Source organism: Pelophylax lessonae (assembly GCF_965119305.1).
Source record: "Pelophylax lessonae genome assembly, chromosome: 3".
In the NCBI taxonomy this organism is placed as follows: Eukaryota; Metazoa; Chordata; class Amphibia; order Anura; family Ranidae; genus Pelophylax; species Pelophylax lessonae.
This window is the reverse complement of record NC_138770.1, coordinates 46,044,394-46,116,482: the sequence shown is the minus strand read 5'-3', so window position 1 is coordinate 46,116,482 and position 72,089 is coordinate 46,044,394.

The following is a 72,089-nucleotide window of genomic DNA, read 5'->3' as shown; positions in this document are numbered from 1 at the left end:
ATAGTTACTCGTTACTTTTAAAAAAATTACCACTGCCAGAACAGTAGATGGCAGGTTGCATAAAGCTCAAAAAAATGTGTATAATGTCATTTGTAAATCAGCGCATACGAAAATAAAGGCTGTGTATAATAAAAGCTGCTATACCAAATCTTTCCAATAAAAAGAAAATATGAAACAAACAAATAAATGGTGCTACAGCGCTTAAAGTGCATCAAGAAGCTACTAACAAACACAGGTTAATCATTTGAATAAATCATTTGAAATAATAAAAAACAATATGATGTTCAAACTTTTGACTTCTTTCTTTAATAACTACATAACACAGTACTTGTACTTCTACTTTCAGTACTTGAGTAGAAATTTTTTTTTAAAACTACTGGTACTTTTTACTTTTAGTACTTAAGTAGCAAATTTTTTGAAAAAACTACTTGCAATACTTAAGTAAAAAAAATGTTGAATACTTTAGTACTTTTACTTAAGTAACTTTTTCTGTGAGCACTTCCACTTCTACTCAAGTCACTTTTTGATCGAGCACTTGTACTTTTACTCAAGTAGAAATTTCGAGTACTTTATACAAGTCTGACGGTATGTCACTAGCCTGTGAGGCTCTCGGGAGCGAGAGCCCCCCCCCCTCACGGACCCCCCCCCCCCGCGCGTGTGACCGGCGGACCCGATGTCCGCCGCTCACTCTGCGATCGTCGGGGGAGAGGGAGAAAGGCAGACAGCTTGTGTCATTCTCCCCTGTGTAGAAACACTGATCATACGGGTCTACTATGTAGGACCGTTGATCAGTGTTCCTACAGCTCAAGCCACAGCCAATCACAGTTAGAATCACGCCCCTAGGGACACACACAGCCCCTCCCTCTCAAATAAAGTTAACCCCTTCACTGCCAGTGTACTTTTACAGTAACAGTGCATATATATAGCACTGATTTACTGTAGAAATGTCACTGGTAACCCCAAAAGTGTCAAAAATGTCAGTCAAGGGTCCGATCTGTCCGCCCCAATGTCGCAGTACCGCAAAAAAATCGCAGATCGCCGCCATTACGCGTTAAAAAAAAAAACAACAAAAATTACAAAAATCTTTCCCTTTGTTAGTTAACCGATAACTTTTGCACAAACCAATCAAAATACGCTTTTTGCGATTTTTTTTTTGCCAAACATATGTAGCATAAAACAAATTGCCGGAAAATGTTAAAAAATTTTGATTTTTACTTTTTTTTTGGGGGGAATTTCATATAAAAAATTTGAAAAATATTGTTATTTTTGCAAAATTGACGCTCTTTTTTTGTTTATAGCGCGTGATCAAAACATCGCACAGGTGATCAAATATCACCAAAAGAAAGCTCTGTTTGTGGGAAAAAAAGGACGTCAAATTCGTTTAGGTACAGCGTCGCACGACCGCGCAATTGTCCGTTAAAGTCACGCAGTGCCGAATCGCAAAATACCCCCTGTTCTTTTAGCAGCCAAATCCTCCGGGGCTTAAGTGGTTAAAAGAGGCCTGGATTCTTTCCTATATGTACATAATATAACTGGGTATTAACATTTATAGGTAAAGTTGATCCAGGGAATATCCGATTGCCTCTCGGGGATCAGATTTTTCCCTTGCTGGAGCAAATTGGATCATGCTTTGCTGGGGTTTTTTCGCCTTCCTCTGGATCAACTGTGGGTAAAGGATTGTGTATATGGGATTGTATGGTTGTTTTTTTTTTTTAATAGTTGAACTAGATGGACTTTTTCAAACTGACTAACTATGTAATATTATGCAAGCATTTTAGCTGATACTACCACCTAGTATGAGAAGTAATATTCACGGTATATTATATGAGAATGGTTGTTGCACCATTTTATGAATAAACAGCTTGCTAACATAAACAATACTTAGTAATGAGAATTCTTTAGATGCTAGGCTTTAAGATGGTCAGATTGTATAAGCCTGTCTAACCATTCATTGTGAATGACTGCCCTTCACTGCATGTGGCTAACATGTTGGTTGAGGCTGAGGAGCTCAGCTCTGAAAGGCAATAGGATTGATTTACTAAAGGCAGATAAACTGTGCACTTTGCAAAGTGGAGTTGCTCTAGAGTTTAGTACATGAGCAGAAGCTCTACTAACTTCCATCATCCAATCATGTGCAAGCAAAAATGCTGTTTTCTTCTTTTATTTTTCTTGCACGGGATTGGGTACTCTTTGCAAAGTAAAGCTTTTCCTTTATTTATTAAGCTGGAGCAACTGCACTTTGCAAAATGCACAATCTATTTGTCTTTAGTAAATCAACCCCATTGTGTCTGATCACCACCCCATCACAAAAGAACTTACCAGAAGACATTGCTTGAATCAGGATGATCCCCAGAAGGATGGAGAGGGCCAAAACCATGGACGTTCTCATGGCTGCTTATCGTAGTGAATATCTGTGTTGTAGCTCCATCCATAGAATTTATATCAGGAACTTTGATGGGAAGAAAGTGGCAGAACAGGAATAGGAACTGGTTTTGTTTCTTATTCTGCAATTCTCTTCTATGAGGTGTAGAGCATTCAGTATTACAGCATATTTATGTCTTCATGTTCACAGCAGCCACGCCAGTTGTTTTATAGCAAGTATCAATTATCTTATGTCTCTCCAATTACTCCCTTTCCTCATCCCGAAAATAATTAGAGCAACGATGTTGTTTGTTTATTGGGCAGAAATCGAGGTCAATTCACTAAGCTTTACTGCATGTGGTAAGGGTATCATGTAACTCATTTGCATAAATTAACGCATGCGGTAAATAAACTCCAGTTCATTTAAAAAAAAAAAAAGATTTACAGTAAATGAAAAATAAAAAAAAATTTCAAAAAATCGTGTGGTAATCTGTGAAGTCCAATTCACAAACTAAACAGGAACTAAAAAAAGGTGCGATATTTAACACCACCCTTTTGATGGCGGTAACCAGTGTGGTACCAGAAAGAGGGGCCTATTCAAACCCTCAGAAAGGGGCATTCCACCCACCGAGAGCCTAATTCCACCCACAGAACACCCACAGGAAGGGTTACTATTCCACCCACAGAAAGGGGTGCAATACTACCCTCAGAGAGGGGTCTAATTCCACCCACAGAACACCCACAGGAAGGGGTACTATTCCACCCACAGAGGACCCAAAGGAAGGGGTACTATTCCACCCACAGAACACCCACAGGAAGGGGTACTATTCCACCCACAGAGTACCCACATGAAGGGGTACTATTCCACCCACAGAGGACCCACAGGAAGGGGTACTATTCCACCCACAGAGGACCCACAGGAAGGAGTACTATTCCACCCACAGAGTACCCACATGAAGGGGTACTATTCCACCCACAGAACACCCACAGGAAGGGGTAATATTCCACCCACAGAGTACCCACATGAAGGGGTACTATTCCACCCACAGAACACCCACAGGAAGGGGTACTATTCCACCCAAAGAACACCCACAGGAAGGGGTACTATTCCACCCACAGAGTACCCACATGAAGGGGTACTATTCCACCCACAGAGGACCCACAGGAAGGGGTACTATTCCACCCACAGAGGACCCACAGGAAGGAGTACTATTCCACCCACAGAGTACCCACATGAAGGGGTACTATTCCACCCACAGAACACCCACAGGAAGGGGTACTATTCCACCCACAGAGTACCCACATGAAGGGGTACTATTCCACCCACAGAGGACCCACAGGAAGGGGTACTATTCCACCCACAGAACACCCACAGGAAGGGGTACTATTCCACCCACAGAGGACCCACAGGAAGGGGTACTATTCCACCCACAGAACACCCACAGGAAGGGGTACTATTCCACCCACAGAGGACCCACAGGAAGGGGTACTATTCCACCCACAGAACACCCACAGGAAGGGGTACTATTCCACCCACAGAGGACCCACAGGAAGGAGTACTATTCCACCCACAGAACACCTACATGAAGGGGTACTATTCCACCCACAGAGTACCCACATGAAGGGGTACTATTCCACTGACAGAGGACCTACAGGAAGGGGTACTATTCCACCCACAGAACACCCACAGGAAGGGGTACTATTCAACCCACAGAGGACCCACAGGAAGGGGTAATATTCCACCCACAGAGGACCCACAGGAAGGGGTACTATTCCACCCACAGAAAGGGGTGCGATACTACCCTCAGAGAGGGGTCTAATTCCACCCACAGAACACCCACAGGAAGGGGTACTATTTCACCCACAGAACACCCACAGGAAGGGGTACTATTCCACCCACAGAAAGGGGTGCGATACTACCCTCAGAGAGGGGTCTAATTCCACCCACAGAACACCCACAGGAAGGGGTACTATTCCACCCACAGAGGACCCAAAGGAAGGGGTACTATTCCACCCACAGAACACCCACAGGAAGGGGTACTATTCCACCCACAGAGTACCCACATGAAGGGGTACTATTCCACCCAAAGAACACCCACAGGAAGGGGTACTATTCCACCCACAGAGTACCCACATGAAGGGGTACTATTCCACCCACAGAGGACCCAAAGGAAGGGGTACTATTTCACCCACAGAACACCCACAGGAAGGGGTACTATTCCACCCACAGAAAGGGGTGCGATACTACCCTCAGAGAGGGGTCTAATTCCACCCACAGAACACCCACAGGAAGGGGTACTATTCCACCCACAGAGGACCCAAAGGAAGGGGTACTATTCCACCCACAGAACACCCACAGGAAGGGGTACTATTCCACCCACAGAAAGGGGTGCGATACTACCCTCAGAGAGGGGTCTAATTCCACCCACAGAACACCCACAGGAAGGGGTACTATTCCACCCACAGAGGACCCAAAGGAAGGGGTACTATTCCACCCACAGAACACCCACAGGAAGGGGTACTATTCCACCCACAGAGTACCCACATGAAGGGGTACTATTCCACCCAAAGAACACCCACAGGAAGGGGTACTATTCCACCCACAGAGTACCCACATGAAGGGGTACTATTCCACCCACAGAGGACCCACAGGAAGGGGTACTATTCCACCCACAGAGGACCCACAGGAAGGAGTACTATTCCACCCACAGAGTACCCACATGAAGGGGTACTATTCCACCCACAGAACACCCACAGGAAGGGGTACTATTCCACCCACAGAGTACCCACATGAAGGGGTACTATTCCACCCACAGAACACCCACAGGAAGGGGTACTATTCCACCCAAAGAACGCCCACAGGAAGGGGTACTATTCCACCCACAGAGTACCCGCATGAAGGGGTACTATTCCACCCACAAAGGACCCACAGGAAGGGGTACTATTCCACCCACAGAGGACCCACAGGAAGGAGTACTATTCCACCCACAGAGTACCCACATGAAGGGGTACTATTCCACCCACAGAACACCCACAGGAAGGGGTACTATTCCACCCACAGAGTACCCACATGAAGGGGTACTATTCCACCCACAGAGGACCCACAGGAAGGGGTACTATTCCACCCACAGAACACCCACAGGAAGGGGTACTATTCCACCCACAGAGGACCCACAGGAAGGGGTACTATTCCACCCACAGAACACCCACAGGAAGGGGTACTATTCCACCCACAGAGGACCCACAGGAAGGGGTACTATTCCACCCACAGAACACCCACAGGAAGGGGTACTATTCCACCCACAGAGGACCCACAGGAAGGAGTACTATTCCACCCACAGAACACCTACATGAAGGGGTACTATTCCACCCACAGAGTACCCACATGAAAGGGTACTATTCCACTGACAGAGGACCCACAGGAAGGGGTACTATTCCACCCACAGAACACCCACAGGAAGGGGTACTATTCAACCCACAGAGGACCCACAGGAAGGGGTACTATTCCACCCACAGAACACCCACAGGAAGGGGTACTATTCCACCCACAGAGGACCCACAGAAAGTTGACACTATTCTACCAGCAGTGGACACACACAAATGTGACATTATACATCACGAGTACACAAGTATTTTTTTTTTTTTTCTTAAATCAAAAAGGCATGACATGCAGTGAAAATTAAATGCTAACAGCGGCTGAAATGTAACAAGAACTTACTTTGTAAATACATTTTTTTTTTAACTTTTACAAAAGTGCAACAATGGAGAATGTCACCCATGACAATTACTCCAGCTAGAAGTGACCTCTTGAAGCCACTGTAATACTTTTGGTTATATATACCATTACAAAAAGGTAAATTTGGATAGGAACATGAAAAATAAATAAAAACATTTAAAAAAAAAAATAAATAAATAAAGTCCAGTTTTCTTTAGTGTTCACAATATAAACATAAGCAGCAGTACATAATTGGGCCAAAAACACAGAAAAGAGCACTTTCGATGACTCTAGTAGGCCATACATTTACAAAAAAACACATTTCATGATGCATTTAGTAAAGGAGCTTGGATTACCAAACATCAGGAGAGATTTGAGAAGATAATTCTGCCTTCAAATACAAATTACTGAAAAAAATGTTAGATTAAAAATAGCTTTTTGCAAAAGAAAAATAATAAACATGTTAAAAAGTAAAATATTATAAGGAAATTACCTTAAACAACCCTTAACCCCCGACACGTGCGATAAATTACCACATAAGAAAATGTGGTAGTTGCCGAACAATCGAAAAATACCGTATTTGTTATTTAACGCTAAATTCTTAGTGAACTGAACTCTCACAACTGATTTATGGCATGCGTTATTTTACTGCATTTTATTTGCCGTTCTTTAACTCTTAGTGAATTGACCCCATTGTGTCATTATCACGCACGTTCATTACATTTCTGGTGTCACCTGTTATTAAATCTAAAGACAGTGTCACTGTCCTCCAAAAGAAGAAACCAAGATATCTGGAAGTCCAGGTGTAGAAGTGATTTGGGAGGGGGCAGGAATACACTCTACTATGGAAAAATCTCCCTATTGGAGTACACAAGGCTTATGAGGAGCTACTGGGGCGGTTTAATACCAAGGCCAACCCACAACCCAAATAGTTTTAGGTTCTGCAAGCCTTTAGAGCGTATCTAAAGCCAAGCTTTGTACAACGTATTTTATATTGGAGAGTGGAAAGGTTATGTCACACACCTGCAGATTTGCTGTTGATCTGTCACCTCTATTCCCAAAGACCAGCAGGCATGCTGGTGCATGTATTCCCTTGGCTTTACCTTGCAAGTTTCTGTTGTTACCTGTTAGCCCCCGTTCACACCGGTGCGATTTGACAGATCCAAATCGCATGACAAGTCACACCCTATTGTCGGCAATGGAACTGTTCAAATCGGCACGAAGCTGGCTTTGTGGTGCCACACTGATTTGAAAAAGTAGTTCCTGCACTATTTATGGCAATTTAAGAGCGACTTGCATAAACATCTGTGCATGAAGTCACAAGAATGTCAGTTAAATTGCACATGAGGTAACTTAAAAATCGTGCAATTTCTAGTAAAGTGGCATGATATCAAAGTCAGATTTGGCGTGTATTCAAGGCTGGTTAACTACCTGTTGTTGATTCTATTGGCTACACACCCAGCCCAGCCAGTGGCGGAACTACCAGGGTTGCAGCAGTCCCATTTGCGACTGGGCCTTGGCGTCCCGCCACTATAGGGGGGCCCGCCGCCAGCTGCTGCATAGTCCCGGGGTTGCGAGGCACGTTTTGGCATGCCCCCCCCTCCACCCCGTCTGTTCCCCATCCGTGTTGTGGGTGGGGGAGAGGTCACTGGTTGCCTTGGCACCATGTTCCGCTGCCTCAACCGCGGTCCTTCCCTGCATTGCGTTGCTGGGGCAGCGGTTTCCACCCTTTGGACGCCTTGGCTGGGTGAGTGTGACGCATCTCCGGCGCAGCGCCAGATGTGAGGTCATCCCCTCTCAAACTATTTCTGGCGCCACACATGGCGTTGGCGGTTATCTGCCTTGGTCTCAGGGGCTCTGTTGAGGCTGGTCTCTGCTGTCTTCAGTCTTCTTTCTTCTTCGGTCCCATTGTCTGTCCCTCCATCCACCTTCACTGCCATTCTTGTCACTATATTTTTAATTTTCAGGTATGTTTTCACTTGGCATTTTTCCAGCACTTTGTCACTTTTTTCACCCTTGGTCCCCACTTTTTCAACAATTGTGGGCACTTGGTTTTTTCACTCATCCCCTTCCTTTGCTTGATGTCCATCTTGTTTCAATTTCACCTGTACTTTGGCATCTCCCACTTATTCTATCCCCTGCTGGCACATTTCGGGTGTCCATATATATTCACATTCACCCCTTGTTTTCATTCTTTTCACCCCTTTATATTTTTGGGTACACATCACCATATATCTTTTTACCATATTGGGTATTTACATTGTATACTTTTATTGTTCTATAGATCATTTGGCCATGATGTGTGTTCCTCACCTTTGGTATTGTCCCCTCCTTGGGGCGACCACACTTCCATCCCCTCCCCCCCCCACACTTTCTGTGGTGACCTCGGCCCTTACCCGCCTTAGCCCCGGGTTAGACAGTTGCTCTTAGGGTGGTTCCATCTCCTCCCATTGTCACTGGGTCATTTCATGTTATTTGTAAGTAGCCGACAATTGTTTAGATCTATATTTACCTGGAGCAGTTTGTCCTATTCCTGTTGTCTATATGAGTATTCTGTATTCTGATCCCGGCTTATATTTACAGATATTGATTTTAAATAGCTCCTGATGGGTGGACCTTGAGCCACAAAACGCGTAGAGCTTATGAATAGAAGATATACTATTTGTCTTAATACCCCCCTTGTGTACAATATCTTTTAATTGAGTGTTTCCTATCCAGTTTCCAAAATTTTCTTCATTTCCTGGTGGGAAATATTTTGTGCCATTAAGTGATATCATCGGGGACTTATATTCCCAATTTAATTGTTTATTAACCCCATCCCATATTTTATACACCACTCTTGTCAGTTCATGTGCTCCTTGTGATTCTCTATATTTTGGTGGAATCCATATTGTGTTATTTTGTGCACATTCTATTTCTACCCATCTTTTCCCTTTTATCTCCTTTGTCCATTCAATCATTCGTGTAATAATTAATGTCCTATAATACCCCCTTATGTCTGGTGTTGCTAACCCTCCCTGTGTTTTGCTTCTTGTAAGGACCGCATATTGCACTCTGGGTTTTTTCCGCTGCCATATATATTTCATATATATCATGGTTTTCATTGTTTTGAAGAAAGAGGGAAGGATGTCTACTGGTAGTAAGGAAAACTTGTACAGAAACTTGGGCAGCAAGAACATCTTGACCACATTTATTCTCCCTACCCAGGAAATTTGATTGTTGGACCTCTTCCCTATATCTGTTTTTATTTCATTTAATAAAGGTATATAATTAGCTCAATATAATTTTTCAATTTGTGGTGTTATGTATATCCCTAAGTACGTTAATTTGGATTTTGCCCAGGTATATGGGAAATTGGATTCTAATGCTTTTTCTTCTCTGGTATTTAAACGTATGTTTATTTCAAATTTTACTGGATTTATTTTAAAATTGGATAATTTTCCATATTCTTTTAACTCTTTTTGGATATTTGCGAGGGTGATCCTAGGGTTTGTAATATAAAACAGCAAATCGTCTGCATATGCTGCAATCTTGTGATCTTCTTGTTCAACCTTCACTCCACTTATATCTCTATTTTGTCTTATCTTTGCCATAAGAGGTTCTAAATCTAAGATGAACAAAAGGGGAGAAAGGGGACACCCTTGTCTCATCCCATTGCTCATCTTAAAGCTTTCTGACAATCCCCCGTTTATCTTGACTTTAGCTGTCGGGTTCTTATATAATGCCTCTATCCATTGCTTCATCCTTAACCCTCTTCTTATGTTAGAATTCCGTTACTATCCATGATGTTAGGGTCGGTTTTGACCCGTGTTTTAAATCAGCCATAAAATACCCTCTGAATAATTATTTATCATCCAATTTGTTTCTTACCTCTTGGTTACCTTGTTAGGCTTCTTTATCCTTGAAAAGATTGGTTTTAATATTTTTGGTGTGACCCCTTAGACCTTTCTTTTGATAGCATACCTCTCATTTTCAAATTTAAAAAATGGTAAAATAAAGTCAGCAACTCTGAAATGTATTTGTCCTATGTTTCTTCACTTTATTTAGAGAAGCAGACAAGCAGGGAAAGAGATAGGCCCCTCCCTAACTACAGCTCACAGGGTTGAGAGGGGATTGGCTGTCAGTGTTACTAAGCAGAGAGAGTGTTTATGATTTCAGTTTTGGCACTTATTAGTTTCCTAAAATCCTATATTATAACTGGGTCAGAATTATAACACCATGAACGTCTTAATTTTCACCACAGTATTTTATAATTTAGTGAAAAGGATTATTTTTCTATTACATTGTTTAAGTAGAGGTTCCTGACAAAGTAAAAAAATCTTGATGCAATAAACAAATTTGAAAAATGATACTTATAGACATTCAAAACCTGAAAACGGGTCGGTTCTGACCCTAACATAAGAGGAGGGTTAATCCAATCCCAAGATTTCTTATTGTCTCCATTATAAAGTCCCAGTCCACCCTGTTGAAGGCTTTCTCAGCGTCAATCGACAGCAGGAGAGAGGGAACATCAAAGTTTTGGTTTTTTTGTAGGAGTAATAAAGTTCTTATCGTATTATCTTTCCCCTCTCAATCTGGTATGAATCCAGTTTGGTCTGGGTGAATCCAGAGTTCCAATAAGCCTTTTAATCTTGTTGCTAATATTTTTGCCAATATTTTAGTGTCCACGTTTAATAGGGCAATCGGTCTATAGCTAGAACAAAGAGATAGGTCTTTCCCCTCTTTCGTGATATACGCCAGTTGAGATTCCTCCCTTAATTCTTCTTTTCCGATCTTATTCAAATATGTATACATATTTGGAACTAAGATTTCTCTAAATCTTTTATAGTACCTTACTGTATATCCATCTGGACCAGGGCTTTTTCTGTTTTGAGTGCTTTTTAACACGTCTCTTATTTCAGCCTGAGAGATAGGAGCATCTAGAAGTTCTAATTTATGCTTTGATATTTTGGGTAGGCTTGCTTCTTTAATATATCTTTGTAAATTTATTATTCTCTCTTGTTTTGTTTGTTCTGTTTCCTTCTGACTGACAATTATATAAGGCACTATAAAAAGGTATGAAAGGCGCTGGCTATTTCTGTTGTCGAGTTAATTATTTCTCTATTCTTCGCTTTTTTCTAAGTAATTTTTGGATTTTTCCTTCATTAGTAGTCTTGCTAAAAATTTCCCTGGTTTATTACCGAGTTTATACCCGTGTCTTGTTAATTTATTAAATTGGCCTCTAGTTTCTTTTTCTAATAGGTCTTTTAATTTATCTCTTTTTAACATGAGGTTTTCTTCTATTTCCTTTGTTAAGTCTTTTTTATGTCTCTGTTCTAATTCATATATTTCCGTTGTTAATCTGTTTATTAAACTGGTCCTTTCTTTCTTTTTTTAGAGGCTATAGATATTAATATCCCTCTTATATATACTTTGTGAGATTCCCAAACAGTCGCTGCCGAGATTTCAGGAGTTTCATTCTCTTGAAAGTATGATTCTAATTCTTTTTCTATACTACTTCCTGTCTCCTCGTCCTGGATTAGATCTTCGTTTAGTCTCCTTGTTTTTATGTTTCCTTGAGAACCTAAAATTTTTATTGTTAGGTTTGATGGTGCATGATCTGATAAGGTTCATAAGGACGCATTGACCTGATTTGAGCTTCTGAAGTGAAAACACCCAGATGGGCCATACCTAAAGATCCCCTACATTTATGCTTGATTGAATCCTATTTGAGGTGAGCACCCACTCATAAGGGGGTGCATGGTTAATATTGATCTGTGACACTCTGGTCACTCACTCCTCTTGGGAAGCACCAGCCACATCCAGGTGGCCTGAGCACTTATAGAAGATTTTGGTTGTTTGCACTTCTAACAAGACTGTTATATTAATTTATTAATTATTATTATTTTCACAATTTTTTATATTTTGGTATATATTTATATATATATCATCACTGGGACTAAAATATTGAAGACTTTTCAGATATTTTTTGCACTTCGCACTTTTTTGGCTTTTATACACTGATTTTGATTGATGGATTATCGCGTTATTTATTTTTGCACATATTTATGATTCAATTATTTATTTGTTTGAGTACATAAATATATATCCACTTTTTATTAACATTTGTACACTAGATATATAATTTTTATTACTATATTGAATCACTGAGTATTTTATAGGTATTTATTGCGCAGCACTATTATATTGTTTGTTCATTATTCCCACTTGTATGAGAAGTGAGGTGTCTGCAGCACTTAATATCTGATATAGGGAGGTTGCTCGCAGGAATTTTTGTTTGCTTTGTTACATCCCTCAATTCCACTGTATCAGAATGATAGAACATTGTGCGAGCTTTGCCTCATAGACTGTTGTAGACCGTTGCCATGAAGTCTGTGTCTTCTGAATTCCAGGTTCTTCAATGTAAGATACGGTCTATTATTGGCGTTGGTCTCCTGCTATTGTCTGTTTAATAAGGTGTTCTGTGATTATACGTAGGATAATGTGTAATGTATTTTGTTTTAGCCTTGTTGCAGTGCTGAGTTAGTTAACATGTTAATTATAGCTTTGTCTGGGTCTGCATTCTCAGTCACATATTGTTTCTATCCAGATGGCTTGGTAATTAGTTCAGGTTAATTATGTTTCTGTACACAATTTCATCTGCATTGCATAATGTAATCAGGCACCTGACCTGATAGGATAATCTGATCAGAAGGGGGATGTCCTCCTGTGAGGTATATATTTGGTGTGAGTTTGTTCAATAAAGGTTCCAGATCTATACAAGCTATTCTTGGCTAGTTTTGTATGTAGGGGGGCTGTAATATCTGATATCTATGGTCAGACTGGAGGAAGCGGTATTCTGATGGAAGCCCACAAACAGTGTGAGTTATGGTTCCGTTACACTAGCCATTTATTGAGATTTAGTCGGTGCAACTGGACTCTTTCAGAGTGCAGGTATACATGCTTTTGCAGCCGTTAAAGGTGTTTTAGCCCCGGTTCACACTTGTGCGTGTGCGGGGTTCGCATGTAATGTCGGAGCGCACTGCTCCAACATTACATGCGATCGGCTGTGCGGTGCGAGTTTAGCCATACACTTTGTATGGCTAAATTCGCACCGCAGCCGCACCAAACACGCACAGGGACCCTTTCTGGCAGCCGCATCAGGATCGGATCGCACAGCGGTTCACACTTGTGCGATCCAATGCGAACTGCATGATCGCACTGCGATATGCGATCAAACTGGGGGTGTCGTTAAGATTACATTGACACCCCCAGCGTATCACATATGGCAGTGTGAACTGCCGGGGGTGCGTGTGCGATGCGGGAACAGGCTGCAGATTCGCAGCCTTCCCGCACTCGCATAAGTGTGAACCGGGGCTTAACAGTGAGTTTTTATAACTTTTATTGAATAAGGGTGTAAGTAGATATGCTACAGGCTTCCTCTCAAGAGACACACCTGTTAGCTCCTCTGTTCAACCATATCCCATAGTCATTCAACTTTGAACATTCCCAAAAAATGTGAAATAGGGTAGCCTCTGATTCTCGACAAAACCAATAGAAATCTGAGGTCTGATTAAACTTACGATGTAGTACTGATGGAGTTTGGAACCATCTTGTAAGGAGTTTATATCCTCCTTCTTTCTTCCACATTTTTGGAGGAAACTTTGGGTGGATTGGGTAATTTTTCTTTTTTTTTTTAAGAAGCTGGCACTGAAATATCTTTTGCTGGCAAATAAAATTGTATATTTTTTACTTTTTAACTGTCACATTTTGCTGCATCCTACAGCACAAATGGAAACATATTTGGTGGAGTTTGCCCCCAAATCTTTTGCATGGGTAACCCCTTAAATTCCACACCAGACTTTAAGATCCTGGTATAAATTTTAAGGGGTAACCCATGAAAAAAAAAAAAAAAAAACATTAGACATTAGGGCCTCCAGGAAATGAATACCAAATTCTTGTGTTGAGACTGAACCTTGAGCTCATCCCTAGTCCCAATAGTCAAATCCCTCAACAGATGGACAACTGTGTAAGTGGTTAGGAGTACCTAGTACAAAATCTTGTTTGAAATGAATGTGGAATCTTTTCCTGTCAGGTACAAAATACCTGTTACCTATTAGTCAGTGATACCAAATCAGAGATATATAGCTACATAGAGATCAGACCAGACTCAGTTGTTGAATCAAAGTGATCTAAATTTTATTGTTCCGCATCTGAGATTAAATATACCATATGACGTATGAAAAGTAGGTTGTATTAAGATATTATTGTCCAATCCAGAGTTAGTATAATGTTCTAGCGAACATAGTGTTAAAAGTCTATATTGCAACGTCTGTGATTTTCATCAGGGAATTTTTCAGGGACTTTTGATTCAGATATAAATGTCCTGTGGTCAAGATATCCAGACGGAGTTCCTCATTCTGAGAGATTGGGAATTTTCATTGTTGCAGAACCTCTCAGCCATCTAATATATATCTTTAGCTTTTGCAAAGTTGCATGAAACATAAAAGAGACAGAAAAAAAGATTAATACTACAAAGCCATTTTTGTCTTAAGTAGCCATCTTTGCCACCTCAAAATGCATTTAAAATATTTATATGGTAAGAATAGGCACATCACCAACCTGTTTTGGGCTTGATCCAACCAACTTGTCACATTACCAATAGGAAGCGTTAGCCAAAATCCATCCTCAATTCATTTCATCCAGATTGTATTATAAGTCCTTATTCCAGCCCTGAAGAAGGGGGAGTCTTTTGCCCCTGAAATGTGTTGGCTTTATCTGATGTTCCTAACAAATATAAGTTATAAATACAATACAAATTTCAAGAAAGATGAAAGCCTCTACTAGGTACTCCTAACCACATACCCAGAACTCAACTAATAAATCTGACAGGTTGGCCAGGGCTGGAAAGCTCGTTTCTAAAGGACATGGGTCCAATCTCCTTTCCATCACTAACTCACTTACCAGCAAAAGCTACTTAAAGCAGAATAATCCCTAGGAGGATTAAGATGACCCCAACTGTAGACGGTTTCATGGTTACTTACCGGAGTGAATATCTGTGCTGTAGCTTCATCTCTGACATTTAGATCAACAACTCTAATGGGAGGAAAGTGGTAGGACAGGAATGGGAACTGGTTTTGTTTCTTAGTCTGCAATATTTTTTAACATCTTGAGGCGTAGAGAATACATATTTGCATACTATTTATAGTTTCCTTTTCCCAGCAGCCATACCAGCCCTTTCATATAACATATTAATTGTTTTTTGGGGGAGCTACACTGTGACGTCATCACACTGGTTTGGACGGGTGGCGGTTGTCAGTTTTAATGCTTGAATTTACCCCTTCGCTTGTGACTACTCTACTTTTTTATAAATTGATTTACAACTGCTACACTATGTGGATTCTTCTTCTGTCTTCTCCTGCATATGACATCCACTGCCAGTGTATGCGGCCACTTATGAGGAGCACAGGGGAGGGAGCCATCCATTCATATGCGGGCAGGAAAAAGCCATGTTAGACCCTCTGTATATTGAGGTCTAATGTTCTTGTAAGCTGACTGATGTGGTGGTGGCCAGGAGCCCTGGAACTGGTGAAGGTGGCAAAAGTAATATAAATTTTACAGTGGACTTTTGGAATGTTTATTTATTATGGACTTTTTCTATAAGTGTTGGAATGAGTTGATGGAATGATCTGTTCATTTTTTGGGGGGATTTTTAATAATGCAACACATTGCTTGTTTATACTGAGGGTGAATCTTGGGGTATTCAGATATCAATGAGTGCTGCTGTCATCACTATATTTTTACAATTTTTTTTTGTTTGTGTAGCCAAGCTGGGACTACTATATATGTATATATGTTATAAGTATATATAATCGAGTTATCGTTATAATGCAACTAGAGTGCTCCTTTAAGAGTTTTACACGAAGGATTGGCTTTCCCCGGAAATGGACGAATTGGACTGTGGGAGATTAAGTTTGGTGTGGACAGCAGATTGTTACATGGATGGCAGAAGGGACTATACTCCCAGGGAGCCAAGGGAGAGGAGAGGATCATGGGAGAGCCGATATACCTCTCTGCTGGGCCGAGCACACGCTCTCTTGCTTCCGGGACTCGTGGAGGATGGATCGGTCTGAGAGTTGCTAGTTGGCACAGTTGGTGATGGAGGCCTGAGTGTGCGGCCTAGAGAGAGTGAAGCCCATCCTCAGAGGTATGGATGCTGGTAGTCACAGGGAGGTGACAGATCCAGTTGAGCTGAGTGCAGAGCGGGTGAAGCTGAACTGACTGACTGGAACAGCGAGAGCTGAACATTCCCAGTGACTCAGCATCATGAGAAGACATTTCGTTTGGGTGACCGGATAGTCACACGTGGACACTGCTGTGTGAAAGAGTGCCTGGTGACATCTGAAATCGCAAGAATAAACCTGCATCCGCAATACACTGACTGCAGATAGGATTTCATATACATCACTACATTGGGATTACAAATATCACACTGAAGAGTGATAAAGAGCTCCAACTGCCGACGAAGATTATGCAAGGCCTTGCTAGAGCAAGAACTTCATCGCTCACAATCTTTAAAGGGGACCCATTGAAATAATGCTAGATTCTTATTAGGTGAACATGAGGTAGTGCTAGTTCTGATTTTAGAAGAGGTTAAGCAGTGTTCATGGTTAATACATTAGCAAAAGCCCTGACAGTTAAAGCTGGTAGTTCTTTTAGTCACTCTTATTCATTGAATATAACGCTCTGTTGATTAAGCAATTATTTCTGCAGTGTTTGTCTTTTGAGCTCCCTTGTAATAAGTGAGGTTTTAATGGATCGATACTGAAATATCTGTTATTAAAGAACATTATCTGTTCTTGTTAGGTTGTTTGATTTACCTTTTATCTCAGTAAACAATCAGACTTGTATCTATATTGTGTCAGTGTATTTCTGGAGATTATCTCTAAAATATCTGAACCTAAAGTGCCTAGTGGGTTGGATAATTCTCAGGGTCAGGTGAGTGCAGAGGAATTTCCACTAACCAGCAGCCCTCAAGAGGGTCATGCTACATTTGGGGGCTCGTCCGGGATCCTCTTTGCCACCCAAGCCCTGAGTACACCCCCCTACGAGCCAATTCCAGGAAGGGCCATGAACTTGACCATCACCAGAGCCTGGGGACGGTCCCAAGGGACCCAGTTGGAGTGGAACACAGTCCTGGAGGTCACTGGGAATGAGTGCACAGAAAAAGAGATTCGGAGGTGGGTGAAAGCTTTGGCACCAGATCAGAGGGCCTATTTATTAGATGCCTGGGCAGGCGATGAGTTGGACATCATCCAAGTTGCTGCTAGAATGGTGAGAAGATATACCTGAATGCTTTCAGGTAGAAGAGGTGACATTTAACAAGGGAATTCAGGCCCGAGTGTTCTTTCAGCTGGAGAAGAAGGAGATGTTAGAAGAAGGGTCACCACCCTCACTAGCCAGTCTCCGCCCTGTGAACGGGGACCCCAATGGACTAGGAGCCCCCCCCCCCCTGCCTGTTTTTATGCAGATATGAGCAATCTAGTTGACAGTCTGGTCAAGAATGGTTCTAATGGCGCTGGACAGAGCTACAGGTGGCTGCGGTTCTTCTCTGGCCAACTACCAACTCCCACTGGAAAAGAGGACTTTGAGAGTTGGATGAGCCAGGCCATGGAAGAGTGGAGTGTGCTCGAGGCGGTGAAGAGACAGCGGCTCAGTGAGAGTTTGTGGGGTACAGCTGCTGAAGTGATTAGAAACCTGAGGATGGGAAACAAAAACTGTACAGCTAAAGACTACATAGATGCCCTGTTTGCTGTCTTTGGATGAGTGGAAAAAACTACAGATCTGTTGTATAAGTTTAATCATACTCACCAGCAATGGGGAGAGAGATTATCTGACTATGTTTTCCGGGTGGACAAGATGTTGCACCAGATTTTGTTAACAAAGGGCATAGACCCCAAAGATGCTGATCGAGAGCGGCTAGACAGAGTGCTGCAAGGGGCTCAGCCTAATCACCCTATCATCCTAAAACTGTTACTAAAAGGAGTCCGAACCACCCCTACCTATCCTGAGTTGATGAGGGAGGTGAGAGAAGAGGAGGCCTTGCTGGAAGAAAAAAGCCAAGGTGTCAGAGATCTGTTAAGCAGTGAAGGGTGGAAAGAAAGGGCCTCTACCCATTTAGCTTGAGTGGAGAACAGCCTCTCAGATGAAGAGAGTGAAGTGGATACCGACTTAGGTCATTGTGAAAACCCTGGAGAAGAGAAGAAGGCTACAAAGAATCCAAGTTCCAACGAATTAATGATCCAGGTGGCACAAGCCCAAACTCAGATGTGCCAGACCTTGATGCAAGACATGGAGGCTTAGGGAAGTAGGGAAGAGTTCAAGAACCAAACAAGAGTCTTAAGGGGTTGAATCTTTCACCCTTCTGTGATAGAGGGTGTTTGAGTGTGGAGAAGTTGGACATTTACGGGTCAAATGCCCTCAGCAGGGACTTAGTCCGGCGCCAACTGTACGGCAAAAATTATTCACACCCGCAGAAGGGAGGATGCCCAGGAAGTTGGTTGGGCCCTCTCCGGTGGTCTCATTGTAAGTGGAAGGAATCTATACTAAAGCCTTGTTAGACACAGGGGCTCAAGTGACGCTTTTGTATAGATACTTCTATGTCAAATATCTGAAACATACTCCACTGTGCAAGCTAGAGGAGTTGGAAATTTGGAGGCTTGGACCCCAAAGGTTTCCCTATGATGGGTACATACCCATAAAATTTGCTTTTAATCCATCATCAGATGAGAAGATGGAGGTCTTCGACACACTGGCGGTGGTGTGCCCTCGGCCCCCTGGGGTGAAACAGAACTTTTTGATCATTGTGACTAATACATATCTGGTGAGGAGAATGCTTACCCCCTTGGCCATAAGGGGCCCTCCATTTGAAGAAGTACACCATCAATTAAGAAATGCTTTTCAAAGAGTAATACAAGAACAGAAGGCGGAAGGAGTGGGGAAGTTGTGGTGATTGGACACTCCGGAGCAGGTGTTGCAGCCAGGGGAAAGGATGTGTATGAAAGCCACAGTCAAGCTGTCTTGGGATCAGCCGGGTTCTTTCGTGATGCTGGAAGGCAATCCACTGGGGGAAGATGCAGGGCTGGAACTAGGCCCCAAAATAGTCCCTACGAAGGCTTTGTGGAGAACTGGAGGGAAGGTTCCTGTCAGTATTCAGAACATCACTGGTCAGCCGTTCAGTCTGAAACCTCGCATGATTTTGCGGTGGGTGAGTGTTTCCACTCCAGTGACCTTGGAGGATTTGGTCCAGAAGGAAGAGGGGAGTGAGCAGAATGAAGACCCCAAGATTCGACGCCCTGCTGTCTCATTCAAGTGGGGGGAGCGGGTGAAGGCCCAGCCAACCCGGTGGGAAAAACTTTTCTTGCAAAACTATTTAGACGTAGGATGCACAAAGAGTGATCAGCATCGAATCAGGCTGAGTGAGGATAAACCCTTTTGTGAGAGAGCCCAGCGGATCCCTTTGAGTGATTTGAAAGATCTTTGAGAACAGCTGGCTGAATTGAAGAAGTCTGGAGTTATCAGGGAGTCCCGTAGCCCATATGCTTCTCCCATTATAGTAGTTCGGAAGAAGAATGGGACTATTAGGATGTGCATTGACTACCGAACTTTGAATCGCCGGACCATCCCTGACCAGTATACAACTCCCAGAATTGAAGATGCCTTGCAATGTTTGTCAGGAGCCAAGTGGTTCAGTGTACTGGACCTGAAGAGTGGCTACTACCAGATACTTATGCAGCCTGATGATAGAGAGAAGACTGCTTTCATTAGCTCATTTGGTTTCTTTGAATTCGACCGTATGCCACTAGGATTGGCAGGTGCCCCCGCTACTTTTCAAAGATTACTGGAAAATACTGTGGGTAATATGAATTTAGTCGAAGTCCTTGTATATTTGGACAATATTATTGTGTTTGGCTAAACGTTGGAAGAACACAAAGCTCGTCTTGAGAAGGTTTTCCAGAGGCTCTATGAAGAAGGACTAAAGTTATCCTTGGAGAAGTGCCAGTTCTACCAGATGTCTGTCATCTATTAGGGGTACGTGGTTTCAGCAGATGGGGTGGCTACTGACCCCAAGAAGTTAGAGGCCATTACTATTTGGCCCCGACCAAAGACAGTAACTGAACTGCGGTCTTTCTTGGGGTTCTGTTCCTATTACCGAAAATTCGTCAAGAATTTTGCTCAGATAGCAAAGCCTTTGAATCAGTTGCTACAAATGGAAATTGACAAAGAAGGTTGGCCACCGAGTGTCAAAGAACCACGTTCAAAGGGACCTAGAGGGTCTAGAGAGTCTATTCAAAATCAGTGGAATACCGGAAATGAGCAAGCCTTCTGGAAATTGAAGGAGAGTCTTACCAGAGCCCCTGTGTGGGCTAATGCTGACCCGGCGAAGCCCTATGAGTTGCATGTTGATGCCAGTCGGGACGGACTGGGTGGAGTGCTGTATCAAGAGAATGAAGGAAGACTACGTCCTGTAGCCTATGTAAGCTGCAGTCTGTTGCCATCAGATAATAATTACCCCATACACAAGTTGGAGTTTCTGGCCCTCATGTGGGCAGTAGTGGACAAGCTCATTCAAGAGATCCTAAAATCCACAAATTTCAAGAGATCCTAAAACTTCACTGGATAGCCCAAATGGAGGGGCTAGAGTACTTTATAAGGGCTGGGACGAGAAGTTGGAAGACGCGATTGTCTACTTATGTGCCCTGCAGAAGAGGCAGACGGGGTTCAACAATTATTCTTGCCAGAGAAGCATTGGTTGATTGTACTAACGGCCCTTCATGATGCTCATGGACATTTGGGGCCGGACCGAATTTTCAAGTTGGTCAGAGATCGGTTCTATTGGCCTTTTATGAGGAAAAAATTGGAAAGTTATTGCCACTCTTGTATTTGGTGTATTCAGAGGAAGACTTTACCACATAGAGCTGCTACAATGGGTCATCTGCAAAGTCAAGGACCTATGGAGTCAGTGTGCATTGACTTCCTGTGTCTCGAACCTGATCTGGGTGGGCTAGTACAGTTGCAAGACGCTTGTGGAAAAGTTCATCCATTATGCGCACTCTCTTGCTTCCGGGACTCGTGGAGGATGGATCAGTCTGAGAGGTGCTAGAAGGCATGGAGGCCTGAGTGTGCGGCCTAGAAAGAGCAGAGCCCATCCTCAGTGGTACTGATGCTGGTAGTCACAGGGAGGTGACAGATCCAGGTGAGCTGAATGCAGAGTGGATGAAGCTGAACTGACTGACCAGACCAGCGAGAGCCGAACATTCCCAGTGATGCAGCATCATGAGGAGACATTTTGTTTGGGTGACCGGATAGTCACATGTGGACACTGCTGTGTGAAAGAGTGCCTGGTGACATCTGAAATCGAAAGTATAAACCTGCATTCACAATACACTGACTACAGATAGGATTTCATATACACCAGTACATTGGGATTAAAAATATCACACGAAGAGTGATAAAGAGCTCCAACTGCTGGTGAAGATTCTGCAAGGCCTTGCTAGAGCAGGAACTTCATTGCTCACAATCCTTAAAGGGGACCCATTGAAATAATAATAGATTCTTATTAGGTGAACATGAGGTAGTGCTAGTTCTGATTTTAGAAAAGGTTAAGCAGTTTTCATGGTTAATACATTAGCAATAGCCCTGACAGTTAAAGTGGAGTTCCGGCCTTGGACCTTTTTTTTTCACAAAAAATACCCCCGGGACAGTCAGGGCTAGTGCATTCCACAATGGATAGCCTCTGAACTGTCCCAGGTCGCACTTATCTTTTAGAAGAAATACTTACCTTGAAAATTTCTTCCTAAGCGCTGCCATCTCCGGTGTGGGTAGCTGAAGCCAGCGCGTCCTCTTCTGCATCCTCTTCGGTGACGTCGGAGTCCCAGAATGCCCTGCACTGGCCCCGCTCGTCACTTCCGGTGCAGGCGCAGCATCCCTGCACAGCTTCTAGACATGCCCAGAAGCTGTTTATCAGGGAATGCCGCACCTGCACCGGAAGTGACGAGCGGGGCCGGTGCAGGCGTATTGATTTCTGGGAGCTATGACGTTCAGCTCCCAGGAGTCATCGCAAGCCGGAAGAGATGGCGCGGGCCGCGGCCGCTGAGGGAGGAGGTGGAAGGAAGGTAAGTATATTTTCTTCAATAACAAGGTAAGTAAACAAAAAAAAAAATCGGGAGCATCAATTTGTTTTTCAGGTGACACTCAGCAAGCGGATGGCCCAAAATCGATTTTGTCGATTTTGAGGCTGGAACTCCGCTTTAAAGTTGGTAGTTCTTTTAGTCACTTTTATTCATTGAATATAACGCTCTGTTGATTAAGCATTTATTCCTGCAGTGTCTGTCTTTTGAGGTCCCTTGTAATAAGTGAGGTTTTAATGGATCGATACTGAAATATCTGTTATTAAAGAACCTTATATGTTCTTGTTAGGTTGTTTGATTTACCTTTTATCTCAGTAAATAATCAGACTTGTATCTCTATTGTGTCAGTGTATTTCTGGAGATTATCTTTAAAATGTCTGAACCTAAAGTGCCTAGCGGGTTGGATACTTCTCAGGGTCAGGAGAGTGCAGAGGAATTTCCACTAACCAGCAGCCCTCAATGGGGTCGTGCTACATTTGATTATTATTGATCTTCACCAAGTGCAGTTTCTTTTTTTTTATATTAGGAATAGGAACTGGTTTGGTTTCTTAGTCTGCAATATTTTCAAGGTGTCAACGTAGAGCATCCATATTTCCATAATTTTTATAGATTCTTGTACCTAGAAGCCACACCAGCTCTTTCATATCACATATTAATTATCTTGAACAAAGAGGAAATCTCGCCAGTGGGACTTTACTGCAGCCCAGTAACAACAACGGAGAAATAAACCTATAAAAGATTACATTTTATTTAAACATCCATTAAAAAAATGCAATAAAAAACTCTGGTCTCTTATGTATCTAAGATTGGATTTGGAACACCTTCATAACAGTGAATATACAGTACAGTGCCTTGCTAAAGTATTCGGCCCCCTTGAACTTTGCGACCTTTTGCCACATTTCAGGCTTCAAACATAAAGATATAAAACTGTAATTTTTTGTGAAGAATCAACAACAAGTGGGACACAATCATGAAGTGGAACGAAATTTATTGGATATTTCAAACTTTGTTAACAAATAAAAAACTGAAAAATTGGGCGTGCAAAATGATTCAGCCCCTTTACTGTCAGTGCAGCAAACTCTCTCCAGAAGTTCAGTGAGGATCTCTGAATGATCCAATGTTGACCTAAATGACTAATGATGATAAATAGAATCCACCTGTGTGTAATCAAGTCTCCGTATAAATGCACCTGCACTGTGATAGTCTCAGAGGTCCTTTTAAAGCGCAGAGAGCATCATGAAGAACAAGGAACACACCAGGCAGGTCCGAGATACTGTTGTGGAGAAGTTTAAAGCTGGATTTGGATACAAAAAGTTTTCCCAAGCTTTAAACATCCCAAGGAGCACTGTGCAAGCGATAATATTGAAATGGAAGGAGTATCAGACCACTGCAAATCTACGAAGACCTGGCCGTCCCTCTAAACTTTCAGCTCATACAAGGAGAAGACTGATCAGAGATGCAGCCAAGAGGTCCATGATCACTCTGGATGAACTGCAGAGATCTACAGCTGAGGTGGGAGACTCTGTCCATAGGACAACAATCAGCCGTATACTGCACAAATCTGGCCTTTATGGAAGAGTGGCAAGAAGAAAGACATTTCTTAAAGATATCCATAAAAAGTGTCATTTAAAGTTTGCCACGGGCCACCTGGGAGACACACCAAACATGTGGAAGAAGGTGCTGTGGTCAGATGAAACAAAAATCAAACTTTTTGGCAACAATGCAAAACGTTATGTTTTGCGTAAAAGCAACACAGCTCATCACCCTGAACACACCATCCCCACTGTCAAACATGGTGGTGGCAGCATCATAGTTTGGGCCTGCTTTTCTTCAGCAGGGACAGGGAAGATGGTTAAAATTGATGGGAAGATGGATGGAGTCAAATACAGGACCATTCTGGAAGAAAAGCTGATGGAGTCTGTAAAAGACCTGAGGCTGGGAAGGAGATTTGTCTTCCAACAAGACAATGATCCAAAACATAAAGCAAAATCTACAATGGAATGGTTCACAAATAAACATATCCAGGTGTTAGAATGGCCAAGTCAAAGTCCAGTCCTGAATCCAATCGAGAATCTGTGGAAAGAACTGAAAACTGCTGTTCACAAACGCTCTCCATCCAACCTCACTGAGCTCGAGCTGTTTTGCAAGGAGGAATGGGCAAAAATTTCAGTCTCTCGATGTGCAAAACTGATACCCCAAGCGACTTACAGCTGTAATCGCAGCAAAAGGTGGCGCTACAAAGTATTAATTTAAGGGGGCTGAATAATTTTGCACGCCCAATTTTTCAGTTTTTTATTTGTTAAAAAAGTTTGAAATATCCAATAAATTTCGTTCCACTTCATGATTGTGTCCCACTTGTTGTTGATTCTTCACAAAAAAATTAAAATTTTATATCTTTATGTTTGAAGCCTGAAATGTGGCACAAGGTCGAAAAGTTCAAGGGGGCCGAATACTTTCGCAAGGCACTGTATACAGGAGCAATAGTATTTTAAAGGAGAAGTACAGCCAAACGAGTGGATCACAGAGTGCAGCTCACTCTGTGGTCCTGTTACCCCTTTTTTAGCAGAGAGCGGGCTGAAGCCTGCTGTCGGGTGATGTCACAAAGCCGGTCCAGGCTGGGGCAAGATCACAACAATATGGTTGGGACCCACCCACAACCCTGGAGCGGCACCCACCCCAGCCTCTCAGCGAGCCGCTGAGAGCCCTAATTAGTTGTTCCTGCCCCCTTCACAGCCCAGCACTCAAGTGGGTGTGGGGGGGGGAGCAGAGCAGACAGCAGTGACTGACAGTCAGCAGCTCTCTGCTCAGGCAGCCCTGAGAACTGAGAGATCAGCAGTGTTTGATCGCTCGGTTCTCAGTGTTAGAGTTGGCGGGGGACAGATGCAGTATTGGACCAGTTCTGTATGAACCTAGGTAAGTATGATTCTTAAAAAAAAAAATTACTGAACTTCTCTTTTAAGGGAAATTTCTTATAGTTCATCAAACTCCTCAGGATAGTACCCCTACTCATTAACACAAAAAAATGTAAATAGTAAATAAAACACACACGGTTTTTGTCCTTTAATGAAAAAAAATATCACTCTTTGCATTCATTATCAATAACCTTGTAGATCCATGTCAATCTCACTGCCTGCCAACCAGCTTAAAGAAAAAAACTGCTGCAAAATGCGATCTCTTCCTGACTGCCTGACCATCTCTGACAGCTCTGTAGATGGAGGCCGATATAAATAAAGGGGCAGGGTCCCCCGAGGGACGCCATTGACCATATTTGGACATTGTATACTTTGGTGTGGAACTTTTTTCTGTGTGGATTCCCACTTAAAATTCATATCAGACCTGAAGGGCCTGGTCTGAATCGGAGGGGACCCCCATGCTTTTTTTTTTCTTTTAACTATACTGGCTCCTATGCTTACATGGCTGATAAATGGGGCTGGTGATGTGATTCCTTGATAAGGAGTCGATGGTGCCTGCATGCGTCGGCATCCTTAATGACTATTGATGGCGGGAAGCTGTCATACACTATACCAGAAGAAAGACGGGTCAATTTTTGGGTGTTTGCAGAAACACCCGAACAGCCAAGGTTTAACCTAAAGCTCACCCCTAATATGCATATACTGTATACAAACAATATACGCTGTTCTACAAAACTAAGTGGTCTATTTATAACAAAATTAGCTGAGCGTGGAATGTCATTCACTCATACTTGATGCATTCTGGCCCCATTTTACGTAATATAATGATTTCCTATGATCATTAGCTCCATCTAATGGCCAAAATGTGGCATTTTTTTCTGACTGAGGCATCTCAGGAAAATACCACTAGATGGAGCTGACAATCTTTGGAAATCTGCATGTTAAACAAAATAGGATGAATGAATGTCAAATTTCTCCAACTATTTTTTATTTTATTTTTTAATAAAAAGACACCATCAGATACCCCAACACACCAAAATCTTGATATCAAGGGCAGTTCTATTACTCATAAGGCCCAGCATTGCACCATCTTCATATAGCAATTATAAATGTGCCAGACACATATAAATACAGAATGTTCCCTGCCCAGGGCACTGACTGTTGAAATGGACTTGTTTCTGTTTTTATGCAATGTCCTGAATACTCAATGAAGGCAATATAAATGAGTCAGCTGGCACCGGGTCGTAGATAATTGCCATTGACAATGATAAGTACTAACCAGTTACCATCTATGTGTTAAGACTCCGCGCTTATGGTGTATTTGGATGCAAAAAATGTGAAGGTATTAGGCTGCAGCCTCCCTAAATTATATTTAAAAGACTATAAGATAAATGAAAAGAGAAGGAAGGGGAATGGCGCTGCCTAGTGGCAAGAAAGTAATATAAGGTGCTAAAAAAGTGCTAGTATGATAGGTAGTGTTGAGTGAACACGGACTGTATTATTCGGGTCCGTACCGGATAATTGGATTTTTGCTACCCGGACATGGACCCGAAAACGTTACTGTATGTTTGGGCTTAAAATCCGTGTTCGGTAATTTTATTTTCTGTTTTGTATGTAATGGCGCGCTTTTAATGGCGGGCTTTCAACAGCCAATCAACAAGCGTTTAACTGGTGTGCCTTAAGCCATCCCAGCCATGCCTACTAATGTATTAGTAGCTGTGATTGGCCATCTGAAGCATGTGACCCAGGTCTTTATAAGCTCGAGAGACCCAGCGCGGTGCGTCAGTCTGCTGTAGTGTAGGGAGAGAGCAAACATCATACGTGCTGGCAGCTGCTGATTAGGGACAGACAGTGAAAAACAACATTGTGCCCGAAAAGAATGCAGGGACAGGTCGGAGTGTAGGCAGGGAAAGATATTTGAGCATTTTAGGGACAGGCTGGAGAGAGTAGGCAGGGACAGATAGGAGACACAGGACAGAACAATCGTCCGATAGCGATCTACATCGATGTTGCTGTGTGGGGGGTGGTACAGTGAACGATCTTTTTGCCCTCACTTGAGCCCACTGAGGAGGAGGAGGAGGGAGAAAAAAATATATTTTTATCAGTCTGTTGTGTGCAGCGTTCAGCTATATTTTACTACAGATTGCTGTTCTAATCTGCTATTTAAAAATTACAAAGTTAAAGGGGAATTTTTTTTTTCCCTTCATAGCCTGCTGCTGACCGTGACATAAAACATAAGATACTGCTGTGTTCACATGTGCTATTGAAAAATCACCAATTTTATATACTTTTTTCTATTCTGCTATTCAATCTACACCCTTTTGGGGTAGAAAAAATTAAATTGCGGCATAGTCTGTATCGGTACGTGTGAGATACACCTTTCCAATTTTTTGGGCGCATCTTACACCGCCGAGGATTGCAGGGTGCTTCAGTTTGCCTCCTGTTCCAAACTCCTCCTACTCCTCATCCTCATCCTGCCTTTAGGGTACAAAAAATTGTAATCGGGGCCAAGTCTGGGCTTGTACGTGTGAGATACACCTTTTTATATCATATTTTCTATTCCGCTATTCAATCTACACCCTTTTGGGGTAAAAATAATTAAATTGCGGCATAGTCTGTATCGGTACGTGTGAGATACACCTTTCAAATTTTTGGGCGCATCTTACACTGCCGAGGATTGCAGGGTTCTTCAGTTTGCCTCCTGTTCCGAACTCCTCCTACTCCTCATTCTCAGCCTCATCCTGCCTTTACTGTACAAAAAATTGTAATCGGGGCCTAGTCTGTGTTTGTACGTGTGAGATACACGGTTTTATAAAAATTTTCTATTCCGCTATTCAATCTACACCCTTTTGGAGTTTAAAAAATTAAATTAGGGCATAGTCTGTATCGGTACGTGTGAGATACACCTTTTAAATTTGTTTGGCGCATCTCCTTCCACCGCCGAGGATTGCAGGGCGCTTCAGTTTGCCTCCTGTTCCGAACTCCTCCTACTCCTCTTCCTCATCCTCATCCTCCCTTTAGGGTACAAAAAATTGTAATCGGGGCCTATTCTGTGTTTGTACGTGTGAGATACACCATTTTATATCCTTTTTTCTATTCCGCTATTCAATATACACCCTTTTGGGGTGAAAAAATTAAATTGCGGCATACTTTGCATATTTGACTGTAAGATACACCTGTTTTATTTGTATACTGTTTTTCTATTCCGCTATTTAATAAACACCCTTTTGGGGTAAAAAAAATTAAATTGCGGCATAGTTTGCATATTTGACAGTGAGCTACACCCGTGCGATACTGTTGTTGTTTTGTTCCGCTATTCAATAAACACCTTTCTAGGGCAAGATCATAAATTACAGAAATATGAGGAGAATGTCAAATAGGGGCCGTGGCCTGGGTCGTGGTGCTGCTGGTAGAGCTCCTGTTGCAAGGAGAGGATGTGGTCGATCTGTGCCAGCTACACGCACAAGTGAAACACCTTCCTCAAGTGTGAGTAGGCGACAGAACCTGCAGCAGTATTTGGTAGGGCATCATGTGCCTCTACAAGTGTTGAGGCAAGAACAAGTAGAGGCAAAAGTAGATTGGTTTGCTGCTGACAGTGCCTGCAGTTCCTGCACATTGTCTCCCACCCAGTCTACTGCAGAAAGGTCAGAGTTGGCACCTGCAGCCGATGTCCAACCGTCTTTCACCTCACCCCCTTGCAAATCAGGCAAGCAGTCTGAGCCCCAAGTCATGCAGCAGTCTCTACTTCTTTTTGATGACTCTGTCAGCAGGGTTTCCCAGGGCCATCCACCTAGCCTTGCCCCAGAAGTGGAAGAGATTGAGTGCAGCGATGCCCAACCACTTATTTCTCAAGATGAGTACATGGAAGGACCATCGCAGCACGTCTCTGATGATGACGAAACGCAGGTGCCAACTGCTGCGGCACTCAGAATTGTGGAGACCGACAAGGAGGGCAGGGGTGAAGACTGGGTGGAAGATGATGTGGAGGACGATGAGGTCCTTGACCCCACATGGAATGAACGTCATGCAGGTGACCTGAGTAGTTTGGAGGAAGAGGCGGTGGTTGCACAGAGCCACCAGCACAGCAGAAGAGGGAGCAGGGTGCAGAAGCGGAGCAGCCGTGCCCTAGACACTACGCCTGCTACTGCCCAACGCAGCAAGGGAACGAGCGCACCAAAGTGAGCTCAAAGAAGTTCTCTAGCGTGGAAGTTCTTTAGAAAATGTGCTGATGACAGGACACAAGTGGTTTGCACCCTGTGCAATCAGAGCCTGAAGCGAGGCATAAACCTTCTCAACCTGAGCACAACCTGCATGATCAGGCATCTAAGTGCAAAGCACGAGCTGCAGTGGAATAGACACCTTCAAAACCAAGAAAGGTCTCTGACTCCTCCTGCTTCCTCTTCTTCTGCAGTCTCGGCCTCTTCATCCACCTCTGTAGTGATACCGGCACCTGCCACCCCGCAAACAGAGGATCTGTCAGCAACACCACCACCGGGGTCACCAACCATCTTCACAATGTCCCGTGGAAGCGTTCAGCTTTGCATCTCCCAAACACTTGAGAGGAAGAGGAAGTACCCCCCTACCCACCCGCGATCCCTGGCCCTGAATGCCAGCATTTCAAAATTCTTGGCCTTTGAAATGCTGTCATTCCGTCTGGTGGAGACGCACAGTTTTAAAAGCCTTATGTCGGTGGCTGTCCCACAGTACGTCGTGCCCAGCCGCCACTACTTTTCCAGGCAAGCTATCCCTTCCCTGCACAACCAAGTGGGGGAAAAAATCAGGTGTGCACTGCGCAACGCCATCTGTGGCAAGGTCCACCTAACTACCGATACGTGGACCAGTAAGCATGGTCAGGGGCGTTATATCTCCCTAACGGCACACTGGGTAAATGCAGTGGCGGATGGGCCTGAGGCGGATAGTAATTTGGCGCATGTCCTTCCACCACCGAGGATTGCAGGGCGCTTCAGTTTGCCTCCTGTTCCTAACTCCTCCTACTCCGCTTCCTCATCCTCTACCGCCTCCTCATCCCGTCAGCGTAACACCTTCACCACCAACTTCAGTACAGCCAGGGGTAAACGACAGCAGGCAGTTTTAAAACTTGCCTGTTTGGGGGAAAAACCACACACCGCGCAGGAGTTGTGGAGGAGCATGGAACAGCAGACCGATGAGTGGTTGCTGCCAGCGAGCCTCAAGCCCGGCCTGGTGGTGTGCGATAATGGACGAAATCTCATAGCAGCTCTGGGCCTAGCCAGTTTGACGCACATCCCTTGCCTGGCGCATGTGCTGAATTTGGTGGTGCAGAGGTTCCTTAAAAATTACCCCGATATGTCAGAGCTGCTGCAGAAAGTGCGGGCCGTCTGTGCGCACTTTCGGCGTTCTCACTCTGCTGATGCTCGCCTGTCAGCGCTGCAGCGTAACTTCGGCCTTCCCGCTCACTGCCTCATATGTGACGTGTCCACAAGGTGGAACTCCACCTTGCACATGCTGGAAAGACTGTGCGAGCAGCAGCAGGCCATAGTGGAGTTTCAGCTGCAGCCCGCACGTGTGAGTCGCTCTGCGGAACAGCACCACTTCACCACCAATAACTGGGCCTCCATGCGAGACCTGTGTGCCTTGTTGCGCTGTATTGAGTACTCCACCAACATGGCCAGTGCCGATGATGCCGTTGTCAGCTTAACTATCCCACTTCTATGCCTCCTTCAAAAAACGATTCGGGCGATGATGGAAGAGGATGTGGCACAGGAGGAGGAGGAGGAGGAAGAGGGATCATTTCCAAGGCTTTCAGGGCAGTCATTCACAAGTGGCTCCGAGGGTGGGTTCCTGCACCCACAAACGCCAGGTACACAATTGTCCAGCAGGGGCACATTTCTGGAGGATGAGGAGGAGGAGGAGATGGAGGAGGAGATGGAACCATGTTCACAGCAGGGTGGCACCCAGGCCAGCTCATGGCCATCACTGGTGCGTGGCTGGGGGGGATACAGAGGACACAGACGATACACCTCCCACAGAGGACAGCCTTTCGTTGCCTCTGGGCAGCCTGGCACACATGAGCGATTACATGCTGCAGTGTCTCCACAACGACCGCAGAGTTGCCCACATTCTAACTTGTGCTCATTACTGGGTGGCCACGCTGCTGGATCCCCGTTACAAGGACAACGTACCGCCCTAGATTCACTCACTGGAGCGTGATCGCAAGATGCGGGAGTACAAGCGCACGCTGGTAGACGCGATGCTGCTGGCATTCCCACCTGACAGCGGGGCAACATTGGAAGCACAAGGCCAAGGCAGAGGAGGAGGAGGAGGAAGAGGTCGCCAACGCAACCAGGGCACCGCCAGCACCTCAGAAGGCAGGGTTAGCATGGCCGAAATGTGGAAAAGCTTTGTCAGCATGCCACAACAAACAGCAGCACCAGCAGCTCATATGGAACGTCTTAGCAGGAGGCAGCATTTCATCAACATGGTGGAGCAGTATGTGTGCACACGCCTACATGTAGTGAATGACGGGTTTGCCCCCTTCAACTTCTGGGTCTCCAAATTGGGCTCATGACCTGAGCTTGCCCTTTACGCCTTGGAGGTGCTGGCGTGCCCTGCAGCCAGTGTATTATCTGAACGTGTATTTAGCGCGGCTGGGGGCGTTATCACAGACAAGCCCAGCCGTCTGTCCAGAGACAATGTGGACAAGCTCACGGTCATTAAAATGAACCAGGCATGGATCCCACAGGACTTTTCCGTACCTTGTGCAGAACAGAGATGAATACCGACCTTACCCAGCCATTGTTATATTTTTGATCTTTCTCACTCTTTTGGGGTGTACCCTAATTTAAAATGACTAAAAAAAGCAGTGTTGGCTACCTCGTCCCCCTCCACCGCCGCTTCCACCTACACCGCCACATTCACTGCCACCTCAACCTCCCTCCTACTCCATATGGGCCTCGTCCTTCACAGATGAAGAAAATTGTTTTATTTTTCTGTTTTTTTTTTAAGTTATTTCCCTATCCACATTTGTTTGCAGAGCACTTGCCATGCTCTTAACTACATTTTGCTGCCATTTTCAGCACTCTAGCTCTTTCCATTGTTTTTTTAGAGCCATTTTAGTGCCTGAAAGTTTGGGTCCCCATTGACTTCAATGGGGTTCGGTGTCCGGGTAAAGTTCGGAAAAAGTCCGGGAACACGGACATCCAGGTGTCCGCTCAACTCTAGTCATTAGCATCTTTTTAGTCTCTCAATGTGTGGAGAAGTCCTGTGCTGTAATATGCAGCTTAGGCCCAAAGTCTGTGTCGCTTGGGGTGACAGGGACTTGAATTCAAAGTAACAGTACTCCAAGGGTCCCCCAGCATACACCCCCAACCAGAGCCGCGCTCCCCTACAAGCCATGGCCGTAGTCCGTGGGCAGAAGGCTGGCCTCCACACTCCTCCAGTAACCCGTGATGCACATCCCAGCAAATGGGCGTTCGTCACAGTGTGTATACACTGAACAAAATTATAAACGCAACGCTTTTGTTTTTGCCCCCATTTTTCATGAGCTGAACTCAAAGATCTAAGACTTTTTCTATGTACACAAAAGGCCTATTTCTCTCAAATATTGTTCACAAATCTGTCTAAATCTGTGTTAGTGAGCACTTTGTCTTTGCCGAGATAATCCATCCACCTCACAGGTATGGCATATCAAGATTCTGATTAGCGGGCTGTCTGCTGACATCAAGGAGCCGGCCCCGGCTCGGGCAAGATCGTGGCAATGGAGTCGGGATCCATCCACATGCCTGGATCAACACTTTGCTCAGCCTCTCAGCGAGCCCTTGAGAGCCTGAGCCACTCACTCCCACCCCCTCCTCAGCCCAGCACTCCAAGGAGCATGGGGTAAGGGGGGTGCATGTTGGTTTTGATGCGCTGGAAGCTTCTTGAATACAGGAAATAACTTTATTTGCATGGAGGATAGCAGAACATATCTCAACCACGGGTTCACATCATATGACGTTGAGGACTTGAAGTGGAGATAACTGAACGATGAGTGCAGTTGCAGGCATCATCTAGATATCATTCTTTTCAGCTGGAGATTCCCTGCACAGTAAAAATCATATCTGCCATTTTGCCGCTTGATTTTTTTCACAGGGGGTGGGAGAGAACGTCACCCCCTCCGGTGCTTCTCCGGTCTTGCCCATGCGATCGACGAGCTGGAAAATGAACCTGCCAGCAGTGGAAGCTTACCATAGAGCTGACCGAGGACCAGATGGTCCCCAGTCATCTCTATGACTCTGAGGTCGACCGGACGTAAACACTGCCTTTTTTTTTTTTTTGTTAGAAAGCCTGAGGTCAATTTATTTTTTGTTTGATCTCAAGCTTTCCAGCCTAGAGGAGAGATGTGAGGTCTTATAGACCCCAGATATCTCCATAAAGAGGACCTGTCATGCCATATTCCTATTACAAGGGATGTTTACAATCCTTGTAATAGGAATAAAAGTTTTTAAAAAGTAAAAAATTTAAGGGAAAGTGTAAAAATAAAAAGATTCAATAAAATAAACAATTAAAAAAAAAAGTAAAGCGCCTCCGTCCCGACGTGCTCTCACGCATACGGAGATCGCGTCCTCATATGTAAAGGACATTCAAACCACACGTGAGGTATCCCCGCAAATGTTAGAATGGGAGCAATAATTTTAGACCTCCTATGTAACTCTAAACTGGTAACCTGTAGAGAATGTTAAAGCGTGGCCTATGTAGCTTTTTAAGTACTGGAGTTTGGCACCATTCCACGAGCGTGCGCAATTTTAAAGCGTGACATGTTGGGTATCTATTTACTAGGCGTAACATCATCTTTCACATTATACAATAAAATCAGGCTACCTTTAGTGTTTTGATTTTTTTTAATTCATAAAAGTGTTTTTTTCGCAAAAAAATTGTGTTTGAAAAATTGCTGCGCAAATACCATGTGACATAAAAAATTGCAACAAACACCATTTGTATTCCCCAGGGTCTCTGCTAAATTAAAATATATATATATTATATATATATATATAATGTTTGGGTGTCCTGAGTAGTTCTCTAGCAAACAAAATATTGATTTTTACATGTGGGAGAGAAGTATCAGAATTTGCCTGGGTGTTAAGTGGTCTAACAGCATGGAAACAGGAACACAATTGAACACTGAGAAAAGCATCTCCTCTCATTGTATTATACAATAGATTTCCATGCACATTACTAGTGTTGAGCGAACACGGACTGTATTATTTGTGTTCGTACCGAATAATTGGATTTTTGTTACCCGAACACGGACACGGACACTTTACTGTATATACGGGTAAAAATCCGTGTTCGGTCGTTTTATTTCCGGGTTTTGCATGCTTTGGCGCTCTTTTCATGGCGGGCTTTCAACAGCCTATCAACAAGCGTTTAACTGGTGTGCCTTAAGCCATCCCAGCCATGCCTGCAAATGTATCAGTAGCTGTGATTGACCGTCTGAAGCATGTGACCAAGTCTTTATAAGTTCGAGGCAGCGCCGCAGCGGCGTCATTCTGCTGCTTAGATCAGGGACAGAGCACACATACGTGCTGGCTGCTGATTAGGGAAAGACAGGCAGGAAAAAAACATTTGTGTCCGGATAGAATTGAGGGACAGGTCGGAGTGTTTTAGTCAGGGCGAGTTGTAGGCATTTTAGGGATAGAGTCTGCTGAATTTTAGGGAAAGGGTGTTCTACAAACTACAATCGATATTGCTGTGTGGGGTCTGCACTTAGTCCTGATCTACGATCTCTTCTCAATCCTGTTAGGGATAGAGTCTGCAGAATTTTAGGGAAAGTGTGTTCTACAAACTACAATCGATATTGCTGTGTGGTGTGGGATAGGAGATAGGCAGGTGTCAGTGATCCACATCCATTTTTCTGTGTGTGGGCTGCAGTGAACACAATCTTTTTGGGGTGCAGTGAACACAATCTTTTTGGGGTGCAGTGAACACAATCTTTTTGGGGTGCAGTGAACAAAATCCTTTTGGGGTGCAGTGAACACAATCTTTGTGGGGTGCAGTGAACACAATCTTTTTGGGGTGCAGTGAACAAAATCCTTTTGGGGTGCAGTGAACACAATCTTTGTGGGGTGCAGTGAACACAATCTTTGTGGGGTACAGTGAACAAAATCCTTTTGGGGGGCAGTGAACACAATCTTTTTGGGGTGCAGTGAACAAAATCCTTTTGGGGTGCAGTGAACACAATCTTTGTGGGGTGCAGTGAACAAAATCATTTTGGGGTGCAGTGAACACAATCTTTTTGGGGTGCAGTGAACAAAATCCTTTTGGGGTGCAGTGAACACAATCTTTGTGGGGTGCAGTGAGCACAATCTTTTTGGGGTGCAGTGAACAAAATCCTTTTGGGGTGCAGTGAACACAATCTTTGTGGGGTGCAGTGAACACAATCTTTGTGGGGTACAGTGAACAAAATCCTTTTGGGGTGCAGTGAACACAATCTTTGTGGGGTGCAGTGAACAATCTTTGTGGGGTGCAGTGAACACAATCTTTGTGGGGTGCAGTGAACAAAATCCTTTTGGGTGCAGTGAACACAATCTTTGTGGGGTGCAGTGAACACAATCTTTGTGGGGTGCAGTGAAAAAAATCATTTTGGGGTGCAGTGAACACAATCTTTGTGGGGTGCAGTGAACAAAATCCTTTTGGGGTGCAGTGAACACAATCTTTGTGGGGCGCAGTGAACACAATCTTTGTGGGGTACAGTGAACAAAATCCTTTTGGGGTGCAGTGAACACAATCTTTTTGGGGTGCAGTGAACACAATCTTTGTGGGGTGCAGTGAACAATCTTTGTGGGGTACAGTGAACACAATCTTTGTGGGGTGCAGTGAACACAATCTTTGTGGGGTGCAGTGAACAAAATCCTTTTGGGGTGCAGTGAACACAATCTTTGTGGGGTGCAGTGAACAAAATCATTTTGGGGTGCAGTGAACACAATCTTTGTGGGGTGCAGTGAACAAAATCCTTTTGGGGTGCAGTGAACACAATCTTTGTGGGGTGCAGTGAACACAATCTTTTTGGGGTGCAGTGAACAAAATCCTTTTAGGGTGCAGTGAACACAATCTTTGTGGGGTACAGTGAACACAATCTTTTTGGGGTGCAGTGAACAAAATCCTTTTGGGGTGCAGTGAACACAATCTTTGTGGGGTACAGTGAACACAATCTCATACTTCTGAAGATTTGAGGGTGCTGCCTGTTCCATACTCCTCCTACTCCTCATCCATCCTTTTAGGGGTAGAAACAATAGTAATTGGGGCCTAGTGTGGTGGTGTACGTGTGAGATACATACACTTTTTTTTTATCATAAATTTCTATTCCGCTATTTAATTAAAACCTTTGGGTATAAACAATTAAATTGCGTGATAGTCTGTGTCGGTACGTGTGAGATCCACCTTTCCAAGTTTTTGGGGTTCATCTCATACTTCTGAAGATTTGAGGGTGCTGCCTGTTCCATACTCCTCCTACTCCTCATCCATCCTTTTAGGTGTACAAACAATAGTAATTGGGGCCTAGTGTGGTGGTGTACGTGTGAGATACATACACTTTTTTTGATCATATTTCCTAGTCCGCTATTCAATAAAAACCTTTGGGGAACAATTAAATTGCGGGATAGTCTGTGTCGGTACGTGTGAGATCCACCTTTCCAAGTTTTTGAGGTTCATCTCATACTTCTGAAGATTTGAGGGTGCTGCCTGTTCCATACTCCTCCTACTCCTCATCCATCCTTTTAGGGGTACAAACAATAGTAATTGGGGCCTAGTGTGGTGGTGTACGTGTGAGATACATACACTTTTTTTTTTATCATATTTTCTATTCCGCTATTTAATTAAAACCTTTGGGTATAAACAATTAAATTGCGTGATAGTCTGTGTCGGTACGTGTGAGATCCACCTTTCCAAGTTTTTGGGGTTCATCTCATACTTCTGAAGATTTGAGGGTGCTGCCTGTTCCATACTCCTCCTACTCCTCATCCATCCTTTTAGGGGTACAAACATTAGTAATTGGGGCCTAGTGTGGTGGTGTACGTGTGAGATACATACACTTTTTTTGATCATATTTCCTATTCCGCTATTCAATAAAAACCTTTGGGAAACAATTAAATTGCGGGATAGTCTGTGTCGGTACGTGTGAGATCCACCTTTCCAAGTTTTTGGGGTTCATCTCATACTTCTGAAGATTTGAGGGTGCTGCCTGTTCCATACTCCTCCTACTCCTCATCCATCCTTTTAGGGGTAGAAACAATAGTAATTGGGGCCTAGTATGGTTGTGTACGTGTGAGATACATACACTTTTTTTTTATCATATTTTCTATTCCGCTATTTAATTAAAACCTTTGGGTATAAACAATTAAATTGCGTGATAGTCTGTGTCGGTACGTGTGAGATACACCTTTCCAATTTTTGGGGCGCATCTCATACTGCCGAGGTTTTGAGGGTGCCTCAGTCTGCCTCCTGCCTGCTCCTCCTACTCCTCTTTCTCATCCTGCCTTTAGGGTACAAAAAATTGTAATCGGCGGGGCCTAGTCTGTGTTTGTACGTGTGAGATACACCGTATTATAAAATTTTTCCTATTCCGCTATTCAATATACACCCTTTTGGAGTGTAAAAAATTTAATTACGGCATAGTCTGTATCGGTACGTGTGAGATACACCTTTTAAATTAGTTTGGCGCATCTCCTTCCCCCGCCAAGGATTGCAGGGCGCTTGAGTTTGCCTCCTGTTCCCAACTCCTCCTACTCCTCTTCCTCATCCTCCCTTTAGGGTAGAAAAAAATTTAATCAGGCCTAGTCTGTGTTTGTACGTGTGAGATACACAGTTTTTTATCCTATTCCGCTATTCAATATACACCCTTTTGGTGTAAAAAACATTAAATTGCAGCATAGTTTGCATATTTGACTGTGAGATACACCCGTGCGATACTGTTGTTGTTTTGTTCCGCTATTCAATAAACACCTTTCTAGGGCAAGATCTTAAATTACAGAAATATGAGGAGACCGTCAAATAAGGGCCGTGGCCTGGGTCGTGGTGCTGCTGGTAGAGCTCCTGTTGCAAGGAGAGGACGTGATCGATCTGTGCCAGCTACATGCACAAGTCAAACACCTTCCTCAAGTGTGAGTAGGCGACAGAACCTGCATCAGTATTTGGTAGGGCATTATGCGCCTCTAGACGTGATGAGGCCTGAAGAAGTACAGGCGTTAGTAGATTGGGTTGCTGACAGTGCCTCCGGTTCCTTCACATTGTCTCCCACCCAGTCTACTGCAGAAAGGTCAGAGTTGGCACCTGCAGCCAATGTCCAACCGTCTTTCAACTCACCCCCTTGCAAATCAGGCAAGCAGTCTGAGCCCCAAGCCATACAGCAGTCTCTTATTCTTTTTGAGGACTCTGTCAGCAGGGTTTCCCAGGGCCATCCACCTAGCCCTGCCCCAGAAGTGGAAGAGATTGAGTGCAGCGATGCCCAACCACTTATTTCTCAAGATGAGTACATGGAAGGACCATCACAGCACGTCTCCGATGATGACTAAACGCAGGTGCCAACTGCTGCGGCGTTCAGCATTGTGGAGACCAACAAGGAGGGCAGGGGTGAAGACTGAATGGAAGATGATGTGGAGGACGATGAGGTCCTCGACCCCACATGGAATGAACGTCATGCAGGTGACCTGAGTGGTTTGGAGGAAGAGGCGGTGGTCGCACAGAGCCACCAGCACAGCAGAAGAGGGAGCAGGGTGCAGAAGCGGAGCGGCCGTGCCCTAGACACTACGCCTGCTACTGCCCAACGCAGCAAGGGAACTAGCGCACCAAAGTCAGCTCAAAAGTGTTCTCTAGCGTGGAAGTTCTTTAGAAAATGTGCTGATGACAGGACACGAGTGGTTTGCACCCTGTGCAATCAGAGCCTGAAGCGAGGCATAAACCTTCTCAACCTGAGCACAACCTGCATGATCAGGCATCTAAGTGCAAAGCACGAGCTGCAGTGGAGTACACACCTTCAAAACCAAGAAACATCTCTGGCTCATCCTGCTTCCTCTTCTGCTGCAGTCTCGGCCGCTCCAGCCACATCTGTAGTGATACCGGCACCTGCCACCCCGCAAACAGATGATCTGTCAACAACACCACCACCTGGGTCACCAACAACCATCTCCACAATGTCCCGTGGAAGCGTTCAGCTTTCCATCTCCCAAACACTTGAGAGGAAGAGGAAGTACCCCCCTACCCACCCGCGATCCCTGGCCCTGAATGCCAGCATTTCACAATTATTGGCCTTTGAAATCCTCAGCACCAAGCCCATGATGCTCTTAATCCGGCCCTGGTCCTCCTCCACCGCTGCTTCCACCTACACAGCCCATAGGTGTGCGCAGCCTATTGCGTTAGGGTGTGCACCCCAAAGTTTAAATACACATGCATGTGTTTGCCTACATGTACATGGCCCCGATACATTACTCTCCCTGCTGGCAAAGAGAAATAGAGCAGAGCAGGTCCGAGGGAGATCTTTCCCATCTCCTCACTGGCAAACAGAGTGATAATGCTATGTGCCCTAGGTGATTAGGGTGTGCCCAGGCACACCCGGCACACCCTGTGTGCACGCCTATGACACCGCCACATCCACCACCACCTCAACCTCCCTCCTACTCCATATGGGCCTCGTCCTTCAGAGATGAAGAACATTGTTTTATTTTTCTGTTTTTTTTTTGTTGTTTTAAGTTATTTCCCTATCCACATTTGTTTGCAGAGCACTTGCCATGCTCTTAATTACGTTTTGCTGCCATTTGCAGCACTCTAGCCCTTTCCTTTGGTGTTTTACAGCCATTTTAGTGCCTGAAAGTTCGGGTCCCCATTGACTTCAATGGGGTTCGGTGTCCGGGAAAAGTTCGGTAAAAGTCCGGGACACGGACCCGGACTTTTTTTTTAAAGTTTGGCCGAACCCGTCGAACACGGACATCTAGGTGTCCGCTCAACCCTACACATTACACTATAAAACTAAAGCGCCACCTGCTGCATTGACAGGTATAATGCATATATAGTCACAGTACATAAGCAACTTGCTGTTGTTCTTCCAACAGCGCAGAGCAGACAGCCGGTGACTGACAGTCACCAGCTCTCTGCTCAGAGAGCTCTGAGAACAGGTGTTTGATCGCTCAGTTCTCAGTCTTAGAGGCACCAGGGGACAGTTGCAGCATCCACCTAAGAAAGTATGATCCTTCAAAAAAACAAAAAAAAAAACATACTTCTCTTTTAACCCCTACCTCTCAGACAGCTCCACTTCTGCCGGGCAACATTAACTAAGCAGTGCAACTCACACAGAAAAAAATACACTTAGCCCATGTGACGGTAAATGCTTGCCACCAATGTAATGGTCCCTCAACCCAAACTGTACTTGGGGACTTCCATCAGTATACGGCTTCCTCCCAGTCGTGAACATAGATACCAGATTTTCCAGCAGCCCCGATACAAAGCTAGCCGACAACTTAGCTTGTACAAGTTTTGGATCCTTCTCCTTTATTGAACATTCTCACGCAGTTTACAAAGTATATACAGCATGAACATCCCCCTCCTGATCAAATTACCCCATCAGGTCAGGGGTTGCCTGATTACATTATCACATGCAGATGAAATTGTATACATAAATATAATTATCCTGAACTAATTATCTAGCCCTCTGGACAGAAACAATATGTGAGTTCATTAACATTTAACAATGGGACAGACAGGCTTAACAGAATCCACATCCCACCTCAATACGCAAACAATAGGGAAAGCCTGTCTCTGACATTGAAGTTCAATACACATTATCATAATTGTACACACAGAACCCATTTGAAGCAATCCAAACCATTAAGTATCTGTCTTTCACTCCCAGTGATGGTGAGTACCGTCACAGCCCATAAAGACAATTTACACAGGCAACATTAGTATTTTCTTCAACATAGAGCGCTGGTAAATGTTTGAGGAAGCAATATGAACGAAGATGCTGTGTGCATTGTCACGCCTTACTAGGCTCTGACCTTTCTTCCCCCTTTCTGTGACCATCAGCATCTGGCAAACTGATGTTGCAACAAATTATGGGAATAGTTGCTGCATCAGCATGAAAATATTTTGTAGGTGAGTAAAAGGTTAAAAAAAAAAAAAAAAGAAAGAGATCGTTCTGGTCTGGTACGCTTTTACTTGGCTGATTTATATGGTCATGTTGCATGTCCTTCCATTGTCCTGGCATGGAGCAGTTGTACAAAATATAAAAGACCAGTTTCTCTCCAGTTAAGGAACTAAGAGCCCCAACAAGTTTGGGGAGGGGGGGGGGGGAATAAATGGTAAGAAAAAATCTACTTTGGGAAAAGGAGGTTCCCATAGCGGGACTTCTGTCCCCTCTGTACCCCGTGGTAATATGGAACTTCTCACAAAGGTAAAAAAAATATTTTTGCAACCTGCCCTCTCTATCCCACATTCTGCAAGAAAGTACTTTGCCTCCTATGAACATTAAATGGAGGTTTGAAGGTTTGTGCCTGAGAGCTTCCTATGAATGACCATGAAGAACACATAGCCAATATTCTCTTCCAATACGATCGTCTATCACTTCATTACACATGCTACCAGGCTATGGTGGATCACTGGAATTTTGTGTACATAAGCCACCAGTATTGTAATATTAATGGCGGTGGTACCATGGGATCAATTTTAGAAGGTTATTTCTTCTGTCTGTGTTTGAGGTCACCATGATGTTTTTGTTATACTTCTACTACAATTGTGTGATTGCATGAAAGTGACAAACCCCCAGAAGAAAAGAAGAAGAATCTGGGCCATAAATTGTCCTTCTAAAGTTGGGGTACGTCAACCTATATACTATCTTTAATGGCATCACAGTCTTAGTTCATAGGGTTCAATGTAGAGTTGACTCGTTAGTGTACTTCTTATCTCCTTCAGTGGTAGTTCTATTCACTGCGCTACAAACACAAACTAGGTAACAGTAGACCTGTCCTCAGATATTTATTTTATGTGTAGCGCTGCCCACATAGGAGCCACCTAAATTAGCCAGTTCTTCCCCAGAGTTAGTGCAGAGGCAGCCAGGCACACAGCAACATTTCACTCATTCAGGCTCAATGATCAGTCTAGGGAATGTCTTTTAAAATTTTTATTTCTGAATAAGTTCGGATGGGATGTAGAGTGATATAGTATACTCCATCTTTAGCAACTATATGCAGGAGGACGCTCCTCCATGTTGCAAACGTTAGGAACAGATTTTCTGCTCAGCTCAGAGTAAAATCCTCCCATGAGAGACTAGTAGAGGTACATCTTGACCCAAGTTCAGAGGACGGGTCTCCCATGAAAACAAGGGTAAGCTAACTGTAGGAACTACTTAGCCCAAACTTAGTGTAAAGTCTTTCCACAAAACTATAGGGAACTAGTTGCTATGTACCTTTTAGCAGAGAAATTACATGGCCCAGCAATTCCAATAGTACACAGTCACCAGGATTTTGCAGTAAAGGAGTACAGCAAAGTAGGGGAGCAGCTGTGCCCAGTCAGCTTCCTCCAGGTGCCTTCTGGTGAGGCTAAGTTCAGGATCCTCGAGTGAAATTTCAGGGTGTCGGAGAGAACTTCCAGATATAGGGCCCCTGGCTCTGCCCAGCCAGGATCCCAATGAACAACTGCTGGAAACAGGATAGCTGTTGCAGGTGGGGGCAGCCACCCCCAACAAGATGGGTGTATTCCCTCCAATAAGGGAAAGAGGAAGACTCCACTACTCCAAATCCCAGACTATTTATATGCCTCTCCAACCACCTTCTGGGCACACCTCCCCAGGGATTGGCTTGAGTACCATAAATATTCAGGCTGAGATTTGTCCTGCTCAGCCCTCTCTGAGTTCCAGAAGCCTCTGGAAGACAGGGGAGAATAATCAAACCTACAGTCTGTAAGATTCAGAGCAGCCAAAAGCAATCAAAAACTGCTCCATTGATTACAGAAGAGCTAAAAAGGACTAAATTTGCCAATTTACCTAATTTGAAGGGTGCTACATCGGCTAAACCCTTAATACCGCTGAACCTCCTCTCTTTACAATTGCAAGCGTGCATTGTGTGGCATACGACAGCACCCTATAAGTGCAGATGCAAAAACTCAAAGGCCAGCACAACTATGTCCTCCAACAATCCTTTATTTCTTCTAGCAAAACATACAAAGTTAAAAATTCTTATAGTTGTGTGCTTCGGCTGAACTTGGCCTTAAAGTGGTTGCAAACACAGATGCTATCTCCAGTTCTTTAGGCTGGATGCATCATATCTGAGGTTTGGTAATGCAGGTGGGATGGGGTTGGGTATTTCACCTGATCAGACCCTAGATCACTAGAATAGAAAATGTATCCTTTTCCTAATCTCCTGAAATTGGCTCCCTCAGGCCACAGGCAACTTACATTGAGCTTGAAATAGTCCTGAGTCTGGTGGACCTCCTGAACCAGAGCATCTGTGGCATTTGCCACTTGTGTATCATCATCAATACCATACTGAGAATAACAGTTATGTTATTGATATTGCTGTAATTGGTCTGTTATACTGTATCTTTATTATGGGATTCAGTCAAAGTGTGTTGGAATTAGCAGATGAAGATCTAAAGCACCTTATGAAGAAACTCAACGGAAAACTTCAAGGGAAAAATTCATGTTCATGGTGATAGATGCTCTCTTCCTCTATTTTTTAATCCCTTTTACACCAATGTGCTGTGGTAACATGCAACATGGGTTGATGCACGTAACATGCGTTTCTGTGTTGAGATGCCATTCATTTTGAATGACACCACAACCCACCAAGGCCTTTTTCACAAAGGGGGCCAAAAAGTGGTAAAAACGTGGCTAACCAAATTAAATTTGCCATGTTAAGTTTGACAGGTGGCAGTGCCTCTCAGACTTGAGGTCAAAAAGGCTATGCTGCAACCATGAGTAAAGCCCTTGGCTTGCCGCCTTCAGGGATGAGCAAAATTGCATCAGAACTGCAGCAGGACTTACAGTGGAATAAATTGGAATTCAATGGTTTACACCTTCCAGGATCTTCTGCCATAATCTACATGTATGTAAACATATTTTACTAGCAAAGTGCCCAGCTTCAGCGATGTGATGTCCATGTGCCCTTGGGTGGGTGCAGTGTGGTGCGGTGGCAGAGAACACTCTGAGCACTCCGGGTCCAGATGCAGAAGACAGAACTGTATTGAAATTAAAGTTCAGCAATACACTACACAGCAAGCTTGCTGGAAAAGCAACCCAACAGAGAACAATCACAGTTATAAGTAGTAGCAGTAGGACTCAGGAGCAGAATGAAGCCTGGCTGATCAGCCCCGCGCACGCCGGCCTGAGCGATTAGATTTGGCTAGTAAGCAGAGTAAGTCCAAGTCCTTCAGTACATTCATGCACAGAACAATAGGTAATGCTGAACTTACTGGACTGTAGGTCACCACAACCTCTACCCACTTCACCACCTGGTTGTCTATATGAATCTTTACCCAGGTGACACGTTTTATCAGGATGGGCAGGCTATTGGCCATCTTGAAGGACAGCCAAAGGGGGGTCCAGTTGATCTTGTGTCCTAAACCACTGGGCGTAGAAGTCATGCTCCATGACAGTGACATCAGATCCCATGTCCATCAGGCATGGGACCTCCTGTCCATTAACAAGTACATGCACTACTGGACTTGGCCATAGACTCGAGTTTAATGGCACCTTGTGCTGACTGTCTCAGGAGCCACCAGTTTAACGGTGGCCTGCGGGTAATTTTGGATTCTGGCAAGCCACAATTCTTAGCTTAGAGGAGTGGGCTGAATCCTGTTTAAGTGTGGACATTTCCTGTTTCAAGATGGCCATGTCTTGGGCGAGTTCCCCAGTATCCGTATGTATGGCTGAAAGAGGTGATGGGGCCAGGGACTCCCCTTTCAGGTGTAACAGTTCATACCTTTTTTTTTAATTATTTTTATTGATTTTTTTTTAGAATTTAAAAGAAGTGACAAGCAACAAAGGTTGCTTAGATGGTTGCTTATATGGGATAACAAAGTGACTAACGAACCCCTACTCTAAAGTGAAACAAAACCAGTCACAAACTAAATATATACAAATTATTTTTTTAAAAAGGCAGAAGCACTAAGTAAGAGTACACAGACAAAAAAAACATTAAGTCGGGTAAGATAACAATATTATGGAACCCCATTAGATATGAGACATGAAACGGAAAGGGATCTCCTGGGGACTGAGCCAAAATACTATCCCTAAACGGTCTCCATCCAGAACAGAACTGAATTTTCTCTATCAAGGATAAACAAAACTTTTGACCATAGTTTTTTTTTATTAAAGTTCAAGATGCACAAATACAATAGACAGGTAGATATGTTGTATACATACATTGTATATTTGAGGAACAGGATAAACAAAATAAACAAGATAGACACCACTATTGCTGTTCACCACCGGGAATCCTAGAGGTATATTTTGAGATGACCTCTCTGTGATGTAAAGCCTGTCACCCCTGTTGGGAACATACTGTGAGTAGCCTTCTAAGAAGTATGATTGGGAAACCCGGTATTAACCCCTCCGAGGGTCCTATAGGGTGAGTAGATTAATATCTCAAAAAGTAATGATACTGTATAATAACTGAAACCAAATCATAACTAAAATAATAAAAAAATACAAAAAAGAAATACACAAAGTTGTCAATTCTTCTTTGTTTTATCAAAATAAAGTGAGCTAATCTTATTGGTACCACAAGATGGAAGTACGCTTGTGATAATGGTTTCATTATACTTAAATTACATCTATTTGGAATACATCTTTTTATCTCTTAGTTGATACCAGAAGCCTGTTTAGATGTTAGCCATAAGTTCCAGTGTTTATGGAAGGTATGTGCTCTCCCTTCTTTGTATGCAAGCATTCGTTCCATTGTACATTGTGAATTGACTTTGGCTATGACTTCTTTAACATTTGGGGGAATTTTGATCACCATTTTTGGGCTATTGAGATGCGAGCTGCAAGGATAAACAAAACTTAAAGGGCAAATACCAAAGATGACAATGCCTGTTACTAGACTTGTTGTAAATAATAACATGTAACCATAAGGTATATATGGTAGGAAACAGTTAGCAACCTGCAGTAGAGTTAACCAATGGGGAATTTGTGATGACTGAGGAAGGAGTAACCCAATGGAGACTTCACCTAGAGCACTCTGTAACCTCAGATTTTAGGGGATCATAAAATAACCTGAGGGGAGGAAGTAGAGAAAGAATAAACTCCAGAGTACCCTGGAGGAACTCTCCTCCACACGGTCTCTTCTGTTGGAAGAACTTAAACAAACCGCTAAACGCAACTACACCCTCTCCCAGAAACTCTTCTATGAAATGGGTAACAAAAGTGAGAAACTATTAGCAAACGCACTGAGAGACAGAAAGGCCGCTCTGACGATTAGAGGACTCAAGACCCCCAGCGGAAATTCTCTAACCAAAAACCAAGATATAGCAGATCACGTAGTGGACTTTTACTCTAAGTTGTATAACTTGCCCCCAGAAGACAAATTGCCTGACGAAAATAGAACCCGCTCTCAGGTCATAGAGGAGTTTCTTCAGCAATACGCCCCCCCCCCCCCCCCCACCAATATCAGCCCTCCAAGCCCAATCTCTAGACGCCCCTATTTCATCTTCAGAATTTGCCCTAGCTTTAAAACAAATGAAACCAGGGAAGAGTCCAGGCCCTGATGGATTATCAGTAGCTTACTTCAAATCCTTCTCTGACATACTTTCCAAATCCTTTCTTCAAGCCTTCAATCTCCTGTCTGATAGTCAACCCGCTCGAACAAACATTTTGGAAGCACATATATTGGTGATTCCCAAACCAGGCAAGGATCATACACAAGCCTCAAGCTATAGACACATCTCGCTACTAAATATAGTTATCAAAATATATGCCAAAATTTTAGCTAATCGCCTCCTTCCAATCATTCCTCACATGGTTTCCAAAGATCAAGTGGGCTTTGTCCCAGGCAGAAAAGCTAGGGACAATACCCTAAAAGCAATAAATATCCACCATTGGCTCTCAAAATCAAACCAGCAGGGAATGTTTCTCTCATTGGATGCTGAAAAGGCGTTTGACAGGCTGGCCTGGGACTATCTTGTGGCTGGTTTGAAAGCTATAGGCCTGGGTGATCGCTTCCTTGGTTTTGTTCTCGCAGTCTACAATGGTCCCCGGGCCAAAGTAAGGGCAAACGGCCTCCTGTCAAATGCCTTTTACATTCATAATGGCACCCGTTAGGGATGCCCGCTTTCTCCAAACCTATTTGTCCTTACTCTTAAACCCCTTCTTAATCGAATCCGCTCAAATATAAACATAAGGGGGGGGTAGAGATCACGAACCACTACTACAAACTGGCAGCGTTCGCGGAAGATATCCTACTTTTTTTTACATCTCTGCATATTTCAATCCCAAATCTTCTGGCGGATATGCGCCTCTTCCAATTCATTTCAAAATTAATTTTGAGAAATCTCACACACTCAACATAACCCTATCCCCGGACCAGATCACTAGCTGTAAAAACAACTTCCCATTTCTGTGGAAAGCAGACGCAATCACATACTTGGGTATTCACCTCCCTGCCAAACTTCACGATCTCTACGCGCTTAATTTCATTCCCACGCTGCAAACCATTGCACAAGACCTCAAAAAATGGACAAACCCCTGCTAAACTATGTTTTTTGCACACTGGTGTGGTTGGCGAACTCTTCGGATGCGCGAATTCATGTCTGCCCATGGTCCGATCATCAGATAGTATTGTTTGAAGCCAGAGGAGTGGGACTGGGCAACACAACTTATAATTGGAGGTTAAATGATTCATTACTAAATGATCCTGCACTGGTGGCCCAGATTTCCTCTTCTCTGGTGGATTACTTTGAGATCAATGAAGATGGCGTTTCTTCTGCACCTATAGTTTGGACAGCACACAAGGCGGTCATTAGGGGTAAATTTATTGCACTGGCCTCAGCTAGGAACAAAGCTAGACTATCTGACATAAAATCACTCACAAAGGATTTAGATAGATTATATAACCAACATAGTCTCTCTCCCTCTGCTGCAATCTTGGACCGAATTTACACTAAAAGGAAAGCCCTTGATGATATTCTATCTAACGATACTGAAAAGGCTCTTAGATGGTCCAAAGCCAAATTTATCCTTCATAGCAATTCTTCATCCACCATGTTTGCTAAAAAATTAACTCAATCTACTAGACCCACTCACGTCTACAAGCTCAGAGGACCTAATGGAAAGGTTGTCTCACATCCTAGAGAAGTGTTAGACATTTTCACTAACTTTTACAAAGATCTTCTTTCAGTGCCCTCTTCGCTCCCATTGAATGAGTTCCACCCGTGGATAGATGGTCTATCAATTCCGTCGCTTTCAGATAGTCAAAAAGAGTTGTTAGATGCACCCTGTACGGTCGATGAGGTTCTAGAAATAATCAAATCACTTAAATCATCTACAGCCCCCGGCCCAGATGGTTTTTCCTCTGCCTATTATAAATCATTTGCCTCAATTTTAGCCCCTAGGATTACTAAACTATTTAATCATGTACTTCGGGGGGGGGGGGGGGTTTCCCAGAGTAAATGCTCCTTGCGAACATGTCCCTGATACCAAAACCAGATAAAGATCACTCTCTACCACAAAATTTCAGACCCATTTCGGTCATGAACAATGACCTCAAACTCTTTGGCCGTCTTCTAGTTAACAGATTATCCACTAACATCCACAAACTGATTCACCCTGATCAGACCGGATTTATTCCGGGGAGGCAGTTATCGGATAACATAAGGTTGGTTGCGAATGTTGTCCATGATGCCAACATTAGCAAATCCCCTACTTGCCTTGTGAGTTTAGATATTCACAAGGCTTTTGACTGTGTTAGCTGGCCTTATTTAGAACATCTTCTTCCCAAGTATGGTCTAGGAGAAAGATTCATTCATGACTTTAAAGCCCTGTACGAGTCCCCACAAACAAGAGTCCGCCTCCCCGGTTGTAACTCCAACTTTTTTCACTTAAAAAGAGGTACAAGGCAGGGTTGCTCGCTCTCCCCCCTTCTGTTTGCTCTAGTGATTGAGCCTTTGGCCACGGCCATCAGGGGGAATGTTCATATCGCTGGATACGATAGAGGGGGGAGAGAATTCAAACTTAGTCTTTATGCGGACGATGTCTTATTATTTTTGTCCAATCCACATGTCTCTCTACCTCATCTGTTAATTGAGTTGGAAAAGTTTCGGTCCATGTCAGGTCTAGGGGGGAACCTCTCTAAATGTTCTCTTATGCCGATAAATTTGCCAAACTGGATGCAGGTATCCATTAAAGAAAGCTTTTCGTTTACTTGGTGTACGAGATCATTTCGCTACCTAGGGGTTCAAATAACTCCTCATTACGACTCTCTATTCATCTCAAATTTCCCTCCAGTGTTCAAAAAATTGGGTCTCTTGCTAAAGGCCTGGTCTTCGTATCATATTTCATTCTTGGGGAGAGTCATGGCCGTTAAAATGATTATCCTGCCGAAGATCTTGTTTTGTTTCAGGGCTCTCCCCATCAATGTGCCTAAATCACATGTCATCTCTTTCCAGCGTGAGATTTCCAAATTTATCTGGAATGGTAAAAGGTCCAGATACAATAGCCACATCCTTTATGCACCCCAGTCCCGCGGGGGTCTGGGTATCCCAGACTTATGGTCCTATTATATCTCAGCTAAACTCATACAAATTGCACAATGGCATGCTGAGTCTGATAGTATTCCCTGGCTCTCCTTCGAACAAGCCTCAGTCTCCCCGTGTTTTCTCTCTGCTGTTCTTTGGAGTGGTACGACTCCGGTTAATTATGGTTCATTTGCCAACAAAATTGTCAATCATCTATACCGGCTATGGTTGAAGTTGAAAGCCCCCCTTAATTTAGTTTCCCGGATCTCCCCCTTGACATCCTTTCTGGATCATATTGGTACCCACTCACTTCAGCTGAACAGAGATGACCTATCTCCCTGGATAACCAGAGGCTTGGTGAATTTTAAGAAGCTTTCTGTTGGTAACATTTTTTGTACGTTTGAACAACTGATGGACCTACATAAATTCCCCAGCTCTGAAAGACACCATTATAATATTCTCAGGGAGTTTTTCCAAACACAGGGCTCTCTATCACTGAACCCACCATTCACAGTTTTCGAGAACATATGTTCTTCCTCATCTAGGAATAGAGGGCTTATATCATTGTTATATTCACATCTAGTTACACTCACTCTTCCAGAAAAACACAAATATATGCTGAAATGGGAGCAAGACCTCAACTGTGTCTTTTCAGTCCCTGAATGGTATCGCATGCTGTCAAATATTCGCAAATGCTCACGCTCTAGTGCTTGCAGAGAGTCCCCTCTTAAGCTTCTTACCAGATGGTATATGACCCCCTCCCTAATACACACTTTCTACGGCTCAGTTTCTGCTAACTGTTACAGGGGTTGTAGTGAAGAGGGGGACCTACTTCATATTTTTTGGAGCTGCAATCTATTACGCCCAATCTGGAATCAAGCTCAGCAGCTCATTTCTAAACTGGTGGGTTCGGTGATATCTCTCACACCAAAGATGTGTCTTCTGTTTGTGAAAGTTCCAGAAGTTCACAACTCCACTTCCAATCTGATACACACACTTATGTGCTCCATTCACTGGATGATTGCCCTTAATTGGCGCTCAGACACTTTACTGTGGTCTCAGGTTCTCACCAGAATGGAATGCATCAAACTAACAGAAAGAATCTTTCACTCCCTAAATGGTTCATTATTGACCTTCCATGCTAAATGGGATCTTTGGGATAGTTGTGTGTAGATTTATTTATGCTTCAGGTGAGATGAGATATATCTGCAATGTAGGTTTTGACCCTATGCTAACATTGGTCTATTTGATTAGTGATTAGCTTTCATTTTTTGACCAGTAAATTCTTCGTGATGTATGTCTTTTCTCTATGCAATGTATAAGTGAGAATACATTATTCTTCTTTTTGTATGATGATACATGTTTGACCTGTATTGTTCTTTTTTTATGACTTTCTAATAAAATCTTTTGTAAACAAAATAAAAAAAAATGGACAAACCCTACCTTTTCATGGTTTGGCAGGGCGGCGATCCTCAAAATGAATGTGCTTCCCCGTCTCCTTTATCTCCTACAAACCATCCCTATTAAACTGTCGCAGACTTTTTTTCAAACCTATAGGCGCTTATGCTCTTCCTTTCTCTGGAACTAAAAAGGCCCCAGACTAAGCCGCACGCTCCTCACTACGCCAAAATTAAAGGGAGGCATTGCTCTTCCTGATTTACAGCATTACTATTGGGCTTGCCAACTCTCCCGAATTGTTGACTGGAACATACATCGCTCCACTAAGGATTGGGTAGACCTGGAAGATTCCTTCTCCTCTACCAGATTAGTTTCCACCCCCTGGCTACGTAAAACACAGGTCCCCAAGACTCTTTCTGATCACCCACTTTAAAGAGTTTCAGAGCAACTTGCAGCTCTTTCAATATATCAGAGGCCCCAGGCCCGATGACCCCGCTTCATGGAAATTCTGAATTTCCTCCTGGTCTTGAAAATAAGCTCGTAGGTCAAGACAGCCCTTGCTCAGATGTAAGAATCCATCATCTCACCCAATCGGGTAAGCTAATGACACTAAACCAAATACAATCCAAATGGAAGCACTCCAAAATAAATTTGTGGTCCTACATCCAAATTAATCATTTCATTAACACCCTCAATCGAGAAACCACCTTACATAGACCATTAACACCTTTCGAACGTTGTGTTCTATGAGTACACCCCAACGACATATAATATCCAGCGTCTATAACATGTTATGGGATAATTACCAACCTGACTCAGGCAAAGCACAAAAAGTATGGTCTAGAGACTTGAACCTAGACATATAAGCGGAGCAGTGGGAACACATTCACCACTGTACACACAAGAGCTCACACAACGTTGCGATCCAGGAGAGTAGTTACAAGATTCTGTCCAGATGGTACAGATCACCAGCTCTTTTTTACATAAGTTCAATACAGACATTTCTGACAAATGCTGGCACTGTAACCAGGCAACTGGATCCCTGTTACACATTTTCTTTGAATGCCCGGTTATCCAACCCTTTTGGGCAAAAGTACACGAAAAAATAGTCCGAATGACCACCTGTGAATTGGAATTCAAACCCAAAGTATACCTCCTTCATTACTCGCAAACTCCAGCGAGATCTCAGGCCAAATCTCTATTGAAAACTTTGATTAACGCGGCCAGAATGTGTATTCCGGTACTAAGGGGCTCAACTCAAGTACCCTCGCTCCAAACCTGGTTTAAATGCGTAAATAAAATCGCTGAGATGGAAAAACTGATAGCAACAGCTAAAGACTCCACTTCCAAATTTATCTCCACATGGGCTACCTGGATCAACTTCCAATCGACTGACGATTACCAGTCAACGATTACCCCACTACACTGATCATACATCCATATCCCCCTTGCTCATATTCCTTATATTCACATTGAGGCTTCCAGACACTTAGATATGTTCAGACATCAGCTGTTTACCCTATATGTTATGTTAGGATATCCCACAATTTTAATGACAGATTATTTAATTTGGGAGACAAGTCCCTATAACCTAAGCCAAGCATACCCTTTGTCATTTCCCCTACTCATTTCCTCTACTCCCTTCTTCTTTCTCTCTCCTCTTTCTCATTCTCTCTCTCTCCCCCTCTATGCATATTCCCCTACATTTATTCAATAACACATCGTTGCATTTAATACACATTCTTCAATACTATCATTTACGGGACAAGATCAAATGTGCTTTCGTCTATATGCGCACTTTCCTTTTTTGTTGCTGTCCCACTTGCACACTTTCAGAGTCAAACTTATACTCAGGTCCATCCCCTTGAGTTTTGAGAAGCAGCCATTGGATACGTTTTTGGCATTTTATCTGTTCAATTTTTAAACTTACACTACACATGTACCATGTTACGTTAAAATGTTACACAAAATGTTCTTGTTTATTACGGAGTTTTCCCTTTTGCTCCTGCATTGTCTTCCTCTTTTCTTTGACTCCTACATATTTTATTTCTACTATGTTTTTTACTTTCCAAAAATGTAAATTGGACCATACGTTTGTATGATTACGATGTACCTGTATTGCCCTTATTACACTCTAAATAAAACCTTATGGAATAAAAAAAAAAACAAAGAATAGAAAAAGTGAAAAGTATGAGGAAGTCAGAAAAATAAGAGAAAAAGATAAAAGGGGGGGGGGATCCAGTTGCCTAAGAGGGTTACCCGAGAACTAAAGGGAGGAAGACTCCATGTTAAATCAGCGAGATGTGAACGTATGAGGCCCAAGGTTCCCAAATAGCCTTGAACCTCTTAACTGAGTCTAGGAAGACACTGACCAACCTTTCTTGTGCCTTAATCCATGAAATTTTCTGTGTAGCCATCGCGAAAGAGACAGTCGTTGTCTTCTAAGCTCTAGCTACAGTTAATTTAGCCCTTAAAAATACAAAGAAGAATAAGCGTCTTACGCACCTAGGGGCAGGTTGTACCGAGAAATTGAGAAGGGCAATTTTAGGAGAACTTAGCCACCTGTAACTTTCCTTAGTGTATGGAAAATTGTATTCCAAAAGCCTCTTAATTGGGGCATTCCCACCAATTGTGAAGCATTGTTCCTATATGTCCACAACCCTAAAAGCAAATGGCAAAGGCTGAAGGATATATTTTTGCCAGTTTGGCCGGGACGAGATATCACCCCATCAATACTTTTATGAAGTACCCCCAATGCGCCCAGGCTGATGCCCTATCCCATTCCTGGGCCAGGTCCATTTCCCATTCCAACATATAGAGGGTCTTCAAGGGGGCACTGGCAAGTGACCTGTAGAACACAGTAATTCCCCCTCTGCTTCATGGCCTGACCGCATCAAATTTCATACAGCAAGGCATAATGGAAGGAGTGTCAGGTTTCTGCGTCCATAACCAGTGTAAAAAGTGTGTTATTTGGAGGAACCTACATTTTTTAGAAAGGGGCATGTCTAAATTACTGATGCAGAAGCAAACGAGATAGGGCCACTGGGCCTAAAAAAATGTCTAATTCTGTACAACCCTTTGGCTGTCCACCATTTAAACGCCTGGATGTTAATACCCGGGGGAATAGAGGATTATGGAAAATATGTTCCAGCGGTCTAATATTTGAGGTTAAACCCAGATTACCCCTCAGACCATCTCATAAGGTGGGGGAGCAATGAAGTTAATATGGGAGGCCTTCACTTCGGAAGACACCATATTAAAAAGTCAAATCTGAAATGAGGGACCGCCTGGCATGCCATATACACCCTATCCGGTTTAGCCACCTGGGAATAAATAATAGAGATCTGGGATACCTGATCTGCTTGACAGTACCAAAGGAGGTTGGGCAAGCCTACCCCTCCCTTATCCCAAGCTCGAAAAAGAAACAACTTTGCCACTCAGTGCCCCTTCGAGCCCCAAATTAATTTGATCATTTTCGCTTGGAATGGCTGCAAGTGAGCTTTACTTGGGCAGGGAATTGAAAAAAGTACAATGGCAGCAAGGTCAATTTTAAATGAGTTGACCCATCCCAGCCAAGAGAAGTTAAAATGTTCCCATTGTTTAGGCTTTCTTCCAGTTTATGATATAACGGAGGAAAATTGGTCTACACTGGCAGGGAGGATCACTCCCAAATACAGGATCGTAGACTCGCTCCACGTGTTCTTTCAGGCACAATACTAAAGAGCTCAGTACTGAAACGTTTAGTATCTGGGACTTAGACATATTGATAAATAAGCCAGAGATGTTACTAAAGTCCTTCAGTAAGCTGCAGATATTAGCGGGGAAAGATAGTGGAGAGGTAATACAATAAGACACGTGGCCACTCACTAAAACTAGAGGAAAACCGGTTTAACCTTAAAATACGTAAAGGGTTCTTCACTGTCAGAGCAGTAAGGATGTGGAGTTCACTTCCACAAGCAGTCGTATCAGCAGGGAGCATCGATAGTTTCAAAAAACTATTAGATGGGCACCTTAAAGACCACAACATAGAGGGGTATACAATGTATGGTTAAAAGCAAACACACACATACATCATAGGTTGAACTGGTTGGACTGATGTCTTTTTTCAACCTCACAAACTATGTAACTATGTAAGATAACAAATAAAAGGAGGTCATCTGCGAAGAGAGTAAACTTATGAATTTTTGATCCACAGTGTACTCCATGAATATATGGGTGATTGCTGATGACTAATGCCAGGGTTTTGATAGCTATTGCAAAAATTAGCGGGGATGAGGGGCAGCCCTGCCTTGTTTTCTTGGAAATTGGGAAGAGTTCGGAATAATATTCTTGCATCCTAATTCGAGCCATCGGAGAGGAACACAAAGCTGTCATTTCATTGGGAAAACTTTGACCAAAGCCCAAATGTTCTAAAATCGAGAATAAATAAGGCCAAGAAACAGAATCAAAGGCTTTTTGAAGATCTATTGAGAGGAGAAGCCCTTCCTGGGTTGTCCCCCATCCCATCCAGATTTCAAAATGTATATGATGTCTATTGCTTTCCTTATCTGGTCAGGACCCTGCCTGCCCAGGATAAATCCCAGCTGATTCCTATGCACAAAGAGACTGATAAAAGAGGAGATGTGATCTGCTAGGATTTTGGTCAAAATCTTCAAATCATTGTTTATCAGAGAAATTGGACGATAATTACTAACCAGACCCTGTCTTGTTTGGGAATAACCGTTATGAATGCAGAATTTAAATCCCTGCCCAAGGAAGCCCCTTTTCTCAAGCTATTAAAAAAAACAGGCTAAGTATGGTGAAAGAATTGGTGCAAAGGTCTTATAATAGGTATTTGAAAATTCATTTGGACCCAGGGCTGAATTTCATTTAAGGTTCTTAATGACCTGGGTGACCTCATCTGAAGAGATTGGGCCTCTAGTCACTTATGGTGATGGTCATCCAATTTAGGAACTGGGATCAAATCCAAAAAGGAGAGTCTATTTGACCAAAGGAAGGAACTTTCTCCTCTCTAGAGAGGTTTTCATTAAAGTCATGGAAGGCCCTTATAATACGCTGAGCGTTATGGGTTAAGGAATCCCACAGGATTAAATTTTGGGTAGTGTTAGAGAGCGGACCTTAGGGATGAGTCTGGTCACAAGCATAGAACCAGCTTTGTTTCTTTGATGATAAAAATGAGCCCCGCTCCATCTTAGGTTTTTCTCTGCTCTAGACATGAGGGCAAGATTTAGGGCTAGCCAGGCATTGTCTAGTTGCTCTATTGAAACTAAGGAAATCTCTCAATATCCATTCGTCTCACTCGCTGAATCTGTAAGGCTATCTGAATAAATTTCCCTCTGATGGGGACTTTACGGGCTGCCCAGAGAGATTCCAGAGAGATCTTATTTACCTCATTAAGGAGAAAGTATTGCCTGATAGTAGTCTCAATTTCCAGTGACCTAATGGGATTCCTAGGATTGTTAGGCCTAGTCCCTAGGATTGTTAGGCCCCATACCGCAGTCAGACCCAGGTTGGGGTATCAGCCACTAGGGAAAGAACCCAGGAACCTTGATTCCTTCACTACTTGGGACCTAAGTCACCCCTGCCAAGTTGCCTTTCTTCCTGGCTGTTTGGCTGCTATCATGTAGTAGACATTTGTGCTGTAATTTATCAGTAGCGTCGACACCACCCACAAGGGTTAACCCATGATACACTTGTACTACATCTTTACGTTGTAATGTCTCGTGATTATGATGTCTGGTGATTATGTGAATTAGATGTGTGATACACCTTGCATACACCACTTGAAACACTCAAACTTCAGACCAGGCAGACCATTTTAACAATCAAATTCCCCTTACTGGACATTTCTTCATATGTACAACTTACCATGTCTTCACTATCCCAACAGTAATACATTGCCCTGGTGCCCCTGCCCCATGATCAGTTCCATACCTGTTGGTGTCTTAGCACCACAACCCAACACAGTAAGAACATATAGTGCACAAAATACTTTTTATAGGAAACAATATTACAAGTGAGGTAGACAATAAATAGGCATCTGCCTTCACTCCACATAAGGAATTTTTCAGACCAGGCACCTTTTCTTTCTCAATAATTATCTTTACTGTTTCATATCACTTAACATGCGAGGTAGCTTACATTAAATAACATAGAATGTGGCTATTTTACAATTGGTTGCGCTCTGAACCCTCTTTTGGTGCTTCCCATACCTTGTTTCAAAGCAAAGTCCATTTTGATTATCAGTCCATACATGTGGAACCCGAAATCAGGTCTCTCTGTTGGACTGATCATTAACAGAACAGATTACATCTTACATGTTCACTTGCATGTCTGGGCTCCTCTATTGACTGCTTTCCCTGGTATATATGTCCTCACACAAGGGAAGTGACATATACAACACATATACTGTACATATGGGAACAAATGACCAAGCAGAACAGCTTAACCCTTTAGCATTACAGTAAACAGAACTTTACTTAGACATCCTTCATCATTCAGGATGTGTGAAGTATTTTAGCACCTTTTCATGCGGTGACTACACAGTGAGCTCTTAAAAAGTGACAAAATCCCTTTTATATTCCTTCTGTAAGGCTTGAGAGACTGGGCACTAAAGGCACAACAGTAGAAGGATAAGGATGGCAACTTTTTGTTGTCTTAAGACCAGAAAGGAACCCAAGCCTACTGCTTTGTTCCTGTGAGGCAGGGGGCAGCAGGTGTCTGAAGAGGATTATGAGGAAGAGGGTTTGGGTTGCTGGCAGTGAAAATGAAGAAATTTGGCAAGATTCAAGGAGGATGTTTCAAGACTTTACAAACTCTGCATGTTGTACATGGATGGGGTAAGAATTGGGAGGACAGTGTTGCACTCAGCGGCAATGAGGGCTTCAGGTCCCCTGCTGCAGGCAATTTGTGTAAAATGGGGCGTTTCATGTCTAAATGTCCATTCAAGGACCCCAACATTTGACTCATCAAAGAGAGGGGCCACTATTGGGTGGTCAACCTATTAGATATCAGGGTAAATGGCTGATTTAATTCCACTATGCAGATAAACCCCAAAATGTGGCACTTTGAGAAAGTGCTACGTAAGAACCACTTTGCCGCATTTCCTGATGGTGGAAGGATCCCCTCTGATGACCAACATGCCTCAAATCCTCCGATTCTTGAAAGCAGACGCAGCAGTAGCAGTGGTTACTCCTGCACTGCTTTTCAGACCTCTGCTGGTTGCATGGAAAATGGGGTACTAGTGGCAAAATTTGTCCAAGATCTAGGAAACAAAGTCTAAGAAGCAATCTGGTATTCTCCAACCTACCCTGCAAGAACTGATTGACTTTGCTGGAAGACAGTTCCCAGGTTTTGACCCTCAGATCCACTTAAACTGCCATCTTTTCTTGAAATTAAATCGCTGACTAGAAAAATCAGTTTACACTGTATTTTGTGTGCACATTTTGGACAATTCTATTTTCGTGATTTTTTTTTGTAGCGGCTGATGGCGGTACTGGGCTGCTTCTGGCAGTGGCAGAATTTGCTTTTGTTCTTGGTAATATAATTGACAGACACTTGATTTGAAATTGAAAAAAAGCTTGGTTGGGTTGGGCACATATTGTAGCTCGAAAAAATTTCAGCATAGCTTTCTGAGCGGAAGCCTCCAAAAATTGTCTTGTTCTGCTTTTGTAGCAAAGGCAGCATATCAGCAACCTGAGGGTTAGTTGTGGCATCGTTGCAAGGCTAATAGAAATCATTTTGATGTGTAGGACATGGTCAGGGCCATCATATCCTGGATATTTCTTGATATCATATATCTGGTCGGAAGAATCTTTGCACATAAGAACATGGTCAAATCAAGGACAATGGTTATCCACTAGTTTTGGGGTGGCGGTGATGTAGCAACCCACTGGTAGACCACAAGGGCATTGCCACTGCCTTGGCCACATCCAAACATTCTGTTTTTTGGTACAATTTTTGTATTGAAAAGTAGCTGACACAATTCACCGGTGGCGAATACTGTCAAAAAAACATACAATGGTGCAGCGCTAAAAACAGAAAGTCCTTGACAGGAAATTCAACAGAAAGAGTCCAATAGGTATGGGGTTCAAAATTGAAAAACTTGTGAGAGATCCTCCACTGATAGATGTACACACACTGACTCTTACCATCCAGAGTGGACCACTACATACAGTGGTCAAATGCACTTGATATAGAATCCAATCAATCGAACAGCAGCACTCTTCCACCCTTAAGCAGATTCCACTTCATATGGCCCGAAAGGTAAGATAAAATCATGCATGTGCATCAATAATCCACAGGGAAATGTTTCCAACCATTAAGATGGATGACCTCTGTGCTTGGCAACGTCACATGATCAAACTCTAACCAGCCGGTTTTGTTGTATTAACACTTCCATTTTTAAAAGCATTCTTAATTTACATCATTTTTCCCACCTGCCTAAAACTTATACACAATATTGTATAAACTAAACAGAAATCATTTTCTGGCTTTAGACATCCATATATGTTAACATTCGAGAGCCGAGAAGACAAGTAAAAAAATCCTACTACCAGAGATCCTAACAGATATAGGAAACCATAAGGAGGTATGTATAATGAACAATGAGTCCTGAATTGATAGATGCTGATGATGTTTTATGTTAGGACAACCTGTAATAAAAAAAATAAAATAAATATATTTTATTTGCATGTTGTGTTCTTGGCTTGGAGGAAGAGAGGTATTGAGTAAAGAACAAAAAACATGAATATATTAGACCATTGTTCAGATGTCCCCAAACTTAAAATGCCTATTGTTAAACTTAAAACAATGGCTAAAAATTTAATAACCTGTGTCAAGTCGCCCCTGCCCAATCCTCTCCAGAAATCAGGATATAAAATCCAGCTGTAGACTCAGAAGTGGGCATATTCCTCCAAACAGCAAGATGAAGGCCACAATGATCGCTTTCAACATTCTCCTGGGGATGGTCCTACTTCAAGATGGGTTTGATGCAGCCAAGTCTCCTGGTAAAGCTCCCATTTCTTTTCACTTACTTTTCTTCTCCTTTCCCCATTTCTTAGTTACTACCGGTATTAAACCACTTACCGCAAACTGACGTATATATACGTCGGCAGAATTTGCGGTGTAATACCGGGATGATGCCTCTAGCTAGAGGCACCATCCCGGTACCGTGGTTTACAGCCAATGGACGGCTTTCCGTCGGTAACGACCGATGCGGCTCGGGAGCCGCTCGATCGTTACCCGGGTGAGCAGGAGGGGACGTCCCTCCCCCTCCCGCCGCCTTCCGTGACTTCGCCTGGGCCTCCCGTCCCACCGGGAGACCCGAGCACCCAGCCGGCACGATGACGTAACCCGGAAGCGGCGTCCATGACGTCACTTCCGGGTTACTCTGCTGCAAAAGGCGGCAAATTTAAAAATGGCTGTATTCAAAAATGCAGTTTTCGGCATTTTGCATACATGGAAGTGTGGTGGAGGGGTCTAGGGGATTTTAGACCCTCGATTCCTCCATAAAGAGTACCTGTCACTGCATATTGGTGTCACAAGGGATGTTTACATTGCTTGTAACAGCAATAAAAGTGATCAGATTTATTTTTTTTTTTTTTAAAAACCTATAATAAAGTTAAAAAAAAATAAAATAAATAGGAAAAAAAAATAATAATTTTAGCCGCCCCCGTCACCGTTAGCTCGCGCACAAAAAAAAACGTACACGGAAGTCGGGCCGCGAATGAAATCGCTGTTCAAACCACACATGTGAGGTATCGCCGCCATCGCCAGAGCGTGAGCAATAATTAAAAAAAAAAAGAGCTACACTCTAACTCTAAACTGGTAACCGTTAAAAAAAAATTTAAAGCGTCGCCTATTGAGATTTTTTATTGACCGTAGTTTGACGCCATTCCACGGGTGTGCGCAATTTTAAACCCGTGTTGGGTATCTGTTTACTCGGCGTGACATCATCTTTCACAATATATAAAAAAATGGGCTAACTTTACTGTTTAGTATTTTAAATGCAGTGAAATGTGATTTTAAGTAATTTTTCCAAAAAAATGGCGTTTTAAAGACCGCTGCGCAAATACCGCGTGACAAAAAATATTGCAATGACCGACATTTTATTCTCCAGAGTCTTTGCTAAACAAATATATATAATGTTTGGGGGTTCTAAGTAGTTTTCTAGGAAAAAATACTGGTTTTAACTTGTGAACAAAAAGTGTCCGAAATAAGGCTGGGGCTTAAGTGGTTAATATAGTGCTGACAATTTACACAAAACTCAACATATTGTACATTCACATCAGTCCCTGTCCTCAAGGTTTTTACAGTCTATGGTCCCTAGTAGGGATGATCGAACGGTTCGGGTCCACCATCGGTTCGGCCCGAACATTGGGTGTTCGAGGTTCAGCCGAATTTATAACTTTTTGCCCAAAAAGTTCGGAATTCGGCAACCAGAACCGACCAAAATGCAATGGTTCAGGAAATGGGCTTTAAAAGCCCGTGATTGGACCAGAACCATTAGCAAAAGCCAATTGAGGGGGCAGAAGAATGCTAGGAATGTGATTGGAGTGACTAGGGGGTCCATAGTCCAATCATTAGTGAATACGCCCCCCAGTATATAAGATCGCCCCCGCCAAATTCCTAGCATTGTTATACTGGAGATGGAAGAGAGTGGAAGCAGTTCTGTTAATTTTACTTTAAAAGTGTCATTTAGCATTTATTAGTGTGAGGAAAGGGATATCTAGTGTAGTTAGAGTGCTCCTTTACACTTTAGTTAGCTTCAAAAATTTAGTTTCTGTAGGGAAAGTTATGAGGTGTCAGGGTGACCGTAATGTAGTGTAGGGTTAACTGACAGTGACTGCTATGGCAGGGTGACCGACTGACCAAACCCTTCCATACCAGGGTGACCGTAATGTAGTGTAGGGTGAACTGACAGTGACTGCTATGGCAGGGTGACCGACTGACCAAACCCTTCCATACCAGGGTGACCGTAATGTAGTGTAGGGTGAACTGACAGTGACTGCTATGGCAGGGTGAACAAACCCTTCCATAGCAGGGTGACCGCAATAGAGAAAAGCTAGTTTCTCTCAAGTCACTTTCGTTTCCGTAATATGGCTTCGTCGCCGCCAGCAATTTGGCTGCAGGCGTTGCTAGTGCTTTTTTGAGCACATGTTTGGAGTCAGAAATGACATCTGAACATGTGTATAGGATGTATATATACACACCCATGTCTGTATATATACACCTGCACATATATAGGTGTGAAAGGAGCAGAAAAAACTACTTGCGCTAATGAAATAATTAACACCAATATATTTCTGCTCCTATCACACCTATATATGTCTAGGTGTGTATAAACATATAAGTATGTGTGTATATACACCACTATACACAAGTTCAGATGTTTTGCCTGCCTCCAAAGAACCCAAAAAAATGCCCAAAAAACGCTAGAGTCAAAAAAAAAACAAAAACTCCCAGGTGTGTTGTTGCAGGCATTTTTTGGGGGGTTTTTGGAGGCAGGCAACACATCTGAACTTGTGTATAGTGTACCTGTGAAGTTTCAGCTCTGTAGCATGCCCAGAACCATAAAAAAAATCATTTTTCAGTAGAGCGGGGATGGTGGGACCCCACTTTTACACTTATATGATTTTTTTGGGGGGTTCTGGACATGCTACAGAGCTGAAACTTCACAGGTACACCTTTTAGACCCCCCAGACACAGGAGGCAGGCAAAACATCTGAACTTGTGTATACAGTACCACTATACACAAGTTCAGATGTTTTTCCTGACTCCAAAGAACCCCAAAAAATGCCCAAAAAAAAACGCCTGCTATTAAACCGATCTATAATTGCACTAATACAAACAATCTTTTTTATGGTTCTAGACATGCTACAGAGCTGAAACTTCACAGGTACACTTTTTAGACCCCCCAGACACTAAATCCAAATACATTTTTTCTTTTTTTCTTTTTTTTTTTTCATTTTTAAAATAATTGGCTCTCTATCAAAAATGACAATTTTTAAGAACTTTTTTTGTGTGATTTTGTGTCTGGGGGGTCTAAAAGGTGTACCTGTGAAGTTTCAGCACTGTAGCATGTCCAGAACCCCCAAAAAAAGATCATATAGGTGTAAAAGTGGGGTCCCACCATCCCTGCTCTAATGAAAAATTATATTTTTTTATGGTTCTGGACATGCTACAGAGCTGAAACTTCACATGTACACTTTTTAGACCCCCAGATACTAAATCCAAAGTCAAAATCAAAAAATCTCTTTTTTTTTTAAATTTTTTCAATAATTGGCTTTTTTATCAAAAATTACAATTTTTAAGAACTTTTTTTTTGTGTGGTTAATAGTCCCTGGGGCATGACCCAGAACCCTAGGCACTTTTTAGGGGCATTTATTGGGTTTTAGGGCTTTAAAATGGTGTTTTTTGATTACCGAAGTTTGGGTCCATTGATTTCAAAGGGGTTCTGAAATCCGGGCCGAACTTTCGGGTAGTTCGGATGTTCTGGCCGAACCAAACTTTTCAAAAGTTCGATCATCCCTAGTCCCTAGCTCACATACACACACACATGCTAGGGCTTATAAGGACAATCATAAATTATCCTACCAATATGTCTTTGGAGTGTGGAGGAAAACTCATACTCCTCCCCTCTTCCCTCCTCAATCTCTTCTCATCTCAACCCTCTTCTTTTCTCTTCTTCTGTCTATTCTCTCCTCTTTCCTTCCCGTTCTTTCCTTTCCTCTGATATACCCTTACCTTCTCTTTCCTTTCTCTTTTCTTCTTTCCCTTCCCTTCTCCCCTCTCAAGGGATGACCAAATCTGCCTCAGTTTGGTTCATGGGGGGAATTAATTGAATCTCTAATGGTCCATCTTGAAATTTTCAAAACCCGCACTCTTCTCTTCTCTTCTCCTCTCCTCTTTTTTTCCTGTTTTCTCGTCTTTCCTATTTTCTCTTCTTTCCTATTTTCTCTTCTTTCTTCTTCTTGCCTATTCTCCTCTCCCCTTCCCGTTCTTTCCTTTCCTCTGATCTACCCTAATCTTCTCTTTTCTTCTTCCCCTTCCCTTCTCTCTTCTCAAGGGATGACCAAATCTGCCTGGGTTTGATTCAAGGGGCTAATTTATTGAATACCTAGTGGTGCATCTTGAAATTTGCAAAAACATGTCCTCTGCCCCTCTTTTTTCCTCTTTTCTCTTTTTTTTTTTCTTCCCTTTCTCCTCTCCCCTTCCCTTTTCTCTTCTTTCCCCAACTCTTTCCTTTTTCCTTTCCTCTCCTCTCCCCTTCCCTTTTCTCTTCTTTCCCCAACTCTTTCCTTTTTCCTTTTCTCTCCTCTCCCCTTCCCGTTCTTTCCTTTCCTCTGATCTACCCTTACCTTCTCTTTCCTTTCTCTTTTCTTCTTCCCCTTCCCTTCTCTCCTCTCAAGGGATGACCAAATCTGCCTGGGTTTGATTCATGGGGCGAATTCATTGAATCCCTAGTGGTGACTCTTGAAATTTGCAAAACCCAAACTCAACTCTTCGCTTCTCTTTTTAAATCTTTTATACCAGGTAGAGAGTGACTTTAATGTGACCTTGAGGGTTACACGAGAAAACACTAATCCTATAAATGACATGCCTTTAAACCTTTCATTTCCAGAGTCATTGTTTGCAATTTTTACACACTTGTTTAAAAAAAAAAAATCATGAAGATCGTGTAAATCTCCTAAAACATTGCATATTATCTGAAAGCAGACACCCAAGAGAATAAAATTTTCGTAGTTCCAAGTTTATATGCAACGCGATATTAGCACGAAGGTGTAGGAAGTGCAACATTTTGGTAAAAAAATACTCTAAAGTTAATTTCAAATTTAAAAAAGATGAGGTTGCATTGCGTAAATAGATGCCCAACATGTTAAGCGTTATATTTGCGGGTGCCCATGAAACTGTGAAAAACTATAGTACCCTATATTTTCTATAGGCAATGCTTTAAAAGCCCCTACAGGTCATCAGTTTGGAGTTAACCATGAGTAATGGGACTGGAATTATTGATCTCTCTCTCTTTGTGCATTAGTGCCCCTTATACTTCCATTTACGCTTGTATGTACATGTATGCGAAGGGGGGGGGACTCAACATTTTTTTTTTTTTGAGGGGGGTATCTCGTTTCTTGGGTGTAACTTTATTTTTTAAACTTTAGAATTTTTTTTTCTTAGCTAAACTTTTTTTCCATCACAGAGGGGACAAAAAGTGCTGTGGAGCGATGCGATTTGGTGCAGCACAAGTTTACAATAGGGACAGGGACTTCTTTCCCCACGTTTCTCATGGGTAGGTCAGCCCATTGAAATGCATCTTCTAAATCACACAGTACTGGTGTGAAACCTAGCCTTAGGCTAGTTAGAAATACCCCTAAGGTATACATACCATATCCTGTGATCATACTTACCAACATTTTATTATTTATCACAGTAAAAAAGAGAGAGTAGAACCCTAGGTAAACGGGCTCCACTGTAGGCTACTCCTGTCACTGTCTGGCCGTGGTTCAGGTGGGGTCCTCTGAAGCTAAATAAATTATTTATCAACAATTCAGGGAAAAATCCTAAATTAATTGTAAAGTGCCACACCCCTGTATTGTAAATTTCTAGTAGCGTATTGTAAAAGATGGGATTTTTGAGGCACAACTATTAAAAAATATATTCAATTAGGCTTTATTCACACCTGAGCGTATAGTTTGCAGGCGTCTTTTCAGGCGTTTTCAGGTTTTTTTTGCAGGTGTTTGGAGGCAGGCATTGACATCTAACAAAAACACTGGTAATCTGCCTAAAAAGAAGCTCATGTACTTTTTTGAGCTTCAGGCGTTTTGCTTCAGGTGACAAAACCCATATGTGAACAGGGGGCCGTTGAAATGAATGGGATTTCGCTTGTTGGGCATTTTGAGACTTCAGAGATGAGTATTTTATGAGATGAAAAATGCTCAGGTGTGAACAGGGCCTAAAGTATAAAAACATACTAATATACTATACAATATTCTAAGAAATAGATCCATGATACAATCTTATCCATCTGTTTCACCAAAACATTTTGTAAAAGTGACATACATATAGGCTGGTCTTTTGTGGCCTGACACGTTTTACGGAATACTCCACTTCTTCAGGAGACGCATGCCTAGTATTGTATCAAAATTGATCTGAAGAAGAAAAGGTATACATATACATGTTATATAAATAAAGTGGGCACATAGAAAGGCTTCTTCCAAGTAAAATTCTTTATTCCAGCATGGATAGCGGTGACAACATGATAAATTCTGACGCGTTTTGACTTTACGCCTTCCTCATAGCATGTACATGTACAACAAACTTATATAATGTGATTACGAATAGTGCATCCAATATACTGTAGTTGACAAACACTACATTCTATGATATAAATTACCATTTTAGAATTGCAGTTTATATAATGCCAAAGTGAATAAGACTCTCCTGTAGAAAAGGAGATAACGTTTTTACTTTTTTTTATGTCTTACACATTGTTTACATGTGAGAAAACCACATGGATATGATCCCCCAGTCTTCAAACAAGAATGAGATGTTCGAGGATTGTGGGAACAAAAAAGTGAAGGTGACAACATAGTTCCTAAAGTGGGAGCTCTCCTACTGGAAAAATGACAAACTTGCTGTAAAATGTTGTACAGTGCGTTATCTGTATACAAAATGGGAAGGCAACGTTTGACAATTTTCACTATCTGATCATATTGTGCTGAATATGATGTTACAAAATGTCTGCCTTTTCTAATTCTGCAAGAAGAATGTTTTCCATCTTCAAAGACCGGGTTAATTAACATATTACGTTCTTTCTCATTGGCTAATCGAGTACCTCTGTTTATCAACTCTCCACTATAATTACGTTCTTTTAATCTATCTGATATAATCCTGTAGGTAATCTTTGTCCTGGGAACAATTTATTTTTAGCCCTGGTGAATTCTCCTATGGGTAATGCCCATACAGTGTGTGGAGGATGGCAACTATTGGCTAGCAACAATGGGTTACCAGCACTTTCTTTTCTGAATGTTATGGTATTTACTGTGCCATCCTCCTTGTTACCTGTCAAAACAACGTCCAGATAGGCAATTTGGACTGGATGAAAATTATGTGTGAATTCTAAATTCAGATGGATAGAATTTAAGTAGCTCATAAACAAATCCATCATATCGATTGGGCCCCTCCACATGAGGATCAGATCATCTATAAAGCTTGAGTACCATTCAATCTGGTCCCTGTATGGATTGCTGTGAGAGAAAAGAAAATTTTCTTACCACTACCCCATGTATAAATTGGCCAAAGATGGAGAAAACTTGGAGCCCATCGATGCTCCCCGACATTGTAAATATTGGGAGTCAAACATGAAGAAATTATTTTGTAATAAAAATTCTATAGCCATCAAAATTAATTCACACAATTCTGAACTATAATTACTGTACCGTGTAAGATGATGTTGAACAGCTATGAGTGCTAAATGATGGGGTATACATAAATATAAAGATTTTACATTGATCATAATCCAACAATAGGTAGAGGACCAATTGATTTCATGTATATGACCCAAAAAATGCCCAGTGTCTCTCAAATATCCCAGCAAATGTTTGACTAAGGGCTGTAAATATTCGTCCACCCATTCTCTAAGTCTCTCCAATAAGGAACCAATACATGCCACTATTGGGAGTCCCTGGACTGGAGATTGATTCTTATGGAGTTTTAGAAGATGGTGGAATATGGGCATTATGATAGCGAAAGGAAAGACAGCCGTGGAATTTTGGGCCTTTGACGCAGTGGTGGGCTTGAGCACGATATGGCCATATGGTGGGACTAAACCCCCATTTTTATTTATGGATTGTCTCCATATTTGATAGTCATTTCTTTTGCATGGTTGCGCTATTCTTTTTTAATATACATGTTGCTTGGTCCATAGCTGCACCGGCTTTAGATATACATGTTCAGGGTCTGCTCCCCCAATTTTTTGCTTGTTTATTATGTATTCGGTCTGACCAGACTTATGAGGTTGAGCATCCCATCCCCCACACACACCTGTACTCTATTGGTGTCCTCTATCAAGTAGATATAGGAGGAGTCCCCTGCAGTGCATTAGCACACCTTCCCAGCAAGGAGTGTTGTCTCCAAGGGTAAGAGAGGCTGGATTCACCCCTTTTTTATGGATAGTGTAGGACCCACTGATAATGGGGTACTTTGACGCAGTGGTGGGCTTGAGCACGATATGGCCATATGGTGGGACTAAACCCCCATTTTTATTTATGGATTGTCTCCATATTTGATAGTCATTTCTTTTGCATGGTTGCGCTATTCTTTTTTAATATACATGTTGCTTGGTCCATAGCTGCACCGGCTTTAGATATACATGTTCAGGGTCTGCTCCCCCAATGTTTTGCTTGTTTATTATGTATTCGGTCTGACCAGACTTATGAGGTTGAGCATCCCATCCCCCACACACACCTGTACTCTATTGGTGTCCTCTATCAAGTAGATATAGGAGGAGCATTAGCACACCTTCCCAGCAAGGAGTGTTGTCTCCAAGGGTAAGAGAGGCTGGATTCACCCCTTTTTTATGGATAGTGTAGGACCCACTGATAATGGGGTACTTTGACGCAGTGGTGGGCTTGAGCACGATATGGCCATATGGTGGGACTAAACCCCCATTTTTATTTATGGATTGTCTCCATATTTGATAGTCATTTCTTTTGCATGGTTGCGCTATTCTTTTTTAATATACATGTTGCTTGGTCCATAGCTGCACCGGCTTTAGATATACATGTTCAGGGTCTGCTCCCCCAATTTTTTGCTTGTTTATTTTGAGAAAGAGCATGGTTGCTCAAAACTGTACAGTTGCTAGTATGCTAATATTGTGATGGTGTAGTGATCAATAATAAAAAATTGCACATCAATTTGTATACCCCCATCTCCTTCTTTTTATATATATATATATATATATATATATATATATATATATATATATATATATACACACACACAGTATATATGCGTCCATATATATTTGGACACAGGCACAATTCTTATACTTTTGGCTCTGTATGCCACTAGAATAAAATTAAAACAGAACAATCCAAATGAATTTGAAGTGCAGACTTTCAGCTTTAATTCAAGGGGTTGATCATGAAGATTAAGTAGAAATTTTAGGAACTGCAACCATTTTTATACACAGTCCCCCCGTTTTCAGGGGCTCAAATGTATTTGGACAACGGAAAAAAATCATAAATGAAATGTTCATATTTAATAATTTGTTGAGAATCCTTTACTAGCAATGACTGCCTGAAGTCTGGAACCCATGGACTTTACCAAAGACTGGGTTTCCTCCTTTCAGATGCTTTGCCAAGCTCTAACTGCAGCTGTCTTCAGTTGTTCTTTGTTTGTGGGTCTTTCTGCCTTAATTTTTGCCTTCAGCAAGTTAAATGCATTCTAAATTGATCAGGGGACTGACTCTGCGATTGCAGAATATTCCACTTATTTTCCATGAAAAACTTCTGGGTTGCTTTTGCATTGTGTCTTGGATCATTGTCCATCTGTACTGTGAAGCGCCGTCCAATCAACTTTGAGACATTTGGCTGAATCTGGGCAGACGGTATATCTCTAAACACTACAGAATTAATCTGGCTGCTTCTTTCTACTGTCAATTCATCAATAAAAACCAATGGCCCTGTGCCACTGGAAGCCATGCATGCCCATGCTATCACACTTCCTCCACCGTGGTTTACAGATGACGTTGTGTGCTTTGGATCACAAGCTGTTCCAAGCTGTTCTCCATCCTTTTTTCTTCCCGTCATTCTGGTACAGATTAATCTTAGTTTCATCCATCCAAAGAATGCTTTTCCACAAATGGTCTAGCTTTTTTAGATTTTTTTGGCAAAGTCTAATCTGGCTTTTCTTTTCTTCAGGTTTATGAATGGTTTGCACCTTGTGGTGAACCCTCTGTATTTGCTTTTGTGGAGTCTTCTCTTGATTGTAGACTTTGACTATGATACGCCCATCTCCTGGAGAGTGTCCTTCACTTGTTTGGATGTTCTGAATGAGTTTTTCTTTATCATAGAGAGGATCCTGCGACCATCCACCACTATTGTCTTCCGTGGACGACCAGGCCTTTTTGGGTTGCTGAGCTCACCAGTGCGTTCTTCTTTCCTCAGAATGTACCAAACTGTTGATTTGACCACTCCTAATGTTGCTGCTATCTCTCTGATGGATTGGTTTAGATTTTGAAGCCTAATGGGCCATACACACTATAAGATTTTCTGAAGACTTTTTCCTTCAGACTTACCAAAACCATATAATATGAGGTCAAACCTAAACACTTTCAATTTGTATGCAATATGGCAGGCCCTTGCACTACATAGAAAAGGTAAATCTGAAGGAAAAAGTATTCAGAAAATCTTATAGTGTGTATGGCCCATTATAGTGGCCTGTTTCACTTGCATGGACAGCTCCTTTGCATGCATTATGTAGGTTCACAGTAATTGATTCCAAATGCAAATACCACACTTATGGGCCATTCACACACTATACAATTGTCTATAGATTTTTTTCCTTTAGATTTACCAAAACCATATAATATGAGGTCAAACCTAAACATTTTCAATTTGTATGCAATCAAGCAGGTCCCTGCAATACATAGTTGAAGGTAAATCTAAAGGAAATCAAACAACAAAAGTTGTATAGTGTGTATCCAGCTTTAGAATCAACTCTAGACCTTTTACCTGCTTACTTGATTAAGAGATAATGGAGTAGCCCACACCTGGTCATGAAACAGCTTTTAATTCAATTGTCCAATTACTTTTAGTCCCTTGAAAAAGGGGAGATGGCTATTCTTAAGAGTTGTAATTGCTAAACCCTTCCACCGATATATATACATACACATACTGTACATACATACATACATACATACACATGCACACACACACTGATTCACCTACCCAAGAATGCTGAACCAACTCCATCTGTATCCCTTCGAAATCCAAAATACTTCTCCCTTGTACACAATCTCTGATGCCTCCTCCCACTATCAAGATCACCTCCTATGGCCTGTATCCTAAAAACAGTTAGGCCAGATACATTTGCATTATGCATATTTCCCTAAACTGCGCTCTTTGTTAGATGATATAAAATGGGATAGAATCCTAGGAACAAAGAAGACAAGGGAAAATGGGAGTGCTTTAAGAACATTCTAAATAAAGGTATTGGCCAGTGCATTCCAACGGGGAATACGTTTAACCACTTTAAGACCGGAGGATTTTCTTGCTTAATGACCAGGCCACTTTATTTCAACTTGGCACTGTGCGACTTTAACTGACAATTGCGAGGTCATGCAATGCTGTACCCAAACAAAATTTACGTCCTTTTTTTCCCACAAATAGAGCTTTCTTTTGGTGCTATTTGATCACCTCTGCACTTTTTATTTTTTGCGGTATTAATAAAAAAAGAGCGAAAATTTTGCAAAATATTTATATTTTCTACTTTGACAGTTAAAAATATCCAATATATTCAATTTTTGTCATATACGGTATTTAGGCCAAAATGTATTTAGCTACATGTTCTCAATGAGCGTATTTTTAACCACTTTAAGACTGGACGATTTTACCCTCTTCCTGACCAGGCCATATTTTGCGATTCGGCACTGTGTTAATTCAACAGACAATTGCGCGGTCGTGCGATGCTGTACCCAAATGAAATTTCCATCCTTTTTTTCCACACAAATAGAGCTTTCTTTTGGTGGCATTTGATCACCTGTGCGATTTTTAATGTTTGAAAAAAAGAGCGACAATTTTGAAAAATAAAAAAAACAATATTTTTCACATTCTGATATATAACATTCACCAAAAAAATTTA